Below are 72089 nucleotides of genomic sequence, written 5' to 3' on the forward strand. Positions count from 1 at the left end.
ATGAACAAATGAGGCTGTTATAGAGAAGATTGACTATCTATCTATCTCTCTCTCTCTCTCTCTCTCTCTCTCTCTCTCTCTCTCTCTCTCTCTCTCTATATATATATATATATATATATATATAGTGTGTGTGTGTGTGTGTCCAATTGTCTTTCCTAGTATTGAATTGAATTTTTTTTTGTGAACATTGATATTGATTTGGTTTTGTTTTGAGCTTTATTTGAGTTACTAACAATTATGGGTTATAACATAGAGGACAATTCAAAAGGTTTAAGTCCATGCTTGAAATAATACGTTAAAAGAGAGTAATATGAAAAAATCTAAGAAATATTCATAAATTACATTACAATAAATATTTTTATGTATAAAATATTTTAAAACTTGTATACATATAATGCCGGGTTGATTTAATTTTAGTTAAACTTTTTTTGGTTAAAACCAAACCAATCAATTATGATCGGCTTCTTTTTTCCAAAACCAAACTATAATTCGATTTGATACACTTTGTCGATTTTCCACCCTACTTGATATTTTGACGGCTTAGCAGCTGCCTAACTCATAGGGAACCTAACATCAACTTCACACTTATCTTTTGCCAAAGAGTTGGGGGTGGCGGGGGGGAGGAAGAGAGGCAAAAGGACAAACAGGAAGTAAGAGAGAGACAAAAGAGATTACCTAAAAACTAATGTAAAACAAAGAACGAGCCAACCTTCTGAGCTTAGGTGGACCATCTTCAACTACCATGACGCATATTATTTGATACATTATTATAAGCCAGATATGAACAAAGACAGGTTAGTTGTTTCCATGGATATTCTTCAGAGCTCCATGATCTACATACCAGCAACCATTCTCTCACTTATTTTTTGTGGGTTCATAGTTCATATTTTGACCAGAAAAATACTAGGGAAACATGGCAAAAAGAGATTATACCATCCAATTGGTGGCACCATTTTCAATCAGCTTCTCAACTTCCACAGGTTGCACCATTACATGACTGATCTTGCTGGCAAATACAGGACTTACAGATTGATTAGCCCTTTCAGGAATGAGATTTATACTGCTGATCCTGTTAATGTTGAGTACATTCTCAAAACAAACTTTGACAACTACGGCAGGGTATGTCATTTTCTTCAAATCCCAAATAGCTTTTTCTTTAAACCCCTTTATTTAGTAACTTATTCACTCATGACTAAACTCCATTGAAGTTGAGTAGAAGCATCAATAATGAAAGAAATGATGGACAAGTAGTGTTATCTGCTTTTGAAAATATGAGCACAGTTTTTGTACATTAAAAAATTCAAAGTTTCTTATTCCATGTTTGGGACAGATCAACAGAGCTGGGCTGCAGTTTTAATCTGATAAATGAGAATTTTGTAAATCACTTTGCTTGATGTAAATCAGATCTGATTATTTTTTATCACAGCTGCTATAGTAGTACAAAATCTTGTGTAAATTCTAAGCAGCTGGAGTTGGAAATTAGAAATTAGTTGACTTTCCAATCTGGCTGAAAAGTCAATATATCTAGTTGCAGTTCATTGAATCTAATTTTCAGTATCTGCATAATGATTTTCAGTATCTGCATCATGCAACTGTAAATCTGCTATTGTTCTATCAATCGATCCGCTATGCCTCAATTTCTAAATTAGTTGCAGTCAGCTATGAATCTACCAGTCTACTGTAACAAATGATAGAATGATACTCGTGTTGCGACTTGAGTATTTTGTATAATCTACAGGGAAGGTATCATCACAGCATTTTAACGGACCTGTTAGGGGATGGGATATTCACAGTTGATGGTGATAAGTGGAGGGAACAGAGGAAATTGTCAAGCCACGAGTTCTCGACGAGGGTTTTGAGGGATTTCAGCAGTGTGATCTTCAGAAAAAATGTGGCAAAGCTTGCCCATATGTTGTCCGAAGCTGCCAATTCCAGCAAGATAGTTGATATCCAAGTATTTTGTTTCCATGACTAGACTTCATTGAACAACCCTTCTTTGTTTTGACCAGACGAGTAAACATATATTTTTTCATGAATGCAGGATCTATTCATGAAAGCAACTCTAGATTCTATATTCAGAGTTGCCTTTGGAGTTGAGCTAGACAGCATGTGTGGTTCAAACGATGAAGGCAGAGAATTTGGCGATGCATTTGACAATGCAAGTGAAATGACACTTTGGAGATATGTTGATATCTTCTGGAAGATTAAAAAAGCTCTCAATATCGGATCAGAAGCCAAGTTAAAGGACAATATAAGAACTATTGATGCGTTTGTTTATAAGCTGATCCACAGAAAAACCGAGCAGATGAGTAAACCAGAAGCTAATTTATCTGTAGGTGAATCACTTTTTAGCTTCTACTTTTATTAATGACAATAGATGTTTTCACATTATAATCATTTCCCAGTTGCAGTGGAAGAAAGAAGACATTTTGTCAAGGTTTCTGCAAATAACAGGAATAGATCCAAAGTTTCTGCGTGATATAATATTGAGCTTCATTATAGCAGGCAAAGATACAACAGCAACCACCCTTTCTTGGTTTATATATATGCTTTGCAAGTACCCTCAAGTACAGGAGAAAGTAGCACAAGAGATTAAAGAAGCAGTAACTGAGAAACAAGATGCAATGGACATAACGGATTTTGCTGCCAATGTGAGTGAAGATGCCCTTGAAAAGATGCAATATCTTCATGCAGCATTGACAGAGACTCTTAGGCTCTATCCTGCAGTTCCAGTGGTAATAAGGATCTTCTTGTATCATACAGAAGTCGCTAAGTAGATGTATGCTTTCAGATGTTAATTTTGTTTCTTGCGCTCACATTGTAGGACGCAAAACTAAGCTTTTCGGATGATACCTTACCAGATGGATTTAGTGTGAACAAAGGGGACATGGTGTCTTACCAACCATACGCGATGGGAAGAATGAGATTTATATGGGGTGATGATGCAGAAGAATATAAACCAGAGAGATGGCTTGATGGGAATGGTTTCTTCAGACAAGAGAGTCCCTTCAAATTTACAGCTTTCCAGGTTGGTTAAAGCTCCTTATCAGTTTTTAAAATCATTTGTCAAAGAATTGAACATGAATTGTCTATACATTACTGTGCTGGTAAAACAGGCCGGGCCAAGAATCTGTCTGGGCAAGGAGTTTGCTTACAGGCAAATGAAGATATTCTCTGCTGTGCTATTACGTTACTTTGCTTTCAAGTTGAGTGATGACAAGAAGACTGTCAACTACAGGACAATGATTAATCTTCACATCGACGGCGGACTGCACGTTCGTTTCTTTCATAGATAGGGCCAATAAAGAGAGCCATAGATATTTTAGATCTCCTCACTGAGTTCTGTATACTAGAGACTATCCAAAATAAGCCTACCAAATAACATCGACCAGACTGAAGATTTAAGCCTGAACTCTAAGAAAGGTATCATTGCTTCACATTCACATTTTCCTTGTTTTAAGTCAGTTTGAGTTTTTCATTGGAATAACCACTGCCCCCCTTGCCCGACCTCAGGTCAGGAGAAAATTGTAGCAAAATTTCAATTCTATTCTCTAGCTTCAAAGACTGAAACGCGGCTAGAAGTTGCATCGACTTTAACTCCTCATCGCTGTACACTGTTCACTGTTCACGAGTAATAAACAGGCATCTGAAAAAGTACAGTTAGAAGTAAAACTAACAAATTTCCTATGAAAAAACTTCTATTAGTCATTTTGCCCTAAAGTTGTGGGCACTACACTTGCATCTTTAACCTACTTCTCAGTCCCAATGACCAGCAGGATTCAGTATAGCAACTAAGGTTCGTAGGGAAATTATATATACATATACATTTACACACAACTGTGTGACACGTGTGTGTCTCAACTACATCTCAATACCAAAATAAGAAAAGAATTGTAAGGCAAAAATAATGACGAACAGAGAGAAGTAGCTAAATAAACATGTAAAAAAGCACATCTTACAAGAGAACATTTACAAGGGAGTATCTTGACTGTGATTCCATGACACTGAAGTCCCAATACAGTGATTGAGGACGGGGAAGAAAAGATCAAATGGCTAAATTTCCTATACTCTAACATCAAACAATTGGACAGCATGTACAACTATATCGATCAAAACAATAAAAATAAAAATGCTGAACCCAGTAAAAAAACTACTGGACAGCCCTGTGGTTTACCTATTACAGTACACTCATGTTACATGTCAATGTAAAACGTTATCCTCGTTGCACAGTGACTATGATACAGTCAAGAGAAGGAGCCGCTGCGTGTCAGTTATGCATCCAAAATTTTAGTATTTGATGCATAGCACTTTTCATCTTGTAAGATATGAATGGGATTTTTACCAGGAGAAACTTTGGTTAACCCTTGGTGAATCAAAGTCCAATTTCCTGAAACTTTCACTTTATAAGAGGGCTGAGTCCATCACCTTCCCAACCCAGCTTAAGCATTTGATCCACTACCTTCAAGCTCAACTGCATATGATATGGATAGAAAGTCAACTAAGATGTTTATAAGCTATAACCCTCCCCTCTCACCATTCTCCACACTTAAATACAGGGCTCGGTCCACAAATTAGGTTCAAACTCGTGATATGCACATACCACACATCTTGCCTTGTTTGCCATTGACTAAAGCCCGGGGAAATCAGGATAAACTCTTAATTTAGAAGAATGACATTAACAGTGAATTTTCAAAAGAAATCCATTTTGATATTCATAAAATTTATTAATCACTAATTTCCACAGTGATGTTTGCACAGTCTAGCACAAAATGACATAAGTGAAGCTAGGAGCTAATTCGTCGTAGATAACTAAGTTCCAACTGTATAAGCCTAATTGCCTAAAGCTTCTTTTTGCAGTTATAGGAACAAACTCCATTTAAATTTAAGTGTCAAACTTACTATTGTGGTTGTGCAACAAGGAATCTCTAACTAAAGTGGGAAGCGCTTCTCACCATGGAACTCATGCCAACAGGGCCTTTGCAGTCATTTTCCAGTATTTAATACAGTAAATTTTCTTCTACCTTATAAGAGAATGGAATTTGGTTGTTTCTTTTGTTCGTTTCTCTCTTCTTCTTCCTTTTTTTTGTGGGGCTGGCCAGGTGGCCGTAGGGAAGAGAAGGAATTTTATGAAAGAGTTAAGAGTGTGGCACAGACAAGTGAGGATATGGTAGATTAGAATTCACCTTTTATAATGTATTGTTTAATGGTTATAGCACTCACATCTTTTTCATTAATAGAAACATTCAAACACGGAAATGCTATTCCAGAGAGAACTTTTAACATAATTATCTAATTAAGAGATATTTCAGGGCCCAAGGGTATCCACAAAAATGCAAGTTGACAAGAAATTAAGGTGTGTGGGGGCATAAAGAGCGAACAAAAATGCACTAGCCTTCAATGAAAAGTTGTAACATATGCTTCTTTCGATCACTAGATGCTAAACATGGCGTTTATAGATATTAGCATTTCATATATCTAGTCACTTGGAGATATTTTATGAAAGGAAGAAGATAGGGATGGAAACCAAAAGATAGAACCCAAAAATTAGCATTAGCAAAAAACTCTCAACGTTTTTTTGATAAGGAGCAAAAACCTCTTAACATAAAAAAAGAGTATTCAACTTACGGCGGGATCTGTGAAGATTATCAACTGCTTATCAGCTGTCGATAGCAAGAGATTAGTATTATCCTTGTTCAGAGCCAGAGCCGTAATATCTTGACCCTCTCCAAGCTTCATAATGTGAAAAACCTGCAAGTCAAAACATCAGCTTCTGCTTCATACACACAAGCGAAACAAGGTGAGAAATGAGCGTACTTCCTATCATCAAGCAACTAAGAAAATTGAATTTCAAGTTGCATGGGTTAAAAGGTGCTAAGAAGCAGCATAGACAACCCAGACTTGGCAAAGCAGCAAACAAACTAGATGGTCTGCCTTACAGTTCCTCACTCAGCGATGCCAGTTTTGACGTGGACAGGAAAAGAGAAAAAAAATAAGGTCCAAAAGAAGTCTTAACTCTACCTTTAAAGTATACATGTCAACGAAGCAGATCGAAGGCACAGAGATATCTAATATATTTCCTTTGCCATTTTCATCTGATTCGACATCAGAATCCCCAGGTCCTGGCTTTTGCCACTTCATAGACTTATTGTCTGACGGTCCATCATTTTCAGCAGATGGATTTACTCCAAGCAATGCATTTTGTCCATCAACAGAAACCTCCATGCAACTAATGGCGGAATAGAGAGGAAACTGTATTCTTGCAACAAGAATTCCATTAAGAGTAAAGGTGCTTAGTGTTTTATATGATTTATTCCAAGCCATTATAATTCCATCAGATGACAGACAGACAGAATGTGCCTCCATTCCAACCAGCCTTCTGACCAATCGACCCCTTCTTATAGTATGTAGCAAGACATCTGACGAGCTGGAGCATGAAACCACGATCCCAAGATCTGAACTCACACAGCAGCATAATATTTCCCCAAGATGGCCCCTAAGGACATGTATGGGACCCTCAATTCGATGCCTCTTACTTTTCTCTCTCGAGCTGTTTGGTGTAGTACTACTGGTTGAAGGTGTGCTTGAACCAGTGGAAGCCTCTGCCGTGCTGCCGATGCGCGGCATTGATGCCCTATTTATTCTCCAGAGAAGCACTGTTGCATCTTTAGATCCTGTAACAAGATAATTGCTATCTGGAGATAAAGCCAGGCATGTCACGGGGGCACAATGTCCTCTGGCTACTTCTAAAGTTTTTGCCCCATCTGATGATATCAGCCGCACACTGTTGTCTACATGGCCACCTAGATACAAGTCCAGGAACTTCTATTAGTCAGTATGTTTAGGATTCAGCAACAACATAAAGCATGCAATGCTAATCTCGCTTCATTGAAAGGTCTTGCATTCAATCACTTTTTTTTTTCCGCCCAACTAAGGAACCCACTGGCACTCTCACAAAATTGAATCAGAGGAAATGAAGTAAGGGGTTTCTGCCCTCTAGTAGATAATTTGAGATGAATGAAGAAAATTACAAAATGAGCACTAGTATATAACCCCCCCCCCTCCAAGCTCATCGTATGTGGTGGTTCTAACTTGGAATGGAGTTTAAGAAAGAAAGACTTTTGGAACTTGTGTTCTCAATATTCCATGACATTTTTTGGCTATAAAAGCATGTCATTGAGGATTAAATGGGAAGTTTATAGTTAAATTGTTTCCAAATACAGTAAGGCCATTCTTTTAGGAACGGACTAGAAAGGGATGCATGCCACATGATATGGAGCATAGGGAGTAATTCCTAACTTCATTTGCAAAACATCAAAAGCAGTATATTGGCTGAGGAAATTTGTCTAAGATAAGTGAGTTTTGACCATCAAAGTATTGTTACAGGATGAAGAATGCTAACCATTCACTTAACCCCCCCCCCCCAAACAAAAAAAAAGTTACAAAGCAAGCTTACATATAAATGGGTTAATGAACTCAAATATGATACTTTCACAACGACAATTCGATAACTAAAATTTTTTGAGATTTAAATAAATAGAATATATATACTGCTTGCCTGTAAGAATTTCTTTGTCACAGGTAATTGCAACTATGGATGAGCCTCTTATTCCAGAAGCTGCAAATGCTAGGGCTTGAGGGAAATGCCATTCCTCTGATTCAGAGCCAGTCGGCCCCTTGAACATACGCATGAATGTTCCACCAGCGGAGCTAGCACCAGGTTTTCCGTGTTGAAAGAGGAAAGGTGTTCCCTGGCCATCTGGTGTGTTTGGTTGCCATTTATGCTGAGCTACATGAGCAGCTGGAGCATTCATATCAACAATTACAAGTGAATCAGAAGATGCCTGCATTGCTGCAGCAGGTAGGTTACAGCGCTCTGGGTGGGGAACCATATACGGTTTAGCATCTTTAGGATTCCGGAAGATGGTCTGTCAAAATTAAATGAGAAAGTCCCAAGGTTAAATTTGAGTCCACCTATTATGATAATATAATACTTAGTAACTGAAAATGAGCTGCACCATCCGCTCAAAACTGAATCATAAATTGTCTTAGAAACAAGATACACTCAGACCTCCACGCAGAAAGGAACATCCAGGCTTAACAAACAAATTCTCTAGATTCATACGACGAACTTGCTCAAAAGAATAGGATACAGCAACACAAACAAAAAATAAATCGGGGTCTCCAAAGAAGGGCCCAAGGGAAAAGTGAGACTTGAAAGTTTGACAAAGTACAATACAGAGGCTCAGAATTGGCAATACAGTGCCACATAAGCAAATAAGACATTGGTGATCTTCTGCCACCAAGGTGAAAGGGTAAATCGACTCATAAATCAGGCAGAAAATGACAAAGAAATCATTGTGTTCTACAACCGACCCGTTGAGTTCCTTTTCTTTTCCTAAAGGGGTGAAATTAACATCAACCTACAACAATTAAATATTTCACCCCTCTATATGAGCAAAAGACAGACAGTTCTAGGCTTACACTTCCCTGATCTAAATTAATCAAAAAGAAAATTACTACTGCTCACTTTAGCCAATTTCAATTTTACTTGTATATATTTTTTGATGAAGTAAGTTGAATAATACAAATAAAGGCATCAAGAAGATGCAAGGTTACAGAACAGAGGAAGATATCAGCTCAAATGTACAAAAAAAGAACTATCAAAGAACCAATTTTACTCATATATATGTTACACTTGACTTTGAAAACCTTAAAAAGGGAGAACCTATGTATGCAATGAACTTACCTGTAGCTGGAGAACATCTGCCAGTGGCATCCTTTTCATGTGTGGGACAGTAAGAAGTTGAGATGGAGTTTGACCAAAGTACGCAATCTGATCTTGCATAGCACGCTGCTGGACCTTTTGACAAGATTTAAGATATAAAAGTTACTAGTATTCAAGTTATGTGGGATAATTAAAGCAAAAAGAACAGGAAGTGAAGCATACTGGATCAGTTATCTTGTCAATATCCACTGTTCCTTCATACGTCAAGTAAAAGAAAACATTATTTGCCTGTATAGCTTCTTTTCCTCGTTGCTTATACCTGAGTATGCAAAGAATATCTTTTAAAAAGGAAAGAGAAGGAAAAAGAAGAGACAACATTTAAGGGGAAAGCCACTTTTGATGCATCCAAAACAACTCCTCACACTTCGAAAATCTCAAGGAGAGTAACACAGTACATAGGCAAACCAGATTGTGTAAATGATCTTCTCAAGTGAAAGACAGACAGAACCTACCCAAAAATAAGATCAACCCATTCATGTAAATGAGCAGAGACATGCTCACTCTCAAGTGCCATCCGATTCTTATGAATAAAATCAACTGTGTTCTCAGCCCAAGGTGGAAGCCGCACAGAGTCTGAACAGAGATGAGAAGCAAATGATATGACAGTGCCACGACAAAATTTAGCTTTGTATTGCATCTATATTCAATTAAATTGTACTGCATACCAAGCTTTTCTCCCAACTGTGTCGTACCAAAATCAATTGAATTCTCATTTGTTAGCATCTCCGGAAGATAAAATAGCTCCGGAACCTAGGTATTAAGAAAGATGAAATAAAGATATGACGTATTGAATTTAGGAAAACATGGTGCAAAAGATTTAACTGACTCTAGAAACAACAAAAGAAAACATATCATAGAATCCCAAATCTATTAGAAGCTGAAAGCATTATCTGCTCCCTCTGTTTCCAATTGAATGTTACTTCCCTTTCTAGGACACCAAATTAATGTCCAAAACGGAATACTTTGTCACTTTAGATGTCACGAAAAAGAACAACAATTAATCTATCATTTCACTTTAGGACCCACTTGATATAAAACAATCCTAGTTGACTATCCAACTTGAAGAAATTATTCTAATCTACTTTTCTCTAAAGAATTGAGTAAAGTTAATTAGTGAAACTCAAATTGTAAAAGTATTGAGGTAGAAGTAATATATAGTTCATACCAACTCCTTAACATCACTCATCTCCTCAAGAACACTTTTCCAAGTGGCAGGAATATCTGAGAACATCCTGTCTGCGTGATCAAATTTGCCACCTTGGAGCTGAATAGATAGAGTAGTGAAGGGCTCCATCCTGATTAGATAATACAACACCTGGTGTAACATTAAAATTCATACCAAAGGCTTAGAACAGAATCTTAAAATCATTGCAGCCTATGTTCACACACAAGTAATGCATATTCAACATTTATAACAAAGAACAGAGACAGAATTATCTATGAATCAAACCGAGCCAGAACAAGCAAATAACCAAAAGTGTCAGAAGGTCAAGAGATGAATGAAAATGCAAGCATCTCGAAGGAGATTATTGCAGTGTTTGGAAAAGCGCGCGCTTCGTCGCTTAAAGCGCGAAGCGACAGAGCATCGCTTTTCTGTGCCTAAGGCGACGCGAACAGTTGAAGCACACGCTTCAGAGGAAAAATCGACGAGGCGAGCGAAGCGACGAATCAATCGCTTTTGTTCAAAAATCGCAGCTGGGCCTTTTTTAAAAAAAAAAAAAAAAAAAGATTGGGTCTGTTTTTAATTTATACAAAACAAACCCCTAACCTCGTTTCTGTAATTGCTTGACAAAACAGAGACCCCTTCTCTCTTCTAACTAAGGTTTCCAGGTAAGTTTCTTCTTCTCCTTTCTTCTTCTCATTTTTTTCTTTCTTCTTTCTTTCTTCTTCTTGTTCCCGTCCAGATTCTGCTCTTTTTTTTCTTTCTTTTTCCTTCTTTCTTCCTTCTTCTTCTCTTCTCTTTTTCACTTTTTCTCCTCCAGTGTCTGCACAGCTAGGGCAGGCGTTGGTTTTCTTTTTTCCCTCCCTTTTATTCTTCTTAATTTTAATATGTATTTTAATTTATAAAATTACTTATTATATATATGTGTTATATCTTTCAGTTTATTTGATTTTTTAATGTGTATTTCAGTTTATAAAATTAATTATTTTTTATATGTTATATTTTCAGTTTATTTGATTAATTTTATATGTATTTCAGTTTAGAAAATTAATTATTATATTTATATATATATATATATATATATATATATATGTTATATTTTAGTTTATTTGATTTTTTATAATGTGTATTTCAGTTTATAAAATCAATTATTATATATATGTTATATTTTCAGTTTGATTAATTTTATATGTATTTCAGTTTAGAAAATTAATTATAACATATATATATATATATATATGTTATATTTTAGTTTATTTGATATTTTAATGTGTATTTCAATTTATAAATTAATTATTATATATATTATATGTATTTTCACAATTGCGCTTCACTTCAATGAAGCGTACGCTTCGCTTTTGAAGCGAGCCCCTGTCGCTTTTTTGCTTGGTAGAGTATGCATTGAATGCTGACAGACTTGTCAACTAATATGTTGAATTATTCAGGACATCCAACAATATAGAGAGGTATAGTCATCCCTCCCAATAGTTTAAAAATGACTTGGGACAACCAAATGCAAGTAAGAGAAAGAACTTACTGTTCCTGCACTTGAATAATGTGAGCCATAGTGGAACTTTGGGATGACAGGATCATCAAAGCTAGAGTATCTCTCTTGAAACTTCCTCAACCGATCAGGATTCAATGCTCCAACTGGCTGCACGTACACATTTCATATGTCAGCCATATAACAACCTGGTGATGATTTGACACGTGAAATATGATATATGCCAACCTTTGAGAGGTCTCGGTAAGAAGATGGATTAGCAAGATCCAAGTTGGTTGATGTATAATCAGATATGACCCAGGGGAATACAGGATACTGCAAAACCGACGGAAAACTGGTCAACTTAGCAAGTGATTCTTCTCGAGTCCTCACAATGAGAAAATGGTACCTGAGTAATATCATTGTAACTACGTCCGGCCAGTGTGTTAAGATGCATTAGATACTCAAAGTTGCTGATCTGAAAAGATACAGATTAGCAAATTATGAATCTGTGTGACAAAGGAAAATGAGCACTTGAAGTTGAAACTAAAGGATGTGGATATATATTGTTAGACAATGCGCTTGCCCGTAATTGGCTCTGTAAGCATTTCCAAGGGGTTTTTAAGGTCCTGAGCTAATCCAACCATCGTCTTAAGATATTGGTCAGATGTTTAGATTCTTTCACATGGTACCAAAGATTCTTTCACATGGTACCAAAACCACTCTTTCGCATGGTAACCATCATTTGGCTCGTATGGTTTGCAGAGGGTTTGTGCTATTCCACTCACTGCTTCAAGACTCTTTTTTTCTTTTTCTTTTTTTGGGGGGAGAAAAGAAATAGTAAATTGCTTTAATTTTTTAGGTTGGACGCTTAGATTTTTTCTCATGGTATTAGAGTCAAATGTTGAGCCTCTGTTTTTCTACAACCATTTTCTCTATACCTATACTATCACACTGAGCTTCTCTATACTCAGCCAATTGAGCTACTAACTTTACTCCAAGCCCAATCTTTAACCTATTGAGACTAATCTCTCTCTCTCTCTCTCCAGACCCCCATTTCAACCTGCTGAGCATTCTTCAGCCTGTTGAGCTAGTTCGTCTTCTCAACAAAGAGAAAGAGAAAGAAAGAGAGAGAGAGAGAGAGAGAGAACAAAGCCGGAAAAAATGCAAAAGAAGAGAGAAATCATCAATTCGCGTGTAGGGTATGGGTGGGAGTTTAAAATGCATTTGTTCCACATTGGCTGTATAAGGTTAAGGGTTGGCAAAAGCTTTTAATGTTCTGACTACCCTACCCATTCCACCGATTGCCTTTAGAATGTGGATTGCATTCTCTCTCTCTCTCTCTCTCTCTCTCTCTCTCTCTCTCTCTCTTCCTCCCTCCCCCTCCCCCTCCCTCTCTCTCTCACTCACACACACACACGTAAACTGAATTTTCATTTTCTCCTTCCCCTTCCCCAAAATAGATAGTAGTGAAATTTCAATTTTCAAACATACCTCCCAGCGAGCCCAACGTTCCATGAGTTGAGTTCTTTTAAGAAGTTGTTCAGGTCTCTGCAAGAGGAGCAGAGGCATAAACATATAACCGGATAGAAGATTGGTTGATGTTAAAGAAAGCAGAAACTCTTGTTTGACCATGAAGATTCAAGTCTTTCTGCAGTGTAATTTTGTATGGATACGGATACAAGTACAATATGTCAAGCACGGCTCACACATATTATTGCAAACTAACTAAAAACCAAGTTTGTTCATCTGCTATAGACCAATGATTAAGCAACAGAGAAGTAGAAACCTGAGTTGCGAGGTAGATATTGTTCAAATGAGAGGGACGAGTTTGAACGATAGCTCGATATGCATCTCTTCTTGCCTCAGTACTCTTGCAAAAATCAAGGAAATTAACCTAATTGTTGAAGTAATATAAAAATAAGAGCATGATATCATAACAATGTAGTAGAAGGTAATACCCCAAAGTCAAAGAAGAAGTTTGACCGGTCGACCATAAATAATTCCAATGCACTTCTCCTTAGAAGATATCTGTAAAGACAAAAAGTCAGGTAATGTGGCCGCTAAAGAAAGAAAACTTTCTAAATAAACAAATTGTCAACTAAAGCAAAATGGTGTGTTTCTACCTTAGAAAATTTAGACTGATTAGTGAAATAATCACTTCACAACACACATGGGGTCCATAAGTGAACCCTCCTGGAAAAATCACATAAGAGAAAGCAAGAATCTAGCAAAGGGACTAATTATTTCAACAAAGTGAGCAGCATGTGAAATGTGACTGAAATGTGTAAGAGAGCTGGCAAGTCCTTTTTCCAGCTTGAAATGCGACCAACATTTGAAAGAGTGAAAATCTCCTTTCAAGCTTCCAACTGAATGAAAGACATACCACATAAAAATATGTTTCTTGACATTCTTGATATATTTATGTAATCCTATCTACGTTTATAAATATCAGAATTCTATTCTCCATTTGTTATGCTTTGGATATCTATTCTACTCTTTGTTTAAAAATATAACAGTATCATAGTCTCAACCAACTAGAAGATTCTCAACTCTACTATGAAACAGTAACTGAATCTCTCCGCAACCAGCAGTGGAGAAGGTCAAAGAAAAACTACAAATCAATAAATGGGAATGAGCATCTCAAATTGTACCACAGCTGCAATCAAATGAGGGGTTTTTCAAATAACTTTGTCCTTGCGATGTCTTAATAGATCTAAAACAGAAACATCATTACTCTCACCTTCTGCTATATATCTGATGAAGGGAAGAGATCAACCAGCTTCGATCCTTTTCTTGAACTTTCTCTTCACTGCTGCAATTAAGACCATCCCCAACAACATTGGTCCCAATGTTATCAACAATAAAATTTATTCTCCTCGTAGTAATCTGAAACAAGAAATCATTTCACCTGTTTATAACTTTCACTTATAGTTAAGAAGAAGATTAGGCAATCTTGTGTCCTAACTTACAAAAAGATAACCTGTCCCCTACAACTACAACTTTACAATCCAAACAAAGACAGTCAAAACTTTAAAGGACACCATTCAAACAGCTTTTTTACCAAGGAGACAATGTATTTTTTTTTATGACCGAGAAATCCCCGAGGGCCAGCGACGCACGGTTATAATCTGAAACTTAGAATCTAATTGGACTAGAAATGATCCCCGTCCCCAAATGCAACGGGCAGCTGATGCCCATTTGCAGGGGCGCAGGGAAACCTTTGATTTCAAATACTTTCACCAGATTGCAGTTACTCAGTTGACATTCAAACCCTTCTTCAATTCACTAATCTCTTTTTTTTTAATCAGTAATATGCAAATTTTATTCACAGAAGGCAGCACCAACATGCTGACGTAGTATGTACAACTTCTTCAATTCACTAATCTTCCAGTCATCCTATTCTCTTTGAGGCAATTGAGTTTCAAAAGATGTGTGCACTTCAGAATGCCAGTCATTAGAAAATTAGCAGCTTATACGTAATCAGCCAATAACCTTATTAGTTAAGGAAATATTTCGTAAAAAGCATATTTTTTATCTGCGAACTTACTTGGAAAGTTCCTCTAGAAACCTTCAACGGCCTGACCATTGATGATGGAAGCTCAAGGACAATCCTTTCATCATGTTCACTAGGAACATAACCAGGGGCAACTGCTGAAGGACTCTGCACCATGTCTTGGTGGTTAGTAACTGGAGGGTCTCCAGATTCTGAAGATGTCCGCCGTGGCTGCTCTGTTCCAGATATTCTGTTCTGAATGTCACCATGATGTTCCATGTCACCTACTTTACTGTCCAAGTTGGGATCATCTTCCTGTTCATAATCCTCGTGCACTGGCTCAATGGAAATAGCATCTGCTGCCAAAAGAGAGGCTTTTGATGGACTGATTGTTTGATCTTCCCCCTCTTTTAATCCAGTTTGATCAGCATAATCTGCAGCAGAACCAAAATGATCTGATCCTCCATAGTTCCTTCTCAAACATCTCCGCATTCTTGCAGATGTTTCCATGTTATCCAGCTTCCAGTAAACCTACTCGAAAAGATAGTCATTAAATCCTAAGTTGTACAACCATTGATCAGACAAGTACAACAAAGCAGCAAGTTACGTACACGCTGAGGATTGTACAGACAATCACTAAATGGGCCAAAAAGACTTTTAATCTCTATCAAGCTACGGATAAGTTTTCTCCATTGGCGTATTCCAGTATACAAGCGATGCTGAGCAATTACGTTCACTTGTGTCCGCCTCTCAACCTATAACCACATAGCCACACAAGGAATCATATAATGAACCTCAACAATGATAATGACAGTTGTATGGACCTATCAAAGAAAAAAACTAGTGGCATATATATGAAGAGGACCTCTGATCTTTGCATGTTTCTCGCTAAAGCTAAACTTCCAACAAGGACAGCAATGAATTTGTAAGACAGAGCATTAAAATCTTTCCCATAGACTGATTTAGTATCAACTGACTGCAAACATTCCATCCAGGCCGTTCCCATGGCTTCAGAAACATTCCATCTCTTCACGCGTTCCATGTCGCTTCTACTCCGTCGTTGTGCAGATGTAGCCATTGCCACTGCGCTGAGACCTCTTCCTGATCCTATCTTTGCATTGCGTTCAAGGTCTCGTGCAGCAGCCAATGCCGCTGCTTTTGCTGCCGCCTTGTCCTTGGGAATAGCTGGAGATTTGCTAGGTGCCTCTATCGGTTTCTGAAAACTTGAAAATGTATGAAGTCTAGCCGCTTTGCGCTCTAGCAATGAAGAATCCCGCTTGAGATGTGTGGTTGTTGCTGGTGCTGGAGCTTCTCCTCCAGCAGCGCCAGCAGCTAGCATTGCCAGTGCCATAGCAGCAGGTGGAGATGCAAAAGCAGCAGCCCAGCTAGGGGAGATCATAGAAAGAGCAGCCTGGATAAAAGAATATCTTAGTTCTTGGAGATTAACATATACAGAAGACTTTAGTAAGTTCATAGATGCAACTGACTAACAAAATGCAGCAGCATTTGCAAAATGTTTCTTTGGCTGAAGAGAGAGAGAGACTGTATAAACGAAAGTGGAATTTATTAATCTGCGGTTACAGAAATAAAAGAGATTAATTTATGTGACGGACAAAATAGAAACTGCAGACATGGATAGCGACAGAACAGAAAGCCAACCACAAAGCCTTAAGCTGGATGTGAAAAGATCCTAATCAATTAAGAAAATACATGAACAATTATGGATAGCTGTAACGACCATGTCATTTTATTCAACATTCATTCGAAAAACTCCAACTCCACAAAAAGATTACATCTAGAGCTGAAATTCCATCACTATGCACATGGAAGTCAAATATATCTACCTCAAGGGGCAAGGCATCTGCAGCCAATGCTCGGTCATCAACAACAAAAGGATTTGAACCATCTGCAGTTGCCAGTTCATGAATTCCTGCCAAGAGGGGTCGCCACCTCCTTAAGGCTGCAATAAAAGGTGGTAAGATAACCTCTAGATATTGCTTCCTTAGAGGAGTTCGATCCCTACCAACAGCATGCCAGACCTGCAACATACAGGTGACAGAAACATGAATAAAAATACTGAAAGCACCAGAAACAAAAGTGTACAGCTAAACTATAAGAACGACAGGGTTCTATCTTAAACATCTGTATAAATTGTTGACTCAGACAGGTATTCTAGATAGATATAATACTAACCTCAGAGAACATAACACAGGAGGCAACCAACACTCTCTGTCTTTTGGACTCAGAAATAGGCATGTTGAGAATTGGTGAAAGCACACTGTCCAGAGAAAATGAGTATGAGTGGGATACCAATTAGCATAAACTGGGAAGTTAGAATAAAATAATACTACTAAACAAACATCTGGTCGCGCTGACAGCTAGCATAAAAGATAATCTAATTTACTAATTTTTTGTAACATGTAGTCACGGGTAAGGGTAACTCTGTCCACCAAGGCTTAGGCAGATGGGAAGAAATCACCTAGTGTTCTTTGTCCTTTGTCTCTGTTGGAATTTGAACCCTGGTCTCTATGGTTTTGACCTATTTCATTGACTATTAGGCCACACCCTATGGTGCCCAAAATGTTAGTCTAACTATGATGAAGAAATATAAACACACGGCCATAAGTACCGACACAACACCACTCAAGAAATAGGCTAATACAAAAGGAGAATATCAAGTAAAGTGGATGCCAATCTTGTCGGAGAAACTTAAAATTGGCAATGGACACCAGCAAAAAAAGAAAAACCAAAAGAAAAATACTAACATGTTGACATTACCAAAAGCTAGAAGCTAATGCCAATGAGTATTGACATACATAAATGGCAATCCAGAAGGTTTTTTCTGACATTAGAGAAGCCAACAAGTATTGGGGTTGATAGAAAAAACTTCTGGATTGCCAAAAAAATTGGCCAGAGGCGTGCGCCGCTGGAATGGTCATGGACCAAAAGGTCAACAGAAAGGACACTAGAGTGCTGCCGAGAGAGCCGTGGCGCTGTCGGAATGGCCACTAGAAAGATAGAGCAGCCACTCATCGGAGATAGGAGCTGATGTCACCGGAGAGACGAAAACATTGAGCGGGTTCTACCAAAATCGTAGAGACTTTGATACCATGTGAAGAAATGAAGTTAACACTGGTTATAATGAAATAAAGATACACCTATTTATAGGTGTGAGATACACTTGCATCTCATAATTAACCAATGAAGAACTAACTTCATGCTAACACTTGACATTCGAACATTTCTGTAAGAACGCAACTCAACATTAACGTTAAACTCTTTAACACGCTAACAACCTTTATTAAGAATGCAATGTTCTGAATAGATGGATATTGTTAGAATAGTTATGTAACCATAATCCCATATGTATTAGGAGTAGGATATGTTATGTATATATATAGGGCTCATTGTATCATGTTTAACATATGTGAATAATATCATATTTTCTCCCGTGTATTGAGCTTTAGTGAGAAACCTATCGTTGTGCATCATTCCAGCAACTTCCGGGAAGAAACACCTCGTCGCCGTGCAATTTTCCGGCGACTTAGAAGGTTGCCCGTAATCACATCAATTTCTGTTGGTGTATGCAAAAAACCAACACCACCACAAGACTCCTCAGGCTCCGGCGACCAAACCCCACCGGAAAACTCCCTTACACGCGCCCTCACACGCCAGAACTTCCCGGCGAGATCCGACATACACACCCCACGCGCCGGCGCGTGAACACTGTTCCGGCCATTTTTTGAAAATCTTCCAGTTGGACAGTCGGATTGCCTAGTAATTCCGAGTCTATCCATACCTTTTTCGTTTGAGTTCGACCACTTTGAGTTTTTCCGGTGACTACACTGACTTTTTCCGGCAGCTACAGTAATTTTCCGGCAAAAACAGTGTTTCCTTCATCTGTTTCAGCGAGTTGTCAGTTAATTCTTTCTGTTATTTGGTGATAATCCAATGATGTCTTTGGGAGTCGATGCTTTCGGGTCTAAAAACCTGGGTTCTGGCAGTTCCGGTGTTATGATTACCTCAGAACCTTTAATGGGAGGTTCAAACTACTTACCTTGGGCTTCGTCTGTCGAGTTGTGGTGTAAAGGTCAAGGAGTTCAAGATCATTTAACAAAAAAGGCTAGCGAAGGTGATGAAAAGGCCAAAACACTTTGGGAGAAGGTCGATGCTCAGTTATGTAGTATCCTGTTGCGATCGATTGATTCCAAATTGATGCCCTTGTTCCGTCCATTCCAGACATGTTATTTAGTTTGGGAAAAGGCTCGTAATTTATACACTAATAATATATCCCGTTTCTATGATGTAATATCGCGAATGACAAGCTTGAAGAAATAGGAATTGGATATGTCTACGTACTTGGGACAAGTACAGGCAGTCATGGAAGAATTTGAGACGTTGATGCCAGTTTTTGCTAGTATTGAAAAGCAACAAGAGCAACGACAGAAGATGTTTCTAGTTCTTACACTCGCTGGACTCCCTAATGACCTTGATTCAGTACGTGACCAGATTTTGGCTAGTCCGACTGTCCCCACAGTTGATGAATTATTTTCTCGATTACTTCGCCTTGCTGCAACACCAAGTCCCCTAGTGAGCTCATCACAGACACTTGACTCATCTGTCCTCGTATCCCAGTCAGTGGACAATCGGGCATCTCAAACTATGGAGAATAGACGAGGAGGTCGTTTTGGAAGATCTACACCCAAGTGCTCTTATTATCATAAACTTGGACACACTCGTGACGTGTGCTATTCTTTACATGGTCGCCCACCCAAAAATGCTTATGTTGCTCAGACCGAGACTACAGGTAAACAGGGATTTTCTTTATCTGAAGGGGAGTATAATGAGTTCCTTCAATATCGAGCAAGTAAGCAGACATCTCCACAAGTAGCATCTGTTGCTCAGACTGATACTTCTGTTGCTGGTAATTCTTTTACTTGTGTTTCTCAGTCTAGTACTCTTGGACAATGGGTCGTGGACTCATCCGTTTCTAATCATATCTCTGGTAATAAATCACTTTTGTCAAATATTGCGTATTCACAGTCTCTTCCCACTGTTACTTTAGCCAATGGGTCTCAAACTAAAGCAAAAGGTGTTGGACAAGCGAATCCCCTACCCTCTGTCACTCTAGATTCTGTTCTTTATGTCCCTGGCTGTCCTTTTAATCTTGCATCTGTTAGTCGTTTGACTCGTGCCCTCCATTGTGGTATATATTTTATTGATGATTCTTTTATTATGCAGGACCGCAGTACGGGACAGACGATTGGAACAGGACTTGAATCAGAAGGCCTTTACTACCTTAACCCACTCAATTCCTCTGAAGCATGTCTAGTTACAGATCCTCCGGACCTAATTCACAGACGTTTAGGACATCCAAGTTTATCCAAGCTTCAAAAGATGGTGCCTAGTTTGTCTAGTTTATCTACATTAGAATGTGAGTCATGTCAGCTCGGGAAACATACCCGAGCCTCCTTTCCTCGTAGTATTGAGAGTCATGCAGAGTCTGTCTTTTCTTTAGTTCATTCTGATATATGGGGTCCTAGTAGAGTCAATTCAACCTTGGGATTTCGTTATTTTGTTAGTTTCATTGACGACCATTCAAGATGTACTTGGATTTTCTTAATGAAAGATCATTCTGAGTTGTTTTCTATATTCCAGAATTTTTGTGCTGAAATTAAAAATCAATTTGGTGTTTCCATTCGCACTTTTCGCAGTGATAATGCCTCAGAATATTTATCCTCTCAATTTCAGCAGTTTATGACTTCTCAAGAAATTATTCATCAGACCTCTTGTCCTTATACCCCTCAGCAAAATGGGGTTGCAGAGAGAAAGAATAGGCACATCATTGAGACTGCTCGCACACTTCTCATTGAATCTCATGTTCCGTTGCGTTTTTGGGGCGATGCAGTTCTCACAGCTTGTTATTTGGTTAATCGGATGTCTTCATCTCCCATCCAGAATCAGATTCCGTATGCAGTATTGTTTCCCCAGTCACCCTTATACTATGTTCCCCCTCGTGCTTTTGGGAGTACTTGTTTCGTTCATAACTTAGCCCCTGGGAAGGATAAGTTAGCTCCTCATGCTCTCAAGTGTGTCTTCCTTGGTTATTCTCGAGTTTAGAAGGGATATCGTTGTTACTCACCTGATCTTCGTAGGTACTTTATGTCCTCTGACGTCACATTTTTTGAGTCTAAACCTTTCTTTACCTCTTCTGACCATTCTGACCACCTTGATATATCTGAGGTCTTACCTATACCAACTTTTAAGGAGTCTACTATAGCTCCTCCTTCACCTTCCGCCACAGAAGTCTTACCCGAGTCTACTATAGCTCCTCCTTCACCTTCCGCTACAGAAGTCTTACCCATTCCTACCGTTGGAGAGTCTAGTGTGGCTCCTCCTAGACTTCCTGCCACAGGAACACCACTCTTGACATATCATCGTCGTCCGCACCCAGCATCAGGCCCAGCTGATTCACGTCCTGCACCTGACCCTGCTCCTACTGCGGACTTGTCTCTTTCTAGTACACCGATTGCACTTCGGAAAGGTATACGGACCACCCTTAATCCTAATCCCCATTATGTTGCTTTAAGTTATCATCGTTTGTCATCACCTTATTATGCTTTTCTATCTTCTTTGTCCTTTGTTTTCATCCCTAAGTCTACAGGTGAAGCATTGTCTCTTCCAGGATGGCGACAGGCTATGATTGACGAGATGTCTGCTTTACATACGAGTGGTACTTGGGAGCTCGTCCCTCTTTCTTCAGGTAAATCTACTGTTGGTTATCGTTGGGTGTATGCAGTCAAGGTTGGTCCAGATGGTAAGGTTGATCGTCTTAAGGCTCGTCTTGTTGCCAGGGGATATACTCAGATATTTGGGCACGATTACAGTGATACCTTCTCTCCCGTGGCTAAGATAGCATCAGTCCGCCTTTTTCTATCCATGGTTGTTGTTCGCCATTGGCCCCTCTATCAGCTGGACATTAAGAATGTTTTTTTCACACGGTGACCTTGAGGATGAAGTTTATATGGAGCAACCACCTGGGTTTGTTGCTCAAGGGGAGTCTCGTGGCCTTGTATGCCGCTTGCGCCGGTCACTTTATGGTCTAAAGCAGTCTCCTCGAGCCTGGTTTGGTAAGTTCAGCACAGTTATCCAGAAATTTGGCATGATTCGGAGTGAAGCTGATCACTCTGTATTCTATCGGCATTTTGCTTCGAGTCTCTGTATTTATCTGGTGGTCTATGTTGACGACATTGTTATTACCGGCAATGACTAGGATGGTATTACTAAATTGAAGCAACATCTCTTTCAACACTTTCAGACTAAGGATCTGGGCAAACTAAAGTATTTTCTAGGTATTGAGGTCGCTCAGTCTAGCTCAGGTATTGTGATCTCACAACGAAAGTATGCCTTAGATATTCTTGAGGAGACAGGAATGACAGGTTGTAGACCTGTTGACACTCCGATGGATCCGAATTCTAAACTTCTACCAGGACAAGGGGAGCCTCTTAGCGATTCTGCAAGATATAGGCGGTTGGTTGGTAAATTAAATTACCTTACAGTGACAAGACCTGACATTTCCTTTCCTGTGAGTGTTGTGAGTTAGTTTATGGATTCTCCGTGTGATAGTCATTGGGATGCAGTTGTTCGCATTCTTCGGTATATAAAATCAACTCCAGGCAAAGGTTTATTGTTTGAGGATCGAGGTCATGAGCAGATCGTTGGATACTCAGATGCTGATTGGGCAGGATCACCTTCTGATAGACGTTCTACTTCTGGATATTGTGTCTTAGTAGGAGGAAATTTGGTATCTTGGAAGGGCAAGAAACAAAATGTGGTTGCTCGGTCTAGTGCAGAAGCAGAATATCGAGCAATGGCTATGGCGACATGTGAGCTAATTTGGATCAAACAGTTGCTCAAGGAGTTGAAATTTGGTGAGATTAGTCAGATGGAACTTGTGTGTGATAATCAAGCTGCTCTTCATATTGCGTCAAATCCAGTGTTCCATGAGAGAACTAAACACATTGAGATTGACTGTCACTTTGTTAGAGAAAAGATACTCTCGGGAGATATTGCTACAAAGTTTATGAAGTCGAATGATTAGCTTGCAGATATTTTCACCAAGCCTCTCACTGGTCCTCGTAATAACTACATATGTAACAAGCTCGGTACATATGATTTATATGCACCAGCTTGAGGGGGAATGTTAGAATAGTTATGTGACCCTAATCTCATATGTATTAGGAGTAGGATATGTTATGTATATATATATAGGGCTCATTGTATCATGTTTAACATATGTGAATAATATCAATCATATTTTCTCCCGTATATTCTCACAGATATAACTGAGGGCTGGAAAAAAATATAGAAATGATCAAAGTGACATGATATTGTTTCTACCCAAGTGCTCTGAATTGGACAGAAGCAAGAAAATAAGAAAATATGTTCTCAGTGGTGGTTGAGCAAGAAGTTGATATAAGGGGATTCAAAAAATTCTAAAACGTCACAGTTGGGATCTGAACTTGTGACCTAAAGCAACTTTTGAACCCCATTACCACTTCACTAGAATCTTCCCTTTTTTCAAGGGGATTCAACCGTTTATATATAACCAATTTCCAAGTTTAATATTCCTTCGAAGTGGATTCAATTGAACCCCTTTACTTATACCTAGCTCCTCCCTTGTTCTCAGAATATTTCAGTACTTTTACTTTTTTTTATGAAGAATATATCAGTACTAATATTTCTTTCTATACAGTACCATTACCAGAAGTCTTGTGCATATGCAAAAAATAATAAATAATTAAAAAGAGAAACAAAACCAAAAAGAAAGAAGAGGAGAATTGAGTAGCTCTCAAAAAGGGTCAGCATATGCATACCTCCACAACAATGAGGATCGTGGTTTTCTTGATGGTATACGAGCATTAACGTCTAAAATAGAAAGATTGCTAGTCTGTCTACGGAAACCCTCTGATTTCCCATCTTCCGTGTTTCCATGCCTCATTAACATCTGATTTACACCATCATCTTCTTCCCTTAATGAGACAAGCACCATGCGCAGCATGCAAAGAAAAGGCTGGTCACTGTCTAACAATTGGTATAGTGCTGCCATGCCTCCCATTCCAGTACCTGATCCTCCTCCAATACCAAGACCACCACCCAGTCCAGACTCATCTAACAACAGTGCTTCTAGCATTGCAACCGACTTCTTTATTAAAGGAAGTTCAATCCAGTTTCCATCAGCATCTTTTTCCAATGCGGAATTCCAAGCTTCCCAACCACTGCCACCACCACCAATTACTGAGGTGTTTGAGGGAAGGCCAACTCCATACCATAATCGACTCCTGTATTTCCACCCCTCAGCTAAATCCAAGGCACAGCTGCCATAAGACACAAATGCACAAGAAACAGATTCATAAGGTTCAGCAGCTGCTGCTGCAGCGAGTCGTTCCATCACAGTTGCAGATATCTGTCCATTAGGATCGGCCATTGATGCAAGAACCTAGTAGAGATCAGCAATTACTCAGTAAACTAAGTCCAATGAAGACAACAACAACAAACCCAGTGTAATCCCACAAGTGAGGTCTGGGGAGAGTAGTGTGCACGCAACCTTACCCCTAGAGAAGGTAAAGAGGCTGTTCCAATAGCCCCTCAGCTCAAGCAAAGCACAGTTACAGCAGTATTTAAAAAGAAATACAGTGGAACAAGAAATACAGTGGCTAAGTCCAATGAAGAAGAAACCAAATATAATATCGTAAACTGTTACAAACACCTAACATGGTCTCCCGACAAATAAGCTAGAGAGCCTTATAAGCATGACTGAGGACTACACCTGCATTCTTAACCCAATTACCAGTGAGACTGGCGTTTTCCGAAATAATTACATGTAGTGTAAGTGAAAATGCAGCAACCACAGTCACAACTGATAATAGTTTATAGAAGACGCAGGAAATAGAGAACATCTAGAGATACAGACACATAGAAGCAGAATAACTCCATCAGGACTGCCAGGAAAATATGCACATTACAGGCGGTGGAAAAAGAAAAATAGAAGATCTGCGGACTGATATGAACACGTAATACTAGAAGAAGAGGAATTATTCACACTCAAGCATAAGTCAATAAGTACATACATCGAGTGAAAGTCTCCCAGAGCCATTGGATTTACGTTCAGCTACAGTTTCAGGAGGATCTCCACCAACAGCACTTGCAGACTGACTACCTACAGGCACAACATTTGACAGAGGGGAAACAGAACCAGCAGGAACACGTGAAGTCCTGTAAAGTTTGCTCTGCAGCCTCAGATGGTCTTCAACAAGCATTAAAATCACAATGGCATTCTCCACCAAGGCAACAGAAAGTTGAGCCGCATTTTCTGCTCCCATCTTAGCATCCTTAGCGGACAACCCTTCAGCTGCCACACCAGCGGCTGCTGCCGCAATAACTTGAGTCTGTGGAAAAAGAAAAGCTGGATGTAGACATTGTTGTAGTTTCCGCAAATGTTAACATCAACATGAGGATGCAATTAAAAAGTTACTTTGACTTGTCAAAGGAAAAGTTTAGGATGAATTTACTCCGAAAATAACACAAAATTTAACTGTCGTCAAGGGGCTAAAACAAATTTTGCTATAGTAATAATTTTAGAAAGGAGCACAGTGACACCAAGCTAACAAGCAAGCAACCATATTTGTGCTATATTCATACTTTACATTAAAGCATATAGAGAGAGCTGGACATGCAAATGCTCTCTCTCCGCCCAAACAAATTCTTCTTAGAGGTTTCCTGTGTTTCTCGTTGTGCATCATTAGTATAGTTACCCTTACTTATCAAACAGAAAATTACTCAGAATTTAACAAAAATCGGGACTGCCACCAAGGAATGAAAACAAAGTTGATTTTGAAATAAAAACATTTCGAAAGGATCAAGGTGACACCAATGCCCAAGCTAACTACAAAGGAAACCAAATTTGTGCGAAATTCAGACTTCAATTAAAAAATATAGAGAGCTCAACATGCATCCCCCCCCTTCCCCAACTCTGCTGGTGCTTTTCTGGTTGTTCTCAAACAAAAATCTACAAATAAAAATGAAGAACACACGGGTATCACCCAGTTAATCCAAGAAATTAAAACAAAAAGAAAAGTCTCTCTGGGCACAAATGTAAGAATATACAATAAAAGCCAGAAATTTTGAAACAGACAACACTAGCACATTTCTATTAACATCTCAAGTAGCACAAACTTGGCCTCGAGTAGTAACTTGCTTTTACCCTGTTCAAAAATCACACTGCAGCAGGTATTTCTGATATCATATGGAAGATAGAAAATCATTAGCAAAAAGACAAAAGGAATATTAAGTTCCATCTTCTGTTTTCACCATAGAGAGCAAAGCTTGAAGAACAAGGTTACCTGAACCTGCAACTCCCGTGCAGCAAAATCCAGCAAGCTGCCCAACAGCCTTCTTTTGAAAATGGGCAGTGACTCTTCACGTCTTGGGACGAATAGATGAGCAAAATTGAAAACTAATGAGAACCCCAAAATTGTTTTTGATAGAACATAAGATGTTGTCTTTAGACACCACTCACCACACAAGACACATGAAAATTGAAATGGTCCTTCAAAGGAAATATAGCCTAGACAGGCTATGTTCCCTGATTTAGTAACAACTTAAGCTAATCATAGAAAAGTCAAAAAAGTCGATACAGCCAAGTTTCCATTCTCTAAAGATCATAGTCAAGGTCCTGAAGACATAATGCTTTTCAGCTCTCCGAAGATTAGGTCTGTACGAAGTCACGTTTTTTTTTTTTAACAACTAGAATAAACTTCACCATGCACGTCAACATGACGCTGTTATTAACAGCCAAGCATGCTATTTTCTTTTAATTTAGTCTGTCTTACAGTATGGCAGGTACTAGAACTTAGGCCAGGATATAATTGGAAGCAAATTTTATACAATTTTTACAAAACGCTTGTTTTCAAATATGTATTGTCGATGCAGAATTTCTGACAATGGAAACATCGAGATATTGATGAAAACCGAAAGGAATAAAGCTAAACCATATATGATATCCAGTAAGCAGCAGTGAAATAAGCCAAAAAAACAAAATTTCCATGTACTTCATTTAAACTGATTGAAAATTGCAATAACCAGAGCAACTTAATGCATGAAGCACATCTAATAACATACTAAATAATTCAATATAGAGTAGATTTATGCAGGAAAAAGGGGATAGTCTACACAAAACATATAGCATTTTGAAAGAAATGACCTTTTCAAGAGAAAAATCACTAGAGAAAAACCAAACACTGAGAGCTACTCAATAAACTTGTCAAGTCTAGTACCTGATTCTCTGGTCTCCTGTGCTAGAACCACCCACCATCGAGAGCCATTCTGCACAATGAATTGTAGCTTCAATATCCTGTCCAAAAAAATTTATCAAAAGAAATGTTCGATGCAAAATATTAAAATAGAAGAACGATCAGTGCAAGGGACAAAAGAAAGAGCAATATGAAAAATAGTTATAATAAGTTACTGAAGCCTCCTCATTCTTCTTAGGTCAATCAGCAAATGACATAAAACACCAAGAAATCTAACACCTAAAACAAAAGGAAATCAGGCCAGGAGATGACTCATAATCAAAAATCAGAAAGAGCAGTCATCAAGTACTTATTGATTTCAAAGTAGTCAATCCCATTTGCTCATTGTGGTATTGCAAATATGAAGGTGTTAGATATTCATTTATGTAAGTGGATAGATTAGTGAGTATAAGCAAGTCAAGAACCCACATGAGGGGTTTGGTTTTCGAGTGATAAAATGGGGTTTGTGTCCGTTCCAAGCAAAACTCCTCTAGTTTGCACAAGGAAAGCAATTTTGGCATTACGCATGCTGCTTCTCCATATCGTTTTACATGTTCTTATCATCTCTAATATTTTGACAGTACTAATACCTCTCACTTGTGCCAATTCCCCATCTTCTCTATATCCCAAGTTAGCTGTCTTAATTTGAACAAGCATGTGAGTTGATAAAAAATGAAATTAGTGCAGTACTATAAATATAACTAGAAAGAACAAAAAATGTCTGAAGAATCAAGGACTGACACAATCATTCCAAGACTACAACAAATCCATTCAGCTCTCAATAAGACATCTTATTCCTACAATCATTATTATTAGTTGCTAGCTCACCTCTCAGATAGAATCATTCACTCTATTCTTCTCCATCTTAGTGAATACACTCTGTTAGTTAGCATCTTACTGGTGCTACACTTATGTCCTCAATGTTTTTTTAAAATGCAGCACAAACCGAGCAGAATGATGTCACATGAGAAAGGAGACTGGTTCACAAAATTTACCTGCCATCCATCCTTCTGACGCATTGAGTGCTCTAACACAATTATAAGAAAGTTGTGTATGAGGTCTTCTATATCTCTCAAGCTTCCTGGGTTTGTGTTCTTACTTGCTCCTGTCTGTCATAGAATGATCATAAGAATTAAAGTCAGAATTTACATTTCTTTTAGCCTCTTCTGACAATGAAAAGTTCACTCTAACTACTACATCACAGGGAAAAGACGTATCAGAAAAGACATTTAGTAGCTCCACCTACGAGCCTCACTTTCAAGTTAGCGAAGGGAAAAAAGTCTACCAGTGACCACATGGAAAACTAATCCCGTATACAGATGCATGAGAAGAAATGCAAAACGAGGTGGCAACATGCACAAAAAGTATCAAAATGAAAAACAAAACCGAAATGTATTTGTATCACTCTTCACATGACTTCCAGAAAGAAAGCAAAGTAATTCTTTGTGAAATAGCATAAGAAATCGACCTCATAGTTAGATATCAGGATCTCCAATATCCACTCAGGCCATTCATCCATTTTGGTTAGATTGATTCTGTTTTCGGGATGACTGCATGCCATAATCAGAAGATCCTGAAACCAAACAGAAAATTGAAGTGAGAGAGAGGTAGGAGAGGAAGAGAAACAACAAGGACAATATAAGAAAGCAATAAATTGACATGAAGCGTCGTATCCTTATTTCTTTTTGGTGCACCCATTCCTGTTTGTATAGAAGATTGGGGTGTTGTTCGTAGAAAACCATTCTTTCTGTAAGGTTTTCTACTTTTTGGTTTACATCTTGTATACGGGCGTCCGTTTGCCCTTCATTTAGTAAAATTTTACTTTATAAAAAAACACTTATTAGCTGATTGCATTGATTCTTCCATCAAAACAGAACTTGTACATTTAACTAACCATGCAACAATTTTTATATAAATAACTGTGAAACTTACTTGAGGCATAGTTGTTGTCCTAACTGTGAAACTCAATATGACAGCCTATAACCTAATTGCCTCACCACTCACAAAGATCCTTGTTCATCCAGAAGTGTCAGAACCAATGTTATATTTGCCTTATTCTACAGAAATAGTTCCGATGTAGAAGTTTGATGTTAAATATTCAATTAAGAACTTGGAACCAACCGATAACCAAGTCCTCACTTTAAAAATCATCTAAAACCAGTAAAAAAAAAATTAAAACACCGCATCCCATGGTAATGAAGTGCCAAGAGCCTACACCCATTTCAGCACAAAGAAGATAAGGCACAATAAGCTGTTAGGAAAAACGGGGCACAATTCAGTACCTGCAGTGCTCGGCTTTGCAATTGCTTTGGTGCATATGGAAGTGACCGTAAAAGAATCAATAAAAGTTGGATATGCTCAAACCGATGCCCAGAATCATAGAAGTTCAATCCATCATCTGTTGACGAGGCATTTATCTACATCAGGAGCGAAAAGGCTTCAGATTTATCTGTGATACATTGCTTAAGCACAGAAAACTCAATAGTAGATAGTATAGCCCAAACACTCTAGCATCTATAGATAAAGTGACTATCTGAATAAGTAACAGAGAGGAAATTCAAAAAACCAAACAATGAGGCTTTCAACAAAACTAATCATAAAAAGGATTAAATGAGCCCAACCAAGATATTCAAGAACACCTATACTGATCATAGCATAAACCATGTCTAGATACCCTAAAACTGGTTTTCCCGGAAAAGAAAAACTTAAACTATTAATTGTACGAATAAGAAAGGTCTAGACTGAATTTTCACATCAATATCGCGTGATTAAAAATGTGGAATTATTACCCATGAGGTGAATAGTATAATATTGATACGCAGATTATATTCATTTGATTTCTTTTTGTTTAAACCCTATTGGTGACATTGATACTCCAGCACATAAACTGTCAGAAGATAATGCACTGAGTTTCTTTCATTTACTTGAGAATCAGATCCTACGAGAACGCAGTAACTATCTTATTGAAACACAGCAAAGAAAGGAAATTTTCCTAGAAAATTCCTAAGAGGATTTCCACAAAAAGAAATTATCCAAAACAGAATAGAAGAAGTGCAGGAACAGAGTTTCTGAGGAAGCAGCAAATCAAGAGGAAAAGCATATTAATACCGAGGCACCCAATAAAGCTGTGTATACTCTGCCAGTCATGAGTCTATTTGGTGCTGCTTGGAAGGCCTTTTGTAGCGCAAAAAGTAGAAGGGAAACCTTATCATCAAACATGGTACCCCCTCCTTCCAGCAACCCCAAAAGGTTGTTTGTCACATCTGGGGGAGCATGCGTACCAAATTTCAGATAGCCTGATGAAACTAAAGCACCCAAAAGGTTAATAATTCCAAGCACAATTTCATCACTTTTGTCAACATTGTATGCATTATTCCGTGCATTTTCAGCACTTATCGAAAAGCTTATACCACCCAGGTTTTTTAGAAATCCATTCTCTGGGATGGACTGCATCCTCTCGATATTAGACCCAGTAGAAATTGTGGCACCCGCAACATTGGAGGACTCAGATATAGAATCCATTTCACTTAAATTTGTCTCTCTTTCTTTTGTTAATCCAGTTTCACCAACTTGACTACTTTCTGTGGGACAATGCGTCTCAGTATCCAATTCAGTTTCCTGGGCTGATGCAACAGTATCATCATGATCGAAAGAGGATAAATCATCACAATCACCAATCTTTACTTCGCGCTGCAATAGGACAAGAAGTGTTTCTATACCACCAGAAGATAAAAAAGCATCAGCAAAGGTTTGAGCCCTGGACATATTTGGCTGTACAACCAACCTGTACATGAGATGTAGCACCCTGGCAACCTGAGAGAACCAAATTATATTAGTAGATTCAAGTAGAAAGTCTGGCACATCTGATGGAAAATATCAACTAAAAAAATGAAAGTATCAAGAAATTTCTCTTTTAAGACTAAGATTCCATTCCCCAGTGAGCAAAAGGAAGAAATGTGACATATTTTTCAAGCCATACAACCTATGATTCATACCAATATCGATACCTATCCAGCAAGGGAGGGAAAAAAAGCATAACATCACTAAGAACTGTAACTAAATGAATGGAAGTTAAATGAATAGGTCGAATAAAAGGATTGAGACAAGGGGATCCATTGTCTCCCATGTTTTCAATATTAGTTGGAGGCTTTGAGCATGATGATACATAGAGCAGTTGCAGGGAGTATTTGAAATGGTATCTAAGCTTTCCTTTAAAGATCAACAAGAAACTTAACTAGCCTAGAAATTTCCTCAACACTCACTATACTTGTAAAAGAAAAACATGCACATTACCTGATTTGGTTGTGGACAATCCACCATGAAACCAAGCAAACAACGGATATCATCTGTAGCTAGCGAAGGAGGGGCAGCCACAACTAAGAGTTCAATAACAACTAAGAGTTCATCGACCAAAGCATTTACTTCACCCACAGGACGTGTTTTCTCATTCGTAAATGTATCGGCAGAGTCACCTTCACAAATAGTCCAATAACATCTCCTGCAGCCATCTAGAAGCATCTGAATGGCATTAGCATCTCGCATTACAGATGACTCAGTGAAAACCATATCTGCAAGTGAAGAGAGAAGCTTCTTCTGAAGACCATAACTGCATAAGCTCCAAATCCTCAGATCCAGTAGAAGCGTACTGAAAAGCTGCACTTTGAGTGTGTGGTTTTGCTTTTGTGATTGGCACAATGAAACAACTGCTGCTACAAGTGCCTCATCCCCAACTCCATCACGCTTTGCAACATCAAGGGAAGACAAAGTTTGTAGAAGGTAGTTCAAGATTCTTGACAGGACTTCTGGCCCTTTTCTGCGGCTCAGCTCTTCATTGTTTCCAGGATGTTCAACGGCTCTAGAGATAATTCTGAATATGGGAGCGGCAAGAGCAGTTGTGGCTAATGATAAAGAAAGGTCGCCTTGCTGAGGTTCCAAGCTATTCTCTTGCACATTACTCACTGCCAAAGGAAGTAAGGACATGGGGCCTCCATATGCCAGTGCCCAAAGAGCTTCCGTTGGGCGCATTCTTGTTGCAACATGGACTTGCCCAAGAATTTCTGCAGGTCTTCGAAGCATACCTGAAGAATTCAGAATTATTAACAATAACAGATTGACAACTGTTACATTCTTCAAGCTACAATTAAAAAGAGACAAAATAAACATGCGAAGGACAAACTTTGCTCCCTGACTTATCTTTTACCAAATAAAAGAAAGACAGAGAAGGGGGAGGGGGGAGGGGGGTTACATATTTAATTAGTATACAGAAAATATTTGTCAAGCACTGTCCAAAATGATTAAATAAGAATATGAAACTTAAAAGTTCCATTATTAAATAGGAGGCTCTAGAATATGAAACTTAAAACTTCCATTATTTAGTAGGAGGAGAAAGATATGAGTGTGAACAACACAATCACGCAAAGAATTTCCCCTCAACACGATACTGCTACCTCTGCCCAAACCTTTTGACCCCCATACAAAATATACGCATAGTTAAATGAACATAGGCAGGGAAATACATAAGGTGGTCTAGGTGTAAAGTTTATAGGATCAGTGGTAGAAACTCTAAAGCATCAAGCGTTGTAGTGATAATCTAGAAGATAATGGACATCAGAATTCAAATTGATATGTGCTGTAAATGTAACAGAATTGTCAAACCTGCTGAACCAGAAGGAGAAGCATCTGGACAAAAACGGCCACTGAGCAAGCCAGGATGATAAAGGAGATGAAGGTATCCAGAGATTTCAGCATCAAGAAGAGAACTTTCTTCAGCCAACTTTTGCACATAGTCATTTGTTGCTAACCACGGCGAGCCAGCTCCATGACCAAAAGAAGAAAGCACATCTCCTCCCCTAGACGCCAAACGTGCCATTTTCTCTGGCCCAATTGGTTCCTTAAAAATGTATACAGGGCCCATCTCAGCAAACAAAGGGCACTGACGACGACGACGTTGTAAACCAGCCATAGTTGGGGGTGGATTAGTCCCAATACAGCAGAATGCAAGTGGCTTGGATATCCGGGGAAAGTCAAATGGTCGACTCTCGTACAAGGATCCATCTATGTACAGCCTCAGTTCACTCTCTGCTTTCCCAAGGAGGCCTTGCTTACAAGAGTGTTCAAGACCAATAAAGTACCAACACTGTGGCTTGAACGCATGAGTGAAATGCAAAGAAGACTTCCTTCCTTTCCCACTACCGCTTTCAACTACCAAAAATTGGGCGTGAAAATATGCTTCAATTCCTTGATTATCAGCTGACAGGAAACTGAAGAGCCGTGGCATGTGAGCTGTGCCTTCTCCAGCCAGTGCACTGGCTGCAGCAGCAGCTGACATTGCAGATGATTTTCCTGATGTGGCAGCTGCAGCGGCAGCAATTGCAGCTGCAGCAGTTGCTGTATTTAAAGTGTCAGCAAAGGACTCAATGTAGATCCATGTAGCAAATGCATATCCATTAGTAAAAGGCCAGCGACTCTCCCCTGGACCCAGCAAGCCAGAGCTTTCACCATCAAATTCAAAGGTACATGCTGGACCGCTCGACTCTTTCCCACTCATGGCCTTCTCCAAGGAAAGCAATAAACGAGCTGCCCACTTAGTTGCAAGTGTTTTTGTGACTACTTGAAACCAACTATGCAGATCCCTTACACTAAGAGAATGTGCAGATAAGTGTTGAATGCATAGACATAAAGGAGTCCCATCCCATCTTGAAATTGTTGGCTCTGAAGTAGCAAGATCCTGACTAAAAATCTTTTCAGCCGATTGCAGCAGGACACGCAACAAACCAGCTGTAGAGCACATTGCTCGGTTTCTAGTGCAAGCACGCAAGATAGCAAGCAAACCCTTAACCATGCGAGTCCTGGGCGACATGAGACCTGCAATGTCCCCAATGGAAGGAAGCCAAGGAACGAGTTCAGCCGCCACAATGGCTGCCCTAGAGTTCAACATTACGCTTGGTGGATTATTATCCTCATCATCCTCAAAAGACTCAACCCCTCCCATGGTGGCAAGAAGTGAATCAACTACCAAGAATGCAATAGAGTCAGCGTCATCCTCTCCATTCCCAAAACTCTCGACACCACTCACAACATTTTTCAGCTTGTCCAAGCCTTCAGGCTTTCCCATAATAGCAGAGTCCACTAAATGCAAGAGTTCAGGTTCCACATTAGGCACTGCCTGTTTAGGCTTAGGTTTAGGGGGTGATCCAAATGGAGAATATGCACTATCCCCATAAGAATACAAACCCGAATCAACCGAAGAAGATGACTGTCTAGTTTCATCAAATTGGCTATCATGGTGCACCTCAATGTCAACAGAATCAACCCCAGATGGGATTTTTCCTACAGAAAATTCAAACTTGTCCTCAGACAATCTTAAATGATCAGATCTTGGAGAATGACTTAAGTCCCCAACAATTTTATCTTGATCTTTCAATGAAACATTGTCAAATAGCTCATCATCTACCATAGGAGCTGAAGGAGAATCAACCCCTTTCAAGACTACATTATTAGGTACAATATTATCTACATTATCACCACCAACTTCATTTTTGGGTTTCTCCTCTTCCATTCTGAAAACCCAAATGCCTCAAAAGTACAATCTGGTAAATAGTATCATAACTATAACGATGGGGAAACTTGAGACATGCACATTTTTTTGTTTTCAATAAACGCAGAAGGGGAAACAAAAATGGTAATCAAGATTTTACCTTTTTCAGAAAGTTGATCCAATATCTGGAATTGAAGGATCAAGAAAATGAAGAATCAGCGAGGAGTGGGGGGAATGGAAGCGAAATAGGAGGAGAGTTGAGCGCGAGATAAAAGGCCGAGCCAGCCAACTGAAGCTGGTGATGATGGTTACGGGTTTTGCTTAAACAGCCCATTTGCTAATCCAAGGGTTTGCCTAGTCAAATATCCAGCCCATTTGCATAATCTTTTATGCTTCCTTTCTTTTTCTTTTCTTTTCTCTTTTCTTTGACTAATTGTACATTCCTTATATCTTCAATTTTTTGATTGGTCAAAATTTTATTAGCTCATCCAAAACGAAGAGAGGAACACTAGTAGGGAGACCCCGCTTAAATAAGTTACTCCCTCTACTCCAATTTATGTGGCGAAACACCAATTTCTTAATTTTGATCATAAATTAAACATAAAATTTATATATTTGAAAATTACTTAACAAGCACTATAAGTTACGATAATTAATAATTCAAAATATCTAAAAGGCATATAAAATAATCACGATCAAAGAAAAATCTTTTTGACTCTCGAAATTCGAATTCTGCCGCATAAATTAGGACAGATGGAGTATATGATAATAGCGTTTGAAATTCCTGATGGATAACAAGAATACTTGCTTTGCTACAATTCATGGTGGATCACTATGAATTTAGTATAAAAATATCGTAAGCGGAATACAAGGAATTTATGATAGAGTTGATCTGTCATAACTCATGATGGATCACCAAAAGTTTATTGCAAAAATGTCCTGACAGATTACCAAGAATCTGATGGATGGACAAAAATATTTTATACACACCTTGCAGAGGTCCTAACGAACATTAGGACTTTGGCCCAAATTGTATTATAACTTTAGAATAAATTGTTCATAAGTCTTGAAAAATCACAAAAAATTGCACATAAAATACGTTTTTTCTCCAAATTTGATATTCACGTCTTTTAATACCAATCCTAAAAATATTGAATGATTAGTTTTAACTCAGGCCTTCAAAAATCAATAAATCTGTCTTATCGTCTTAACAACTTTTTTTTTCCAACTCAACAAATTTAGTTGTGTGTCCGTAATTTATTGTAAGAAGAAGAAGGAGAACAAGGAAGAAGCAGGAGAATACGAGACCAAGTTCTGGCAAGTGTATAGCATCGAGGTTGTATCGCACAAAAAATTTTAACAAGGCCAAAAGTTAAACACCAACGCTTAGGGAGGAGTGAAATTTCTTGAAAGATATAACTTCCTCGTGTACATAAAAAAAATACAGTGGTGCTAGCAACGTACTATCACCTATTTATCTTTTATCTTCTCGTATTTGTATGCCCTTAATTGAGCATTAATCATAACAAACTTGAACTAACTTGTCTGGTCAAAATAAAACAGTTGAAATTCAAGTAGTTAAAAACTTGGCCACTTATTTTTTTGATAGCATTGTTTTTGTATGCTTAAATAATATTTATAAAATCCTTAATCGAAATGTATGAGATTTAACTGTAACGACCCAACTGGTTGTTTTGAGCAATTGCGTCCGGTTCGGCAATTTGAGGTCACGAGCAGCTTCATATTATGTTTATCGACTTGCGTGTGCAGTCCGGGCGTGAAATCGAAAAGCTTTTATGTGAAAATATGAAAAATATAGTAATTTCTAGAGTTAAAATTTGGTTTTTAGTTGACTTTGGTCAACATTTTTGGTAAACGGACTCGGATCTATGTCCCGATGATCCCGGGAGGTCGACGGTAAAATATGGGACTTGGAGTATGCCCGGAATTGAATTCCGAGGTCTCTAGCCTTAGAAAATAATTTTTGAAAAAAATTGTTGTGCTGGTTTTTAAAGGAAATAAAGAAATGAATTAATGTTTGAACTCCGGTACAAGTTTGTTATAACATTTAAGTCCTATCTGTAAAATTTGGTGGGAACCAGAATTGATTTGACGTGATTTGGACATCCGGTTGAAAAGTTAGAAAATCATGAGATTTGATGTTAAATTTGTAGATTTTATGTTATTTTAATGATTTGATCATACGAGCAAGTATGTATGATATTTTTAGACTTGCGTGCATATTTAGTTTGGAGCCCCAAGGGCTTGAGTGAATTTCGGATAGGTTTAGGCTATGTTGCGCTTGTTTTTTGATGCTTCATCGTCGTTTCTTCAAGCAAAAATAACACCACATTGAGCAAATAAGATCCAAATTCAGTTTTGTTTAAACTATTAGATCCGTGTCAAAATTACGGAGCTATAGGAAAAATAATCATCGAATTTGGACATCGTATGGGGAAGTTATGCTCATTTTCGTGTCGGGAAAAATTGTTGGTTTCTAGTGTGTTCGCAAATACGAACTTTTTCATCGCATTTGCGATGCCCAGTTCGTAAATGCGACTTCTGCCAGCTCTGCTTTGTTCGCAATTTGCGAGGGTTCGTAATTCACAAATGCGACATTTGGGGCCTCTTAAGTGAGATTTTAGACGGGATTTTCACCCATTTTTCAACTTTCTCAAACCTTACACCTCCATAGGCGATTTTTCAAGATCTCAAACTTCTCCAAATCATTGGGTAAGTGACTCTAATCAATTTCCAACTATATTTTGTGATTATATCTTAGATTGAACATCAAATTCATGAGAATCTAAAGGAAAATTTGGGGAAAATTGTTAAATCTTTCAAAAATGTAAAATGATGATTTGAATGATCAAATGGTATCGAAATTAGATAATTTTTGTATGGGTGAACTCGTAGCGGAATGGGTGTTCGGTTTTTGTAAATTTTGTCAAGTTCCGAGGTGCAGGCCCGGGGAGTTAACTTTTGTTGACTTTTTGCAAATTGTATAAGAATCATAGTTTTGTCAATTGAAATCATTTTCTCTTGCATTGTTTGATGTATTCAAGTCGTTTTTGGCTAGATTGATCTGAGCGTTGATGAATCGGTAAAAGAAAAGCTAAATTGAGTATTGAATTGGTCGGATTGAGGTAATTATCTTGTCTAACCTTGTGGGGGGGACTTCCCCTTATGATTTGAGTCATCTATGCTAATTGTAGTCTGTGCATGTAAGATAACGAGTGTGTGCTCAGACTTATTTGTGGGAAATTTGCTCTAGGGTTCTTAGGTCCTTATGTCCATTATGTAAAAAGTATCACGTTATGATTGGATTTGCTAATTGCTTAAATTGCCTCTATATGCTCCGTATGACGTTGTTAGCTTTCCTCTAATTCTTACATGTTACATTGACCCTTAATTGCCTTAATTGAAGTAATTGTCTTCCTTATTGTTTTGATACTTCTTGATTGTGAGTTCATCTATGACTTTCGTGCAAGTATGTTACATGTCCAATTGTTGTAGTTACCGGTGTAGTTATCACATGCTTATTATGTCTTGTTGTTTTGTTAAGGTTATTGTGCTTCTTGGTTTCTCTGTGATTCTCTTGTTGCTATGTAATCATACTCTTGGTGGTGGAATTTCCTTATGATTGAATTGTTGTTGATTCCCTTTCCGGGATGTTATTGTTCATATTGTTGATTCCCTTGCTGGGATGTTATTGTTCATACTGTTGATTCCCTTGTCGGGATGTATTATTTCTATTGTTTGGATGGAGATACCAAGAGATCCCCAGCACATATATTGAGGATACTAAGAGATCCTCAGCACATATATTGAGGATACCAAGAGATCCTCGGGATACCAAGAAATCTCCAGCACATATATTGAGGATACCAAGAGATCCCCAGCACATATATTGAGGATACCAAGAGATCCCCAGCACATATATTAAGGAGACCAAGAGATCCTCGGGATACCAAGAGATCTCTAGCTCATATACTGAGGATACTAAGAGATCCCCGAGTATTTACATTTGGGACTACAGGACGGGATCCCGGGAGATCCCCCGTCGATATTCTATGAGTGTAAACACACGAAGGGTGATGTCGTGCACTTTCTGTTTGCTGTGTTTATTTGTTGCTATCAATTCAAGTGTTCTAACGGTTTAGATCCCCTTACCGTTGTGATTCTTTGTGTTAGAACCCATAGTGTTGTCAATACCTCGCCGTATTTATATATATATTTCAATACCTCAAATCTCAATAATTTCTACATTTTTGATTCAATTAGTTTTTCAATTAAATTTCCTTAAATCGTCCTGAGGTTGTATTCTACTTAAAAGGGAATTTTTACTAAGTTGTAATTTATTAAATCCCATGTTAAAAGTACTAATTCATTCGATGTTATATTTAATTGAAAATGATACTTTTTTTATTCAAATTATTTCTAAAAATAACTTCATCTTTTCTTGTTGAGTTCCTAGTTGGCTTAGAAGTTGTACTCTACTTTATGTTATGTAAATGAGATTCCTTGAACATCTTAATTGCATTGGTTATGAACCCTATGTACTGAGTAACATGAGAACGATGTTGTGCAAAGAGAGATAAAAATACGTGGACACAAGGTACCGAGTGTGCTAGAGGTTTGGTAATTGAGATTATGATATGAGACATCGAGTTTGAGATGACTGGAATTGTGCATCAGAAATGATATGATTTATTGAGTTGACATCGCCTTTCTTATTTGAGTACATTTTTTTACTTGTTTGTGTTCCAATGTTGGTATTAATTTATTTGGTTATCTTTTGTTTCCATCCATGATTCCCTTTATCGTTTCTACTATTTGTATTTTGATTTCTCTCCTTTGTTGATATTATCTCGTTATCTTTATCTCGATATTTTGCTATCATATCTTGTTCATTTCATTTGACCAGTAGGTGTGTGGACTGTTCCTCGTCACTACCCCACTGAGGTTAGTGTTTATGCTTACTGGGCACCGCCGTGGTGTGCTCATACTACACTTCTGTATATTTTTGTGTACAGATCCAGGTATTGATCGATAGTGGCTATGCGGATGGTCGTAGTGGAGACTCACAGTAACCTATTGCTGCGTTCGCAAGCCTCGAAGTCACCTTCGTTTGTATTTACGTTCCATTAATTCCTTCTCGTTCTGGAACAGTGTTGTATTTATTTTATATAACTACTCTTAGAAAGGCTCATGACTTGTACCACCGATTTTGGGGAATTGGAATTTATTGAGAGTTATTTAATTTGAAGTCAGTAAATGCTAATGTTATTTCAGTAAATACTAGGCTTACCTAGTTTAGAAACTAGGTGCCATCACGATTCCTTTTGAGGGATTTTGGGTCGTGACAAGTTTGTATTAGAGCTCTAGGTTCATAGGTGCTACGAGTCATAAGCAGGTTTAGTAGACTCTTGCGAATCGGTACAGAGACGTCTGTACTTATCTTCGAGAGGCTATAGAACTATTAGGGTAATCTCACATTCTTCATTCTTTATCGTGTGATATTGATTCAGCTCGAAGCATATAACTTATGTTCTTTTACGTTCACTCGTATGTAATATTACGCTCTTAGTGTCCGCTATGCGCTAGTGGTTCGTGATGCTACAGATAGGCTACGAGGGAGTCAGGGATGTTCAGACATTTTCTCAACGTGTTGTCCAGACTGGAGATACAGAGGTATTAAGAGACTATTCAGTTGTTTATATGGAGGCACAATAGAAGTGTGGTGGGTGTTGATTGAGTATAGTTGGTGGTATTGGAGTACCTTGTGATTTGTGTTGTACGAGTTGTGAAGGTTAGTTCTGTAGATCATCAGACGTTGTTTCTATGGATTCGCACCAAGTGGAGGAGTCCATCAACGGCATTCAGATTGCATAGTCAGACTTGCGTCATTTTCGGCCTGAGGTATATGTAGGTGTGGTGTTGGTAGGTTCCCGGAATTTGTATGTGACTAAGGTCTGAGATCTTGCACGGGACGATATTCGGTCTTTAATTGGGATCATTTCATATCGACTATCCGAAGAAATGGGTCAGCTCTGTGGTGTCGGGTCAGCATAGCGATAAAGTGATTGGTCCTTTGACTAGGAATTCTCTACTGACATTTGTGCCAGCATTCTTGGATTGGACAAATTGTGTGACTCAGTTGAGTTGGGGAGATGCAGTCCTGATGGCTTACTTGCATGCGGGTGGATCTCGGAGGGTTCTTGATGGTCCGGGCAATGACTTGAGTCGGCTAGCTGCTATGGGCGTAAGGAATATGTGGTACATTGTGACTTTCTCCTGAATATGTATCAAAAATTAATAGAGTGTTGACCTTGTTGGCTATCATATGTGAAGGGTGTGCATTGTTGGAAAGGACCTTGAGTTTCAGTTTGCGGGTGCATGGCTGGTAGCATGATGATTATTGGGTTTTGAGGCTTTCGAGGTTAATGTTTTGTTATGCGGCCAAAAACTCTATATTAGTGCTTCAACAGAATGATATGGTGTAAGTGTTATATCAACCATTTGATTTGCGTAGTGGAGTTTAAGTATGGAAGTTTTAGTATTCCTGAGGTTTTGGGCTAGATGCCCTCATATGTGGACCATTTTCTACTAGCGGATTGTGAAGAAACGTTGAGGATGAGGTAATTAATAACATGCATGATTGATAGGTCGCTGTGGATTTTTGGAAAGGGTATTTACCTATTTGGAAATAATCAGGATTTGGGTTGGGGCTATTTGAAAGCTCAATAAGAATATGTATTTTGTATCAGATCAAGTTTGAGCGCTCCAGTGAGATTGTCATTATGGTTATGTTACCGAGCAGAATGGATATTATTTGTACCCATAGCCTATGTTATGTGCTACTCTTTTATGTTGTGTTAGGCGGTGAGGTTGTATGATTATTCCCCACGCATGTTGTAATTCTCTTCAGACCTTATGGTAATACGGGCAAGATAGCCCTCGTGATGTTGATTTGTTCATTACCCCTTAGTTGTGCTTGTTTCTTTCATGTTCTAGCACTTTTATTTTTTCCCACAGTTTTATTTGTGTACTCTGTTGTACTTAATATCAGTATTCATATGTTCAATGAGCCCGAGCATTTTGGCTTGATGAGTATTTGGGAGCGGGCTGCACACCACAACGGATGTTATGTGGGATACCCTTTCCTTGTGTTTATTTGGTGTTGTGTCTTCCCTCTGTGGGACGATTGATGAAAAACCTATACTTTTGTTATCACATATGTTGTACTTGTTAGATAATTATTCTACTTTATTTTCTTTTATTTGTGCTGCATAATTGAGTTATTGCTGATTTGGTGTACGAATTGTGTAGTGTAAGAATATGTGTGGTTTCGTGATGAGTTGTTAGTTGGATTACTTGTATTGTTTGAGATGGGGTTCTTAGCCCTGAGTTTAGTGTTATGGTATTGGGGGTGGGGAGTGTTTGGAAGTGAGAGGGTGTTTCTGCTAAGATTTGGGCAATGGCCCTTGGCGGGCGAGAGAGCTTCGTGACTTGTTGACTTCATGGGCGGCTATGAGTTTCCGTATGTCTCTTTATCATGGGTAGTGTTGTGGAAGTCCGGAATAAGGTTGTATTCAATGTGAAGTATATTGTCGGCATCCAAGATGTTATCTGAGCAGCTATGGTGGTCAGACTGTCAGAGGCTATTGCTTCGAGTATGTGAGTTGTGTGGAACAACATGTGATTGTATTTTGGATTGGAATTTTTGGCTCCATTCAGCTTGTTTGGGTGTGTTCAGTGTGGTGATGTGGAATTCGGGTCTTATGATGAATTTCGGATGTTGAGGTTTGGGTTTTGTTCTAAGGTTATGTATTAAGGAGGAGATGAGACCTTTTAGTAAAGTTGCATCGTCAGTTATGCATAGGTTGGATGATGGGAAATCACCCCTGGGTGTATGTATGAGGAGCTCATGCAGTGGTTCGATGGCTTTGGAACGACTCCGGGGACGTTCGAGGACGAACGCATGTTTAAGTGGAGGAGGATGTAACAACTCAACTGGTCGTTTTGAGCAATTGTGTCCGGTTCGACAGTTTGAGGTCACGGGCAGCTTCATATTATGTTTATCGATTTGCGTGTGCAGTCTGGGCATGAAACCGGAAAGCTTTTATGTGAAAATATAAAAAAAAAATATAGTAATTTCGAGAGTTAAAATTTGGTTTTTAGTTGACTTTAGTCAACATTTCTGGTAAACGGACCCGGATTTGTGTCCCGATGATCCCGGGAGGTCCACGGTAAAATATGAGAGTTGGGAATATACCCGGAATTGAATTCCGACGTCTCTAACCTTAGAAAATAATTTTTGAAGAAAATTGTTGTGCTGGTTATTAAAGAAAATAAAGAAATGAATTAATATTTGAACTTATTGGTATCGGACCCATATTTTAATTCCAGAGCCCGGTACAAGTTTGTTATGATATTTAAGTCCTATATGTAAAATTTGGTGAGAACCGGAATTGATTTGACGTGATTTGGACGTCTGGTTGAAAAGTTAGAAAATCATGAGTTTTGAGGTTAAATTCGTAGTTTTTTATGTTATTTTAATGATTTGATCGCACGAGCAAGTCTGTATGATATTTTTAGACTTGCGTGCATATTTTTTTTGGAGCCCCGAGGGCTTGGGTGAATTTCGGATAGGTTTAGGCTATGTTGCGTTTGTTTTTGGATGCTTCATCGTCGTTTCTTCAAGAAAAAATAATACCACATTGAGCAAATGAGATCCAAAATCAGTTTTGTTTAAACCACTAGATCCATATCGAAATTATGGAGCCATAGGAAAAAGAATTATCAAATTTGGACATCGTATGAGGAAGTTATGCTCATTTTCGTGTCGGACAAATTGCTGGTTTTTGGTGTGTTCGCAAATGCGAACTTTTTCATCGCAAATACGAACTTTTTGTCTCAAATGCGACTTCTGCCAGCCCTGCTTTGTTCGCAATTTGCGAGAGTTCGCAATTGCGAACCCTGGGTCGCAAATGCGACATCTAAGGCTTGTTAAGTGAGATTTTAGACGAGATTTTCACCCATTTTTCAACTTTCTCAAACCCTACACCTCCGTAGACGATTTTCCAAGGTCCCAAACTTCTCCAAATTATTGGCTAAGTGACTCTAATCAATTTTCAACTATATTTTGTGATTATATATTAGATTTAACATCAAATTCATGAGAATCTAAAGGAAAATTTAGGAAAAATTGTGAAATCTTTCAAAAATATAAAATGATGATTGGAATGACCAAATGGTATCAGAATTAGATAATTTTTATATGGATGAACTCGTAGCGGAGTGGGTGTTCAGTTTTTGTAAATTTTGTCAAATTTTGAGGTGCGGTCCCGGGGAGTTAACTTTTGTTGATTTTTTGTAAATTGTATAAGAATCATAGTTTTGTCAATTAAAATCGTTTTCTCTTGCATTATTTGATGTATTCAAGTCGTTTTTGGCTAGATTGAGCCGAACGTTGATGAATCGGTAAAAGAAAAGCTAAATTGAGTATTGAATTGGTCGAATTGAGGAAATTATCTTGTCTAACCTTGTGTGGGACTTCCTCTTAGGATTTGAGTCATCTATGCTAATTGTAGTCCGTGCATGCGAGGTAACGAGCGTGTGCTCAGACTTATTTGTGGGAAATTTGCTCTAGGGTTCTTAGGTCCTTATGTCCATTATGTAAAAAGTATCACATTATGATTGGATTTGTTAATTGCTTAAATTGCCTCTATATGCTCCATATGACGTTGTTAGCTTTTCTCTAATTCTTACGTGTTACATTGACCCTTAATTGCCTTAATTGAAGTAATTGCCTTCCTTATTGTTTTGATACTTCTTGATTGTGAGTTCATCTATGACTTTCGTGCAAGTATGTTACATGTCCAATTGTTGTGGTTACCGGTGTCATTATCACATGCTTATTATGTCTTGTTGTTTTGTTAAGGTTATTGTGCTTCTTGGTTTCTCCGTGATTCTCTTGTTGTTATGTAATCGTACTCTTGGTGGTGGAATTTCTTTATGATTGGATTGTTGGATTGTTGTTGATTCCTTTGCCGGTATGTTATTGTTCATATTAGTGATTCCCTTGTCGGAATATTATTGTTCATACTGTTGATTCCCTTATCGGGATGTATTGTTTCTATTGTTTGGGTGGGGATACCAAGAGATCCCCAACACATATATTGAGAATACCAAGAGATCCTCAGCACATATATTGAGGATACCAAGAGATCCTCAACACATATATTGAGGATACCAAGAGATCTCGATCACATATATTGAGGATACCAAGAGACCCTCAGCACATATATTGAGGATACCAAGAGATTCTCGAGATACCAAGAGGTCCCCAGCACATATATTGAGGATACCAACAGATCCTCGGGATACCAAGAGATCCCTAGCACATATATTGAGGATACCAAGAGATCCTCGGGATACTAAGAGATCCCTAGCTCATATACTGAGGATACTAAGATATCCCCGAATATTTACGTTTGGGACTACAGGACGGGATCCCGGAAGATCCCCTGTCGATATTCTGTGAGTGTAAATACATGAAGGGTGATGTCGTGCACTTTCTGTTTGATGTGTTTATTTGTTGCTATCAATTCAAGTGTTCTAACGGTTTAGATCCCCTTACTGATGTGATTCTTTGTGTAAGAACCCATAGTGTTGTCAATACCTCGTCGTACTTATATATATATATATATATATATATATACCTCAAATTTCAATAATTTCTACATTTTTGATTCAATTAGTTTTTCAATTAAATTTCCTTAAATCGTCTGAGGTTGTATTCTACTTAAAAAGGAATTTTTACTAAGTTGTAATTTTTTAAATCCCATGTTAAAAGTAATAATTCATTCGATGTTGTATTTTAATTGAAAATGATAATTTTTTATTCAAATAATTTCTAAAAATAACTTCATCTTTTCTTGTTGAGTTCATAATTGGCTTAGAAGTTGTACTTTACTTTATGTTATGTAAATGAGACTCCTTAAACATCTTAATTGCATTGGTTATGGACCCTATGTACTGAGTAACATGAGAACGTTGTTGTACAAAGAGAGATAGTAATATGTGGGCACAAGGTGCCTAGTGTGCTAAAGGTTTGGTAATTGAGATTATGATACGAGAGATCGAGTTTGAGATCGCTAGAATTGTGCATCAGAAATCATATGATTTATTGAGCTGACATCGCCTTTCTTGTTTAAGTACATTTTTTTACTTGTTTGTATTCCAGCTATGTTGCTATTAATTTATTTGGTTATATTTCGTTTCCATCCATGATTCCCTTTATCGTTTCTACTATTTGTATTTTGATTTATCTCCGCTGTTGATATTATCTCGTTATCTTTATCTCGATATTTCACTATCATATCTTGTTCATTTCATTTGACAAGTAGGTGTCTGGACTGTTCCTCGTCACTACCCCACCGAGGTTAGTCTTGATACTTACTGGGCACCGCCATGGTTTGTTCATACTACACTTCTGTACATTTTTGTGTACAGATTCAGGTATTGATCGATAGTAATTGTGCGGATGGTCGCGGTGGGGACTCACGGTAACCTGTTGCTGCGTTCGCAGGCCTCGGAGTTACTTTCGTTTGTATTTACATTCCATTGATTCCTTCTCGTTTTGGAATAGTGTTGTATTTATTTTATATAACTACTCTTAGAAAGGCTCATGACTTATACCACTGGTTTTAGGGAATTATGATTTATTGAGAATTATTTAATTTGAAGTCAGTAAATGCTAATGTTATTTCAGTAAAAGCTAAGCTTACCTAGTTTAGAGACTAGGTGCCATCACGACTTCTTTTGAGGGATTTTGGGTCGTGACATTAACAGTATTGACAATAATGATATCTAACTTAAAATTTTGAAGGTTTATCTTGAATGTCATAAATCCTTAAGATGCACCAACAAGATTCACTATTTTTGGTATCACACATTAATTTTTTTCTCATGGATTATTACAAGAGGATTTTTGTAAACACAATCTTTTACGAGCTGTTGCTAAAGTATTTATATAAAAATAGTGTCAAATTTCAAAGAGTCAACGTTGCGATTGGACAATGGTAGAGTAAGTAAGATATAGTAACTCACATTAACTTTTTTTAAATTGATGTATATTAAGCTGAGTTGAACTGATTATAAAAAAGGAAAACAATGTGTATCTCATTCATATTTCATAGATGTGAAAAGAGAAAAAGTTAACTCTACGAAGTTGGAAAAAGTTTTTTGAACCTTCAAACACAATTCTTTTAAAATCATCTGATCTCGAGCAGGGAAAAACCTATCTCAGACCCAATGAATTTTACAAGTACTCTGAAACTATCTCAAATGTCATTGGCAGAAAATTTCTCAGAAGATGGATCGTTTGAACATTTAATGGAGTCTAACGCACGAGGAATTAAAATAATATCCCTAACCGAGGAAGGCAGACAGAGAACTTATGAACCTTGAAAATTCTCTATAAATGTGAAACTCTTCGGAAAGCGTATACTATATTATTATCTAAAAAGGAAGATCCAAGAGTTGCGGCATCCCTCAAAGGCATTCTCATAAAGACTACTACATCATCAAATTTAATAAGAAAAAAAATTGGAAAAGGCCCTTCATAGGGGGCCATGGTTCATTAACGACCACTATCTATTAATCATAAAATGGAAACCAAACTTTGTAGCTACCAATGAGAAATTAACAGTCTTAGCGGTATGGATTAGATTATCACAACTGTCGATTGAATTTTACGATGGGAAAATTTTAGAAAAAATCGGGAATGCCATAGGGCGTGTATTAAAGATTGATGCATGCACATCAACCACAGTACGCGGTCGTCATGTTAGGCTTTGTGTTGAATTACTATTGAAATTTCCAGTCCAACCGTTTATCCACATTGGTCGCCATAAACAATACATTCACTACAAAGACGAAAATTTCCTATGCAAAAAACTATGGAACACTGGGTTATACACAAGCCCAATGCACTTATGTTCAAAGGAAAATAGGGACAAATTATCTCCAAACAATGATCAGTCAATCACAATAATAGAATATGTTGATGGGGAGTGGAAATTGTATCTTTTAACAAAGGGAAGAAGCAGCTTCCAAAGGGCAATTCGAAAAGTTTCAACAAATTAATGGAAAATCATAGTAGCTCAGTTATCACTGTAAAATTGTTTAATGTCAATACAGGTAAGTATCTGGATACTCAAGTCTTGCAATACAAGTCTAAAGATCTTATTAGAAAACAAAGAAATATCATTGAAAAGGCTCCAGTTAATTTGTCCACAGGAAATACCACTATCCCAGTCCAAAAAAAACTTCTCTCTCTTAGAAAACGAGCATATGATTTTGTGTGAAATCACTGAAAATCAAAATCCAAATAAAAATATTTATTCTCCTAGACATGAGCACATGGATACATGTTCGGATAATATGGACACGTTAGAAATAAACGTGTCATTGGTTAACATCTTACAAATAGTGGCATGCATAAAAGCACCCCTAATAATAAGATTATCTCACCAACTAATTATGACTCTACTGTTCCTAATAACTAAATTAAAATATTCCTCATACACTAATTATCCTAGAAATCAAATTATCAAAGAAAAGGTATCTTTCTTAGGTCTAGAAAAGGGACCCCCGTGCATGCTTTACAAGTGTCCATCCAAAACTTAATTGACAAACAAACAAATGGCATCTCCTCTACAACACGAAATGGAAGCCAAATCTTTAGAAGATCAAGTTATAAAATATACGTCGGCCCATTCAAATGATAGCAAATTGAAAACCCAATTATTGCCCTAGCTACTAATACTCTTTCTACCACTGGTGAATCCAATGCCACGCATGCCATTAGCCTCCTTAAAAACCACCAACTAATACAAAATGCCATGAATCCCCTCCACTTTAAGGAGAAGACATAGATTAATTCAGATTCTGAGACATCAAAGAGCTCAAAATATGAAAAATTTACCTCTTTTTCCCCCACAAATGGAAAATCCACCAATCATCAATGTCCAACCACCTCATGCACAAGACTACTGGCCCCTTTCATGGATGGAGACAGGACTGCTGGGACATGGAATCTCGTTCAATCTCCAAATAAATGGTCAAGAGACGATAGTTATCCTCCAAAACACCCACTACCTAGCACAGTTGATAACTGAATTGACGAGGCTCGCAATGAACAACTACCTAAACCAAGTATGGGTGAACAATATCTTACACCCACTAGCACCATCTCTGAACCCACACTTGATGCATGCAATGGGGAATCAATGGAACATGCCGCATCATTTCAATCTTGTACAACCACAGAATCTACTTATGAACATTCCCTTATTTTCATAAGAAATCTCTCACAACTAAAGCCCTTCTTCATGCCATAGGGGAGTCCACAACAAGCCTAGGATAAAACAACATCACCGATGGAGAAACAACCAACACCACCTCAGCCACAGATGGTGTGGGAACCAGAACAAGAAGAGTCAGCGATTGAGGAAATAAGAGAACCCCCCAACCTAGGCTTGGAACAGGTTCTGAAGTTCTCAAACCTAGGCGAAGTAAAGGTTTACCTCTTCACGGAGATGCAAGAGAAGAGGCATGTGCTCAACTACCCACTGACATTATACAAGTGCTTATTGGACATCAGACCACCCAAGACCCAACGGTGGGCAATCAATCCATGGTTCTAATCCCTCGCTAAGGAGTATCCCTGACTTTCTACCGAGGGTGAGGGAGAATAGGGACCCAGCAAGCATGAATTTGAATCTAACCATGAATCGTCCAACTAACTTCATTATTTGGAACATTAAGGGAAGAGACAATGATGAACTCTAGGAGATTAAGAGAAACAGTGATGACTCTAAGAGATGATTGACACTCATAGGTCATGCATGGTTACACTACTAAAAACTAGGATGGCAAACCATGCTCAAATGCTTAGTAATTTTGGTTTCTCAAAGATGATAGAAGTACCCGCAAAAGATCAAGCAGGCGGTATGGTGGTAATATGGAATCATAATATGGTCACTATTCATAATTTTGTCCGTAGGAACCAAGAAATATATGCAACAATTGAGGTATTTCTTATTCGTAAATATTGGTTATTTTCATCCATATATGCTAGCACTGACAAATTTAATTGGAATATTATATGGGAAAACATAAAAAATATCTACAAAAACTATAAAGGCCCGTGGATGGTAGGAGGTGACTTTAATGATATTATGGGATCGAATGAAAAATTCGGGGAGAGGCCTATAAACAGTAATAGAGCTTACTTTCTTTGGTCAAAAAATAGTAATTGCAATCTAATAGACATTGGCTATAAGGGTTGCAAATATACGTGGTCAAATCATAGGAAGAGGAGAAAGGGGCTCACCATGGAACGACTAAACAAAATTTAAGGAAATGAGGAATGACTTGAACTATTTCCAAATTATTCAGTAATCCACCTACCTAAAACATACTCAGACCATAACCCTTTATAGAGTTAATCCGTAGAGGTAGACAAGATTATAGACAACCTTTTCGTTTGGAAATTTTCTGGTGTAGACACCCCGACTTCCAAAATCTAGTTAGTAAGAATTGGAATAGAATAGACTATTGCAATGCTAGTTAGAATTTCACAACTAGCATTAAATCGTGGAAAGACAAGACTTTCGGAGATATTTTTGATAAGAAAAATAGAATTTTAGCAAGACTTTAAGGGATCTAAAACTCTAGAAATTACCCTAACAACGATTTTCCTTATATACTAGAGGATAGTCTCAAAAAAATTATAATGACATTCTTAGAATTGAGGAGATAAGGTCTAGGATAACGTGGCTTAATAAAGGAGATGCCAAATCAAGATTTTTTCATATATCTGCATCAACTAGGACGAGGAGAAATAAAATCACCTACTTTAAGGATGATGCTAGCAAGTGGCTAAATGATCAGCACGTGATCATGTCACATGTTTGCAATTATTTTAATTATACTTTCACTATCTCTCACTTGAGTAATGATTGGAATAGCATAAAAACAAACCCTATAGTCACTATAAGTATGATCTAACAACATTAGACAAACCGTTATTAAATAGTGAAATTACAAGGGCACTATTCTCCTTTAAACCTCTTAAAGCTCCTGGGCCGGATGACCTTCATCCCTTTTTTCCCCGAAAAAGTACTGGCATATTATTGGACAATCTGTCAAGAATCTTTATAGAATTTTTAACACTCAACAAATCTCAAATGACATTAATAAAATTTAGGGATACTTACACAAATGTCCCAAATAAGTCTCAATTTACCAATCTCTAGCCATTAGTCATAGACTTACCAAAACTAGTCAAGTACATATAAAAATTGAAAAACCAAATAAATAAGGTTCTTTCTCTCAAACAATCATATGCAAAAGTTACTTTCCATATTTTTAAACATGATTAGTAACATTAGATGCCAGACGAAAAGGAAATTTCATGGATGAGGTATCAAATAAGGTGATGAAATACAAAAAATATATATATACAATATTCCAAAAAGCTAAGCAAAAAAGAACTTCAATGGGTATAGTTGAAATTCACTGAAAACATATAGATAAGTCAATATACAAAATTTGAGGAAGATTGAATGTAATTTGGACTGGTTTTATATCAAAATTCGCAATTAAATCGAGTTCAAAAATTCTTCTGCGACACATGTATCTCACATACATGTATATATGGATATACATGTGATACACAATTGATACAAATATGATACATATGTGATACGTAAATGATATACGTTGTGATACACATATCACTTTTTTCATGTTCAATTTTTACTTCAAATTTTCAATTCAAACCACCTCAAAACTTCACCAAATCATCCCAAAATGGAGATTCAAGCTCCTTAAGTTGTACCCAGTCTATTCTAATAATATTCACTCAAAAGAAAGCAAAAATTTGATATTTTTTGGCTACAGATAGCTAATTAGCCAATATTAGTAATATTTTATGAATTGACCAATTTTTGTAATGAGCTACTTATAAATGCACATAGCTGGCAGTTATCCTAAAATCTACCTTTTACTAATTCCAAAAATTCTAAATGCTAACAATATAAAAAAAAATTAGGCCCATTAACCTTTGTAATACTATCTATAAGACGGTTACCAAAATCTTTGCAAATCCTCTCAAGTCATTTCTAGAATATATTATTAGTCCTTTCCAAATTAGCTTCATGAAACATAGAAGGGCCTCCGATGATGCAATCATTATCTAGGAGTTGGTCTCCAATTTAAAGAAGTTAAAAGGAAAACATGGTCAAATGATTTTATAAATCAATCTCGAAAAAACCTTTGATCGCCTTGAATGGTCGTTCATCTATCGTACACTCAGATACTTTAATTTTCCCCCTAAATTCTTCAAATCTTACTAAACTGTATCTCTACTAGCTCAATAGCGGTCCTAGTTAATGGTACAATCTCCAATCTCTTTTAACCAAGTCGAGGAACTAGGTAAGGTGATCCTATATATCGTTATACTTTGTATGGAGATATTCTTTAGATTTATTAATCACCAAGTAGATATACACAATTGGAATCCTATTGCTACATGAAGAAGAAGCTCCCATTTCTCACACATGTTTTTCGCGAATGACCTAACATTAATGGCCAAAGCAAATAACAAATAATGTCAAGCCATAAAAATAGGTCTAAACTATTTTTGTAGCCTATAGGCCAATGTATAAATACTACAAAATCAAAAATCCTTTTTCTCAAACAACTACTCCCCAAACATGATTAAGGATAATACTAACAACTTGAGAGTTAAAAAAAGTGACTCTTTTGGAATTTATTTGGGATCCCAATCCTAACCAAAATTTCAATACTCGCTGAATACCACTTTATTATAGACAAAATGAGGGCAAGACTGGCTTCCTAGAAGACTAGATTTATTAACATAGCAGAAAGAATCACACTAGCACAATCATGCCTTAATTCAATCCCCAACCACTATATGCAATACACCTTTCTCCCAAACTAAATCTTGAAAAATATTGATAAAGTACAAATGGACTTTATATGGGGAATTACCGCAGAAAATAAAAAACTCGATCTAATCAAATGGTCTACCGTGTGCCAACAAAAGTCCAATGTGGGCCTAGGCATATGAAATCCAACATGACTATTGTGTATTGGAAAAAAAGGGATAAAAGTAAAAGATAAAGCAATTTGCTATTAAATATAAATTATATTGTACTCTTTATTTTAGGGGGACACAATTAAAATATTTAAGGGGTGTCATATATATGCACCAATATATATTATATGTATATACAAGATTTATACCGTACTAACGGATCACGTGACCCCTTACCGGTGCTATTTCTTCTTTATATTATACCTTACCTATGTCACGAGTAAATGCAACTAATCCCAGATCGTCAAACCTGAGTACCAACACAACTGTGCCCATTTCTCGCACATGGCCATGGCGGTGGATTCCATGGTCTTCTTTGTAGCCGTAGCTCTGTTCTTCAATTTGGCAGCTTCACAGTCAACTGCAAAATACACAAACCACACAGTTGGTGGTCCAGCTGGTTGGTTCTACAACATCAACACTAAAAAGACTTCCGCTGATTACTCTGCTTGGGCTGCTAAACAGACTTTTAATCTTGGTGATTATCTGAGTAAGTTCTTGATATATTTTAGCACCCTTTTTGGTCGTTGCCGTTTCTTGTTTGATGGGTTTAGTCGAATCTGTATGAAACAGTGGGGAGATGAGATGGATGGAAATTTAAATATTTGATCTGCTTTGCTTTTGACTTGTACATTGAAGAAATTTAATGTTTGACTCTCTGGTATTTGCTTAAGTTGCTGACTGCTTGAGCATCTTTAGTAAGACTGAGCAGGGTGATTTTTTTTTTTTGAAGTCAATGTTACTCCTTTTTAGATTATTATGATTGGAGGAGTTGAATCTAATTGTGGATTTTGGGGAGATAGACTTGTTAACAAACTTAGAAATATCTGCTATTAGTAAAACTTGGAGCTACTAGACATAATCTAAACAGTGACTGATCTATACTGGTTCTGAGTATATATTGTTGAAATTCCTTAGAATGTATATTCTTATGCTCAGTTTATATCCTTTGCCACAAAGGAGTAGTGAATCCTGTGGTACCCTACACCCATTGACTTGAGTGTTGGATCCACTTTTTGTATCTAAGGCAAGTAGGGATGCTAGTGAAGAGTCTTGAGAGATCAGAAGTTATTTTTAACTTGGAACTTGTGTGGTTATTGCCGATTACTTGGCGATATCTGAGCAAGTTGTAGTGCTTGATTTGGTCTTACATTCCCTGATCCTGAAATCCCAATGACTTTTTAAGCTCAAGAATGCTAAGCATATCTTTCTTTTCTGCTGCTACAACTCCTCACCCATCTTATGTTATAGACTTTTCCATTTGATAGAGCAGATCAGTGGTACACAATCTTTTTTGTTGACATATCTTTTCCTTTATTCCTTGCATTTCTTTGATTTCCCGGATCTCGAAAATTAGTACATAAATTAAAGACCAATGACCAAAGCAGTTCTCAATCCAACAATTTTCTTAAGTTTTATGACACAATAAATAATATGAAAGAGACGTGATACCGCCACCACCAGCAGGTCCATTTGTGTGTAATGCTATGAACTCTTTTGTGAAGTGGATTGCTTGTTCCTCCTCCTCAAATAAACCATCCATTCATAATCTAATATCTTGACTATCCCTTGGCAAATCTTCATCTATGCTGGCAGCCTTCAGGCTATCCAGTCCAATGATATAGGAAACTATATATTTGCTTACGCCAGGGTATACTTCTTCCATCCATTATCTTACCTGGAAAAAAATTAAAAGTGAAAACTCTACATTTCTTAATCTAGTACTGCAGGAGCCAAGAATAAACATAGGGAGAACAATAACAGCAATCCACGAAGGGAAGTAGAGACTTGTATACCAAAATTCAGCAGCTTTAGCACGTTTGACACACTGATATCCACCATAGGATACCTCTCCCCAGCCTTTCTACCCCTTGTCATGAAAATGAGCCACTTACCAAGTTAGAATAGAAAAACATCCATCAATCCAGTGATAGAAAATAACAAATAGCCTACAAAAGACACTTGCTGAAGTAGAACTGAAGGAAAATGATGCTGAGAGTAGACAGCAATCTTAAAAGTACAAATTAACCTTTCACAAACTAACCTAATGAGATTATAGTGGTGCTACTGCGTTGGAGAAATACATCCATTAAAAGGTCTTATGGTCCAAAAGATGGTACACTAAGTAACAATAACATTATATTAGGAGGGCATCAAAATCCCAATTAATTATGAATGGAAGAGTTGGTGAGGGCATTGTTTGATAGTGCATGGGATTCAATACTTTCTATCTTGTTTTGACTCATGCAATTAGGGGCAAAGCAGCAGATGACATCAAAACAGGTGACAATTATATCTTCGGGCTCTTATGATTATGACCACCCAGAATCCAAAACAAAATGTTGACAAGTGGGAGACGACATGTACAATAGGGAATTAAACTTACGTAAATCACAAGTTATTTAACCAATTATTGCTTTTGGGACCACATGACAATAGAAAGGAAGAAAGCTCCACTTTCTATGTGTGTTACACATGAACAAAGAGATTACATTGGAGGCCAGCAACAATAGTTTATTATGAGCTGATGCAGATGGCTTTGCCCCACCACCGAGGACTTTACTGCTTGATAATGTCTGAAATGAAACATCTTGAAAATCTACAACTTGTGCCAAGGAAAAGACAAGGTCCCAACATAACTCTTCTCTGATTTAAGCTTTTCACAATCTTTCCCTATTCAATCTAGATAGCTAATAAGACTTGCAAAATATTTACCACATCTGGGGACTTTTGGCTTGAATTTCATTGTTTAACGTTAGTTAAGTAGGTAAATATTATTATTGTTTAACGTTAGTTAAGTCGGTAAATATGATCCTTTTCTGAAAAAAGGACTTTTGGCTTGCATTTCATCCTAGAATCTTTATTTCCCGTTTCAATCATATGTCATTTGAATCTACTATGTTCAGATATGCTGTGAAATGGTTAGATCAAGGTGAGAAAATATTTGAGGTAGGTTGCGTTGCTGTTTTAGCGAGTCGAAGTGAAATGGATTTTAGGTAGTTATGGCTTGCCCACTTGTTTTCTTGAAGGATACAGTGGTACTAATGAAGACGGTTTACTTCCCATTCCACGTCCTGTTATCTTGATGCAAAAGTTAAACTTTCTTAGTGTACAACTATTGGGATAACTATGATCTAGAAACAGGCGTAGAGTAGTTTCAATTTTCTTATACCTTGCATGTCTATTATTGTCTAATCAGAAAAAGAATAATTGATTATGTAAGGGATGTGTAGCTGATAAGTTTCTGATAGTTCAAGTAGAAAAATTTAGATGTCATAAGTGAGTTGTCAGTCCCATTAAAGGGATTTCTGGTGTGTTTACATGTGATCATAACTCACAAGTATGATGAACGTCACAACTAAGCGATCTTGAGATTATACAGAACATGGCACATGTGATCGTGTTTCATTCATAATTCATCAGTCTCCCAATTGTATGAACTGTTGTACGTTCTCTGTTGTATTTTTCCAGCTGGCGAACCTGGGAGGAACTCCGAATTTCATTGAAACTTTTTATTGCTATTTGCAATAATTACCAAATTGCTAACTTATCATATGTTGGTTTTGTATATCACGGTATTCTGATTTGTTTTTAATTTATGTGTTTAGTATTTAGTACAAACACCAATCAGACAGTTATTCAAACATACAATGAGACCACATATAGGAATTGCAGCATGGATGATGCTTCAGATGATGATACATTTCAGTATCAAGGAGGCAGCAATGAGTTTGGGGAAGCAATGACAGTCGCTGTTCCATTGACCATCGAGGGAGCACAATACTACTTCTCCGATGCTGATGATGGCACCCAATGCCTGAATGGGATGGCATTTGAGATCAAAGTGGGACATGGTATAGGACTTCCTCCGAACCTCAACCAACCACCTCCTCCACCCTATGTGGAACCGCCATCCACGGTTGAGGCGGAGTCACCGCCTATTACCGTAGTAACCAACCGCCCTAACGGTGGTGGTGTGAGGAGCAGTACTGGACTCTTCTTGGTGGTTTCTATACTTGTAGTGTTGGTGTTGCATTTGGTCTGAGGTAGAAGGAATATACTTATTAGTTCTCTTGAGGATCTGGATAGCTCCATGGCAGATTGAGTTGTTGGAGCTATCTTATTGTTTAGAAATGAGAGAGAGAAAAGGAGTTAATTCAAATTATTACAGGTTTTTTATTCAACATATAGTCATATTTTCATTCAACTATCCTCGTTTTAGTGATTCTTGCCTGTATCTACCACAGGGCTACATTGAGCAATCTACTTTCACCAAGAAAATTCTAATAAAACTTTCTGATGATTTTGCGACTTTTGGTGGTTTCTTTGTGGCTTGGTTGTGAACGAAGTATATATACAAGATACATTGAACATGTTAGTGCAGGAGTCTTTATATAGATAATTTGAGTCGTACTCGTATATATGAATAGAAATTTAATTTACTCTAGAAAGTTGAACAAGATACAAAATTTCGACCATACACTTTATCCTGTTCCAGGTAGTATCAAAACGGCCGTGGAAGCTTTTACTCTAGGGGGTGCTCTTCGTTGAAATTGTTCGTTTGGAAATTTCTCGAAAAGTGGGTAGTCTGTTGGTGAAATTTAAATGTTAATGCATTTTTCAAGTGCTTTATATGACACGAATATATTTTAGGACAAAAAATATTCAATCTCAAAATATAGACCAATCAAGAACGCATAATACATATGAATAATCCATAAATGAGAAACTATACACTGGAAATAAAGGCCATTTTTAACATTGGTAGAAACTAGGTCATATTTATCGGCAAAATCCATAAATGAGAAATTGAATACTAGAATGAGTCATTCCAATATTTGTCGGCAAAATCCATAAATGTAGTATCTTGACATTAAAGACAGCCACAAAGGAGATATATTAGCCATGAAACTCAAAGCATCGGAACAAATGGGGCAATTGCACAAATGGCTTTTATTTGATGCCACTATTTAAATTTTGTCTCCGTAATTCACTGTACTAAATTTGTCTGTAAAAAAATAAATATCATGAAACCACTTTTAAAGGTGAAATTTGACCCACCAAACTAACATGAACAAAGCTTGAAGCGTAACCTCAAAGAAGGCCATTTAGTAACGCAAATAATAGGGGACAAATGAAGCCATCTACCGTTAGAGGCGGATCTAGGATTTTTAGTACATGATGCACTACTAAAAAAAGAGAAAAAAATGTATTAAGTAGAAATTGACCCCTCTTCCTCTTGGCAAATAACTCAACTTTCAATCAAATGCACTATTGAACCTTCTTGGAGCATGGACGCCAACAATTAATATTATACCAATTTTAAAAAATATGTATATAAAATATTTAATTTTGCGAAGAGACCACGGGTTCACGTGCCCCGCATTGTACCCTATGAATCCGCCCCTGTCTACCGTGGATGGATTGTACTACAATCGATACATATACAGACCATTAAACTTGGCCCAATTTTTCATTTTGGCACTTTAACTCAGTCTTGTTCCATTTTGGCCTCCAACCCCATTTCTTTTGTTCCACTTTGACACAAAATTTTTTCTCCCAGGTAAAAAAGCAGCGCGTGCAAATATCCAGCTACTACCCCCACCCCACTGCCCCCCCCCCCCAACAATTTTTTTTTGTAATTTCAAATTATTATTTTTTTCGTTTTTTCTGCCCACATCCCGGGGAAAAAAATATTTTTTAAAATATATTTTCAGTAACAACTACGGGTTCAGCTGAACCCATAACTTTCGACGCGGAGTAAAAATTTATATGTAAAAATTCATTAAAATTGTAAAAAAAAAATAGATATAAACCTATAACATTTAAAAATATAATGGGTTCTTTTGTTCCACTTTGACACAAAAACTTTTATCCCAGGTAAAAATGCAGCGCGGACAAATACCCAGCTGTTACCCCAACCCCCCGCAATTTTTTTTTCCACCCCCCACAAAAAAAATTGTAATTTCAAATTATTATTTTTTTCGTTTTTTCTGCCCCCTCCCGTGGAAAAAATATTTTTTAATATATATTTTCAGTAATAACTACGGGGTCAACTGAACCCATAACTTTCGACGCGGAGTAAAATTTGTATGTAAAAATTCATTAAAATTGTAAAAAAAATAGATATAAACCCATAACTTTAAAAATATAATGGGTTCAATGTTAAAAACATTAAAATTGAATCCATGGGATTTAAATTCTGGATCTGCGTCTACGTTGGGAGTATGAAATTTGGCTTTAAAAATGGCTCTCACGCTCCTACAAGGGTGAGGCAAATCACACATGGAATTTAGTCACCTTTTGTGTCAAAGTGGAACAAAAGAAATTGGGTTGGAGGGTCAAAATGGAACAAAAAATTTTATAAAGCACTATTTTTTAGTAGTAATTAGCCATCTATAGATACCATTTGCTATATTACGGATTATAGATACCTTTTATGTGATTATAAGATGTATTTAAGCTATTCTATTCATAAATACAGTAGCAAAAATAAGCGTGAATCAGGGAAGTCCAGCTAATCAGTTGTTGTATTTGAGTGTATTCGACTGTATTCATGGAGTGAAACATGGGATTACAGCTGGACAAATTATTGTATTCGACTGTATTCACGACGCGAAATAGGGGATTACACTGTTTTTAAAACGAAAAGTGAACCAATTAACATAATAGACTCCTAATATAACTCAACAAACTCAATTATAACACACAAATTTTGTATTTTAAAGATTCTCAACCGAAAAATACCCTAAAAACATAGCAAACTTCAGACAAATTATATAATACATCTGAATACATAAATTATACTAATTAAAAATAACTTATGAATACATTCATGGCATATAAAGAGACAGTGAATACAATGAAATACATAGAATACAGCGAGATACATTGAAATACAATGAGAAAAAAAGATAGTGAATACAATGAAATATATGGAATACAACGAGACACATTGAATTACAATGGAAAAAAAGACAATAAATACAATGAAATACATGAAAATACATTGAAATATATTAACAGAAAACCAAGTTGCTCAGCCCCAAACTCCATCGTCTTTGTTCAAGAATATACCAACCGGATTATATGTCGGCGACTGCTGTTCAAGAATCAGTTTAATGTCGGCGGCTGTTGTTGTTGGCGAGAATCTTGAACATAGCAATCTTCAAGAATCAATTTTTTTTTGAATATTCGAAGATTGCCAAAACAAAGTTCTGAATGCTGAAAGTGCTCAGATTGCAAACAGTTTTGCTTTTTCCGTGTTGGTTTGTTTATGAAAACATGTACAATTGTGGTGTTTAGTTTTATGGAAGACAAAACAATTGTTTTCTGGCAAATAAACTACAATTGTTCTTTGAGAAAGGTTCGTGGGTTTGCTGTGTTCTTTGCACAAATGGAAGGAGAAGGAGATCGGAAATTTTAATGGGATGAGGGAAGATAATGAGATGTATCAAAGTAGAGATAGAAAAAAAAATAGTGTAACTGATTAGCGTATTTAGTGGCTTAGGGTTAGGAGGCAACCAAAATTAAATATTTTGTTATAAACCTTAAAAGGTATCTATAGAATTTTTTTAAATGGTATTTATTTAAAATAAATAAAGTGTTAACCTTTGCTATAGAAGGTAAAAATTTTAATAAAAAATTGGGCCAAATTTAATGGGCTGTTTATGTACTTGGCCTACTACAATTGTTGATAATTCTTAAAAGAGAAGCCGTTTTTACATGAGTGAAACCATGTCAAAATTGTTTACTAAATGGTCGCCTCATGTCCAAATCAATAAAATGGATATTTTATTTTAAGACTTGATGAATTAAATTACCCGTAAAATAATATAAGTACATGCTCAAATAGAAAAGTACACACAAACGGATTTAACACTATTCTTACCCAAAAAAAGAGATGTAAATGCAAAAAGGACCTACTTGGCCAAGTAAGGAATCATTCACTTTGCTAGAGGGGGTTCATAATTTAATATTTATGTGTTTAACTTTTAAGATTTTAGTATTAAATTTATTATATTTTCTAAGTTACGAGTTATAATTTTAATAAATTGATATATATATAAATTCTTATTCCGCATTTGAAGTTATGAATTTAATTAAATCCTTATTAGCCCACTATATCCGCCCCTGCCTCATCCAATTTTGATTGGGATATGCTTGTTAACCCCCAACACCAAAATTCCAAGCGGTAGGGTACGTACCACCAGGCACTAAAGTTTAAAAGAGAGATGAATCTTTCAATCATTGGGGTACATCTGCATCACCTATGGATAATAGTATTTGGTGACCCCAAAAATACAGGGGCATGTCTGCAAAAACCCAAAAGTTGTAAGAAACGGACAAAGAAACTCAAAAGTCAAGACTTAAATCTGAAAGTTTATTGCAAAGCAAAGAAACAGGAAAGACCACTCTCAAGACCAGGGTACGTAACCGTTAAACCTCATTCATTTCATTAATTATGTGTACACTGAAATAGGTAGTAAAAGATAAGTATCTTTTTTTTCTTCTTCAAAGTTTTGTGGAGGTAAGGAATGCCAAGCAACCCCATTTTCGTGTAGACCCACTTCTGAAAAAGATCAATAATTTTCTTGTCGGGGAAGCAAAAAGTTTCAGCAGAGACCCAGATATTCTTTTTGGAGGTGGGCTTTGCTTGTTTATAACAGTTCAGTTTTAAATCTTGGAATAACTCTTTGATTCTTGAATTCATAGTTAAGCTTCTCTTCTTTTTTGGGTTTTCTGTTTTTGGAATTGGTTTTCTTATATTTGAAGTTCTCAATTTTATAGGGAAATTGGTGTTTTAAGTGGTCTGAAGTAGAATGGGGTTGATTTCTGGGATACTGATGGGGATGATCTTGGGGATCGGTTTAATGGCAGCTTGGAAACATATGATGAGGTACAGGAGTAACAAACGAGTTGCTAAGGTATATATATTCTTGCCATAGTCCAGAGTTTAATGTTTTTGAAGTATATTTCATGACCACAATTAATCTTCAGTCTAAAAAAATGCCTCAGTCCCAACATTTCCACAAATTAGTTGGGTTTTGCTATAGTTTGTATTTCAAGACAAACAATGTTGTTTCTCTTCGGTCATACCTTAGTGCGCGTGAGGTGGTTAGTGTCAGTTGCAACCCTAATTTCTGGCCTGAAGAGTGCACAAAACTGAAAATGGTGATAATTCTGTGATTTTGTTAGTTGACTTAGTTGAAGCTTCTACTAGTCATAGGTCTGTCCGTTTGTTGCTTGAGAAGAATTGTAGCTGAAGCAGTATGTTGACTAGGAATCATTCAAATGATTTCAATGGAGACGTTGTGAAATTGTTTCGAGTTGGAAGTTGGAATGAACGACCTAGCTTACAGGGGAGAAATAAGAGGAGTAGCACTCTTTAATCTTCTTGTGTGTGCTATCCTTGTGCAGGAGTCATTCTAATCTTCTCTATGTTGTTCCAATTTTATCGAATGTCCCGCAAGTGTCGAGGAGTACTCTTAACATTTGATAGTCAAAACATGAAGCGCACAACTGTCCCAGACTTGGAACATGATCTCCATTCTATCTGAAGTAGTTTATGGTGTCTATGATGTATGGCTATATGTTTGAGTAGTATATTTGTCAGTTTCTGCTATTGATGCGTATATTATTGTTGCACTTTTGCTGCCTATGTGATAGTATTTGGCTGCTTGATGCTTGACTTTGCACCGAATGAGGTGATACCGGTCACCGGATATAGCTCCATATGACACTTATGCTATACAACAACAACAACAACAACAACCCAGTATAATCCCACTTAGTGGGGTCTGGGGAGGGTAGTATGTACGCAGACCTTACCCTTACCCTAAGGTAGAGAGACTGTTTCCAAATAGACCCCCGACATCCTTCCCTCCAAGAACTTCCCACCTTGCTCTTGGGGAGACTCGAACTCACAACCTCTCGGTTGGAAGTGGGGGTTGCTTACCATCAGAGCAAACCCTCTTGTCACTTATGCTATAAGTAGTATTAAATCTGGGCTGCAGTTGCTTTAGTGCTAGTGTGAATATTTACATGATGCTCATCATCATGCTTGCGGACAACATTTAGGTTTCTGATATGCTTTCACTTTCTGAAGGATTGGTATTCATTTTCCTCATTATATTTTACTTCCTTTACAGGCAGTAGATGTAAAACTAATGGGCTGCCTCAACAGGGATGATCTAAAGAAAGTGTGTGGTGATAACTTTCCTGAATGGATATCATTCCCGGTTTATGAGCAGGTTTGGATGACTTTACTTGTTTCAGTTCCCCCTTTGTAGCGTTCACTCTTATATTTGTGTAGTGAAAAGTTCAGTGAAATGTGAATAAATTTATTAATATCTTTGAAAGAAGAGCTCGAAGATCTAGTGCCCTTATTTTCAAGCTGATAAATCTTACTGTCTTTGAAAGAGATCCTGAAGTTAATCAATCTATGCATATTGTTGCACTGACCTTGTTATCATTGAGATATAAACAAAGATTCACATAAATCCTTAATAGATTAAATGAAACTTTCTTTTCTGTGCTCTAGTCACTGCTCAATAGTAATGCTTTTTTGCTTGAGAAATGAAGTCAGTGAAGGTTAGTTTTACTTGTGGAATCTGATGAATTAGAATCAAGAGATACACTGACGGAAGATGAGGGAGATTTTAAGTAGATGGAGAGATGTTTTGCTTTGGCTGTTGTTGACTGGAATAGTGTGTTGATAAACAGTTATCTCCATACTTTATTAATGTCAATTGGGAATTTTAGAGGTTATGCATCATGTGGTGTTTTTGCAATCCTTTCTTCATACAATCTAAAGGAATTAATTGATGTAGTGATCACGTCGATGTTACTTTTGTCTCATTTTATATCTCATGGGCAGGTCAAGTGGTTGAACAAACAGTTGAGCAAATTGTGGCCATTTATTGCCGAAGTAAGCTTTGTACTCCTTTTTAGTTATCCTGAGCAATTTTCATTTTGTAAACTGGTTCTGCTGTAACTGTATTATAACCAGTTTTGCTCTGTGTGTTTAAACTTTTAGGGATGTTTGGTTCACCATTCATGACAAGTTACACAGAGATTATAGTACATGAATAATAATAACTGAATAATAACAGCATTACTATTGTTAGAGTCAGTAAGTATTAGAATAATATATTACCTTATAAAAAAGTATTAGAATATTATATGATATAGCTATCTTATCACCTATTACCATGATCTTCTACTCACATATTTGTTCCCGCCAAATAAAGATATTTAATATTTGGAATGCTCAAAGTGTATAGGCTTTTCCTGATTGAGGAAGAAGCTTAGAAGGTAGAACTATGTATTAAGCTCCAACGATAATCCATTCCCACTTCGAAATTTATGTTTCAAGCACATTGGCATTTGATATTAGCCAAAAAGAGGATACCCGGTTAAAAAAAAGACTTGCTTCTTGAGACCAAGCACTAGCGACAACATCAGCTATCTATTTTGAGATAAAAGGTTTTGTTGAAGTTTACCTTTACAAGGTTCTTACTAGGAGAATATTAAAAAAACCGGGCTCCAATTTTGAGTTGCAAATGCCCTAACTTCATATTTCAGATCGAAAAAGAGGACTTTTGAGGAGTCAAATATTAGCTTATGAATTTTGAGGGTGAAGGCTAATTAAGAAGTCTTTTGAGCATCTTTTATATTCTTCTTTTGAGCAGTAAAGCCTAAATTTAGAAATTCATACAAAATTGGCATAGAAGCTGCTTGATGAGCCTCAGTCCCTGACAATGTAATAACCAAACTGTCCCTTTAAGTGTCTTCAAACCTTCTGTCATTTTATTCATTGTTGCCAAAAATGAAGTTATTTCTTAGTGTGCTACTTTTTTAATTAAAACTTGAACTTATCAATAGCACACCAGAAATGGTAGAGGGCTGGGTACACTAACCGTGAGTCGTTGGCCCTCAGGGATTTCTTGGTTATATAAATAAATAAATAAATAAAAACAAAACTCCAGATTTATTCCATGCTGATATTACCTAATTTATAAGGGGTCAAGGTTTCTTGCGTGTAGATGACTTCTCACCAAGCCAAATGAAATACCTTTTGAAGATTCTACAATGTTTGGAAGCTGCTTATTGTGAAAAGATCTTGCCTTGAAGTTAGAATTAAGTAGGAACATAGGTTTAGAGCACAACGAAGACTTTTTTTTTTTTTTAAGAAATTTGAGAAGATGGAACATTTGCTTTCTTATAGTTGTTAAGTTCACTGCTCTGTGCAGCGGAATTGGGTTTATAGTGTTAAATATTTCATCTTGTATGACAACTGTCCTCACGGAGAATAGTACAATAAAGGTCAATGGCCAGATCCTTTTCTATGGTAACAATTATATATCAATGTAAACGTATCTTTAGTCATGTTGTGTGTGAACCATGTTTTTTTGCCAACTTCTGTATTGTGTGAGCCAAGATCCAATACTCTTGAGTATGTCACTATGCAGGCAGGAGAGGCTATTATAAGAGAATCCGTTGAACCTCTTTTAGAAGATTATCGACCTCCTGGAATTACTTCATTGAAGTTCAGCAAATTATCATTGGGAACTGTGGCACCTAAAATAGAAGGTAGCAGCATCAAAATATCTATTATTAATTGTTTGATCGGCAAAAAGTAATTCATAATCCATTGTAGTTAAGTTAATTATCTTTTAGTTGTATAACTGTTTGATCAGCAAAAAAGAGTGATATGTTAAAACTCATCCTATCCAGCTTTTCTATCCATCAAGCTGCATTTGGAAAGAAAAGACAGATTATTTAGTTGGAGTTTCCATGCTGCTACTAGTCCTCCTCATTGTGCTGGTATTCTACTCCTGAGATTCATCTGAATCTTCATATCTATTAAGTTGAATTAAGTTCCAGTTTGAATCTTCTGCAGTTCAATGATTCAGTATTGACACCAAAAGGTTTAGTTGAACATTTTAAGCCATATAGGATTGAGTTATGACAGCACGCATGCTCATTTGCGCTTTCTAGCTGGTGTCAGTTCTGTGATTTTGGAGAAGACAAAAAATGCAGAATGCATTCATGTTCTCTTAATTGTTTGAAAACTCATGCGAACGGTTATTGCCTATTATAATATTGTGTATGCCTATTTATCAAAAATAATGTGAAAGGAAAAGACAATGCACTAGGTGCACTGTTAGTCTAGTTAATCTGTTTTGCTAATATTTGTTTTATTGGGTTGAGGTCTTTGCAAAGTTTGAGTTCTTTCTAGTATGATGCTGCTAGTATTGAAAACTAAAGAGAAGAAAGAAGTGGGACCAAGTTTCATTTTCTTGGTAACTCCTAAACTTCTGTATCATTTGTCTAAGAAAATCTTTCTCGTAATACTTCAAAATGTTGCAGCTGATGGCTACAAAAACTGCCAAGAGCTTATCGTGTCATGGTTATTGCATTTAGCAAGATTGTTGATAAACTGGTGCTCATTGCATATCTGAGGTTCTTTCAGAGAGTATCTGCGGTGTCACACAATGCTTTAACATGTTTAATACTTAATTAATGCAGGTATTCGTGTTCAGAGCCTTAAAAAAGGTCAAATCACTATGGATATTGACCTCCGATGGGGTGGTGATCCCAATATTGTTTTAGGTGTTGAAGCTGCAATGGTTGCTTCTATACCCATTCAGGTGTGTGCCTAAACACTTTCACCTGTCTATTTTGCTTGGATGATGCTATGTTGACTACTTGGTTATTTAGGAAGAGAGTTGCACTGACCATTTGCCAACTTGGTTGCAGTTGAAAAATCTTCAAGTATTCACTGTTATTCGTGTTATCTTCCAACTAACTGAGGAAATTCCTTGCATCTCGGCTGTTGTTGTAGCATTACTTTCTGAGGTATAGCCTAATTCTATATGTCAATTTGCTCCTCGATTCGTTTGTTTCATTTCTTATATTAACTTGATGTTCCTCCCATTGTTTCTGATGTGCTACATGGTTTCTTTGTTCAACATTATTTGGAGATGACTATTCTGCCCTCAATTAAATTACTGATTTTGAGATGCGTATGTCCTGATGGGCGTTATAATGAAGTATTCTTTTTTTTTTTGTTGAATCAGCCAAAGCCTAGAATCGACTATGTTTTGAAGGCGGTCGGTGGAAGTTTAACTGCTCTTCCCGGACTTTCGGATATGATTGATGTGAGTGTTGACATCTTCTCTAGCAGTACACTTCTAATTTTGGATATTTTCTGTTTGACTGATAATGCTGTTGTTTATCTGTGGAAGGACACTGTAAATACAATAGTGACAGATATGCTAGAATGGCCCCACAGAATTGTTGTTCCAATTGGCGGCGTACCTGTGGATAATAGGTATCTTCAATTCTACAAATACTTTAGTCACTGAGCACTTCACCTTGTCAGTTTCTTATCCTTTTGATCCTTCTAATATGCTAATAAAGAAAAGTAAATTTGGGTTGCTTCAATTTGCTTTCTACTTGTATGCTTGAAAAACAGCAGAAATCAAAATTGTGCATCTACTTAAGGAATGGCCTACTTGAAATCAATAGTACTGTTGTTCCTTCCTGTGTGACTGAATTCAGGTGTTTCAGTTGTTGAGATACATGTCAGAAAACAAAAAGATCAAATGGCTTTTGGTAATTGAATTCCGAAATATTGTGTTTTCTGATCCAGTGAAATACGCGGATCTGAATTTGAGGTAGACTGTTTTAGGGAAAAGGTCTTCCAGTGGCTTATGATAGTGGATGACCTATAAATACTTCTATTTCCTTGGGTTTACTCTCGTCAAATTCTTTCACATGTTGTGATGTCTGTGCTTGTTCATTTTGCCCACTGTTGTTGGTCTAGGCTCTTTTTAAACCCTTCAGCAAACCTGTTGTTGGATAGGGAATGTAAACACTAGGTCATCTGACATGTCCACATATACATTTGTTCCTTATCGTCTCCGCGTGCTTATTTTTCATTGTTATGTAACCACTGTTTCCCTCCATGCAGCGATTTGGAGCTTAAGCCACAGGGGAAGCTCATAGTAACTGTAGTCAAGGCTAATGGCTTAAAGAATCACGAAATGATCGGAAAATCTGATCCATATGTGGTTGTATACATTCGTCCACTTTTCAAGGTTAAGACAAAAACCATTGACAACAACCTAAATCCCGTTTGGGATCAGACGTTTGAGTTAATTGCAGAAGACAAGGAGACCCAATCCCTCATTGTGGAGGTTTGATTTGATTACTATCACATTTTTTCATGTGCTATGCTCTGTCTTGAATATCTGATGCTGTACATACTGTTTTGGGTGAATTCTTGTGTGACAGTTGATCTTCACATCATTTTGAACAGGTCTTCGATAAAGACGTTGGGCAAGACCAGCGAATGGGTGTCGCTAAGTTGCCTCTGAATGAGCTAGTAGCTGAGACTGCCAAAGAAATTGAATTAAGGTTACTGCCAAAACTTGATATGCTCAAAGTCAAAGATAAGAAGGATAGGGGAACTATCACAATAAAGGTACAAGACTATATTCATACTCATTTGTTGAGGTTTCATTGTTGCTATACTACTCCCAATCTATCAACACCACCTGAATCCTAAGCTAGTTGGGGTAAGATTACATGCGTCTTCTGTGTCAGTATTTACAGCATTCATCATAGGCTTACTGTCAATTTACGGCGACCCTAATCCTTTCTCAGGTTTGGAACCAATTAATTGTTTACGTTTGTTATGATGTTGTTATTATTCCTATGGTATCTGTTGGTGGTACTGATATTGTCTCTTTTCGTCTTCTTGAGCCGAGGGTCTTTCTGAAACAGCCTCTCTACTTCCTCGGGGTAGGGGTAAGGTCTGCGTACACACTACCCTTCCTAGACCCCACTAGTGGGATTTTACTGGGTCGTTGTAGTTGTTGTAATTGTTTACGTTTGTGTCTCCTTTGACGACCAGTATGATAGGATGGTCTAGGTAGTGGGGTAGCTTTTACAGCTTGTTTATTGCGTGCAGGTGTTGTATCATGAATTCAACAAGGAAGAGCAGTTAGCTGCTCTGGAGGCAGAGAAGGTGATCCTAGAAGAAAGGAAGAAACTGAAAGCAGAAGGTGTCATTGGGAGCACAATGGATGCCCTTGATGGGGCTGCATCACTGGTTGGTTCAGGTGTTGGTTTGGTGGGCACTGGTCTTGGGGCAGGCGTGGGGCTCGTCGGAACCGGGGTAGGTGCTGGTGTAGGAATAGTTGGAAGTGGCTTTGGAGCTGTTGGCAGTGGCCTAAGCAAAGCTGGAAAATTTATGGGAAGGACATTCACAAGCAGTTCAAAGAAGAGTGGTTCCTCTACTCCAGTAAACTCTGTTCAAGAAAATGGTGGTGCAAAGCCACTCAAAACTGTACTTGCAAATACTGATTAGTCTTGTGAACTACAACTCAAAGTCTTTCTTTTAGAACTCAGGTTTTAGTGTGACAATGTGCTGTTTGAAGATTGGAAATTAAATTGTTCATAGAATGGTGAAAATTATCCCAGTGTGAACTTTTATGGTTCTGGATTTTCAGTACATCTTAAATTGATTGTTATTTTTCAGAAAATTCTTTCAAGCTTTTTATTGATTTGTTTTCTTTAGAGCTAGAAAAAGAGTTTGGTTTATTCTCTATGCATGTCAGAAAGTTGGCAGCAAAGTTTTAGCTTTCTCGTGAGCTCATTATTCTCGTTGTGACCTTAGTAAAAAAGAAGTGCTGCCATGGGAGATCCAATCTGTAAACAAAATACTTTAAAGTTCCAATTAGTTGACTAAAATTCATTATAAATAGAAAACGTTATAATTTTTTTAATTAAAGGAAAGGGCTTCAAGCGTTCAACAAATAAATGGGAAATCAATGGTTCACTTTTATATTTACAACTAATTGTGTGTCGAAAAAACCAAGTGGATTGTCAACATCCGACAAGGCGTGCTTAATGTTGTTTTACAGATAAATAGGTATAGTTTAGCAAAGAATTACGTAGATAGTCTTTTTTATGGGGTACAGAATTTTCTTTGTATACACATGAAATATATAGTAAGTTACTAGCAAGTAGCAAAACGCTAAATGTAGTGCATGACAAAAGAACTTGTAATTGCTGAAATTTATGTTTATACTAATGCATTATTGGTTGTAGTAATATGTATAATTCTAGACCAGAAATAATTTCACTTTTCTCTCCATTAGTTCTCCTTTACCTATTCGTTCAAGAGGATAAAACTAAATTGGGTTTAAAGACGTACCCAATTTATCATCAAGCGTTTTTTTTTTTAAAAAAAAAAAAAATTATCTAAAGGAATTGAGCCTATGGTTTAGTTTCTTTTTTGGATTTAGTTTCAAACCATTAGTCATTTTGACATATTGAAATTTATGTCCAAATATTTGATGTTTGAAAAGACATGAACTATTTATTACTACAATATTTTCTTGTCACATTCACTCTTACAACATCAACTAGTAGGGTGTTAATAATGTGTAAGACTTTCAAAATAGAGATAAACTATCTTTCTTATAGGGTATATCAAAACTTTTATAAAAAATATATACTAGAGTAATACTAGACACGAATAGTACTGTATGTTATATATAGCCTAGGGTGAATTAATTAATTGTGAGGAAAAGAGCAAAAAAGAGAGTGGGACTCACATGATTCACAGAGTATGCAAATCCTCGAAAAGGCCACAGCACACCTAAGTCCAATGCTGCTGACAGTAGAGAGTACAACATACTTAATTGGTAGCTACACAACCTCCAAAAGTCAAACACCTCCTTCATAACTTTTAGCTACCCTTCAAGCACAAAAAACAACAAATTATTCGACAGCCTCATTGTTAAATCTTCACCTAGTTTAAGTTTTGGATATGCATTTCATTTAAAGAAAAGTTAAGTTTCGTGAACGAAAGAAAAAATTTCACCTAAAAATTATCATAAATCAGCTTTCGTAACTTGAAAATTTTTGAAGTTTTTTTTTCCTAAAACATGATACTAACATTTAACAATGTTTTTAATTTTTTTTTTTTTGAAAAAACAAAGCCAAAATCTATGGCCAAATGGGAACTAAATCTTGGGTATTATTATTATTATTATTATTATTATTATTATTATTATTATTATTATTATTATTATTATTATTATATGTGGGTTCAAGAATTGGTCAAGTATCTATGGGAAACAGTCCTTCTATCTTCACAAGGAAAAAATAAGATATGCGTACACACTATCCTCTACAGCCGTTATTTCTAAAAGTATATTGAATATGTTATTGTCCTCCACAAGGGCTACCTCTTACAATATATTGAATATGTTATTATTATATTGACCTAGAGAAAGCGTATGACAAGATTCCTATAGAAGTTCTCTGGAGATACTTGGAGACAAAAGGAGTGTCGATTCCCTACATTATGGCGATTAAGGATATGCATGATGGAGCTAAGACTCGGGTTAAGACAGTTGGAGGAGACTCTGGCCATTTTCCGGTTGTAATGGGGTTATACTAAGGTTCTGCGCTCAGTCCGTTCTTATTCGCCCTGGTGATGGACGCGTTAACGCACCATATTCAAGGGGAAGTGCCATGTTGCATGATATTCACCGATGACATAGTTCTGAGTGATGAGTCGCGAGCCGGTGTTAACGAGAGGCTGAAGGTTTGGAGACAAGCTCTTGAGTCTAAGGGTTTCCAGCTGAGCAAGATGAAGATGGAATACCTGGAGCGTGAGTTCAGCGCTGAACCGGGGGAAGTGGGCGTGGATGTGAGGCTTGAATCACATGCCATCCCAAGTAGAGGCAGCTTCAAGTACATTGGGTTGGTTATCCAGGGGGAGGGGAGATCGACGAGGATGTCACACACCACATTGGGATAGGATGTATGAAGTGGAGGTTAGCATCTGGAGTCCTATGTGACAAGAGAATACCACTGATACTCAAAGGTAAGTTCTATAAAGCGGTGATTAGACCGGCCATGATGTATGGAGTTGAGTGTTGGTATGTTAAGAACTCACATATCCAAAAGATGAAAGTAGCAGAAATAAGGATGTTGAGGTGGATGTGCGGGCACAATAGGATGGATAAGATTAGAAATGATAATATTCGGGAG

At 37.3% G+C, this 72089-nt stretch overlaps 4 protein-coding genes and 1 pseudogene across 10 annotated transcripts; 3 read left to right on the top strand and 2 right to left on the bottom strand.

Moving 5' to 3' along the window:
• The first annotated feature begins 611 nt into the window (after positions 1 to 611).
• Positions 612 to 3591, top strand: LOC104226213 (cytochrome P450 704C1-like). Of its 2 annotated transcripts, none has more exons than XM_009778138.2 (6): positions 612 to 1119; positions 1739 to 1954; positions 2042 to 2332; positions 2406 to 2735; positions 2825 to 3028; positions 3117 to 3591. In XM_009778138.2, the coding sequence occupies exons 1-6, from the start codon at positions 781 to 783 to the stop codon at positions 3294 to 3296; spliced, it is 1560 nt and encodes a 519-aa protein (XP_009776440.1). In that variant the 5' UTR covers positions 612 to 780; the 3' UTR covers positions 3297 to 3591. The 2 variants fall into 2 exon arrangements, with proteins under 2 accessions (XP_009776440.1, XP_009776441.1); XM_009778139.2 differs by having other exon boundaries at positions 2412 to 2735.
• Positions 3592 to 3933: 342 nt separating this feature from the next.
• On the bottom strand, positions 3934 to 35119 carry LOC104226212 (BEACH domain-containing protein C2). The gene is made up of 31 exons (XM_009778137.2): positions 32932 to 35119; positions 31570 to 32354; positions 30385 to 31089; positions 29559 to 29693; positions 28745 to 28849; positions 28272 to 28385; positions 27262 to 27338; positions 26329 to 26410; positions 25057 to 25374; positions 23803 to 24425; positions 17120 to 17204; positions 16771 to 16965; positions 15792 to 16337; positions 15538 to 15681; positions 14981 to 15457; positions 14174 to 14319; positions 13392 to 13461; positions 13220 to 13303; positions 12925 to 12981; positions 11840 to 11908; positions 11680 to 11766; positions 11485 to 11601; positions 9951 to 10100; positions 9451 to 9535; positions 9238 to 9358; positions 8948 to 9044; positions 8747 to 8860; positions 7556 to 7925; positions 6019 to 6800; positions 5626 to 5748; positions 3934 to 4471 (listed from the first exon to the last, which is right to left on the bottom strand). Exons 1-31 carry the CDS (start codon positions 34832 to 34834, stop codon positions 4397 to 4399), a joined length of 8841 nt encoding a protein of 2946 aa, XP_009776439.1. The 5' UTR covers positions 34835 to 35119; the 3' UTR covers positions 3934 to 4396.
• An 18085-nt stretch (positions 35120 to 53204) lies between these two features.
• Positions 53205 to 57320, top strand: LOC104226211 (early nodulin-like protein 18). Its single transcript, XM_009778136.2, has 2 exons — positions 53205 to 53499; positions 56618 to 57320. The coding sequence occupies exons 1-2, from the start codon at positions 53295 to 53297 to the stop codon at positions 57052 to 57054; spliced, it is 642 nt and encodes a 213-aa protein (XP_009776438.1). The 5' UTR covers positions 53205 to 53294; the 3' UTR covers positions 57055 to 57320.
• Positions 57321 to 61334: 4014 nt separating this feature from the next.
• On the top strand, positions 61335 to 69565 carry LOC104226210 (calcium-dependent lipid-binding protein). 6 transcript variants are annotated; one of them, XM_009778131.2, is made up of 14 exons: positions 61348 to 61437; positions 61530 to 61654; positions 61800 to 61936; positions 63161 to 63262; positions 63889 to 63939; positions 65483 to 65603; positions 65748 to 65837; positions 66543 to 66664; positions 66774 to 66872; positions 67094 to 67174; positions 67262 to 67347; positions 67990 to 68215; positions 68338 to 68502; positions 68992 to 69565. In XM_009778131.2, the coding sequence occupies exons 3-14, from the start codon at positions 61832 to 61834 to the stop codon at positions 69388 to 69390; spliced, it is 1647 nt and encodes a 548-aa protein (XP_009776433.1). In that variant the 5' UTR covers positions 61348 to 61437; positions 61530 to 61654; positions 61800 to 61831; the 3' UTR covers positions 69391 to 69565. The 6 variants fall into 6 exon arrangements, with proteins under 6 accessions (XP_009776435.1, XP_070026483.1, XP_009776433.1 ...); XM_009778133.2 differs by lacking the exon at positions 61530 to 61654 and having other exon boundaries at positions 61335 to 61437; XM_070170380.1 differs by lacking the exon at positions 65748 to 65837.
• LOC138882043 (U6 spliceosomal RNA) lies at positions 62377 to 62492 on the bottom strand (annotated as a pseudogene).
• Positions 69566 to 72089: the final 2524 nt, after the last annotated feature.

This window comes from Nicotiana sylvestris, chromosome 1 (assembly GCF_000393655.2).
Source record: "Nicotiana sylvestris chromosome 1, ASM39365v2, whole genome shotgun sequence".
Taxonomy (NCBI): domain Eukaryota; kingdom Viridiplantae; phylum Streptophyta; class Magnoliopsida; order Solanales; family Solanaceae; genus Nicotiana; species Nicotiana sylvestris.

Excerpts from the sequence above, each read along its gene's own strand:
- LOC104226213 (XM_009778138.2), top strand. The coding sequence starts at position 781 with ATGAACAAAGACAGGTTAGTTGTTTCCATGGATATTCTTCAGAGCTCC. Across the intron at positions 1,120-1,738 it reads ACTTTGACAACTACGGCAGG|GGAAGGTATCATCACAGCAT; the intron begins GTATGTCATTTT and ends TATAATCTACAG. Across the intron at positions 2,333-2,405 it reads AACCAGAAGCTAATTTATCT|TTGCAGTGGAAGAAAGAAGA; the intron begins GTAGGTGAATCA and ends ATCATTTCCCAG.
- LOC104226212 (XM_009778137.2), bottom strand. The coding sequence starts at position 34,834 with ATGGAAGAGGAGAAACCCAAAAATGAAGTTGGTGGTGATAATGTAGAT. Across the intron at positions 31,090-31,569 it reads ATTGTCCACAACCAAATCAG|GTTGCCAGGGTGCTACATCT; the intron begins GTAATGTGCATG and ends TGGTTCTCTCAG. Across the intron at positions 8,861-8,947 it reads TTGACAAGATAACTGATCCA|GTCCAGCAGCGTGCTATGCA; the intron begins GTATGCTTCACT and ends TCTTGTCAAAAG.
- LOC104226211 (XM_009778136.2), top strand. The coding sequence starts at position 53,295 with ATGGCCATGGCGGTGGATTCCATGGTCTTCTTTGTAGCCGTAGCTCTG. Across the intron at positions 53,500-56,617 it reads TAATCTTGGTGATTATCTGA|TATTTAGTACAAACACCAAT; the intron begins GTAAGTTCTTGA and ends TTATGTGTTTAG.
- LOC104226210 (XM_009778133.2), top strand. The coding sequence starts at position 61,832 with ATGGGGTTGATTTCTGGGATACTGATGGGGATGATCTTGGGGATCGGT. Across the intron at positions 61,937-63,160 it reads GTAACAAACGAGTTGCTAAG|GCAGTAGATGTAAAACTAAT; the intron begins GTATATATATTC and ends CTTCCTTTACAG. Across the intron at positions 65,838-66,542 it reads TAGTCCTCCTCATTGTGCTG|GTATTCGTGTTCAGAGCCTT; the intron begins GTATTCTACTCC and ends TAATTAATGCAG.